This window comes from Rosa chinensis, chromosome 1 (assembly GCF_002994745.2).
Source record: "Rosa chinensis cultivar Old Blush chromosome 1, RchiOBHm-V2, whole genome shotgun sequence".
NCBI lineage: Eukaryota > Viridiplantae > Streptophyta > Magnoliopsida > Rosales > Rosaceae > Rosa > Rosa chinensis.
Window position 1 is genome coordinate 37,274,086 of NC_037088.1, and position 58,863 is coordinate 37,332,948.

The following is a 58,863-nucleotide window of genomic DNA, read 5'->3' on the forward strand; positions in this document are numbered from 1 at the left end:
GCTAGCCAAATAACATTAAAACCCTACACCATCCTAAACCTCACAAATAAATTATACTTCGATTGATCATGACAAAACCTGAATAGATTTTAGCATGCCTCTCTGATAGATTTTAGTATGTGTTAACCTTGTTAAGCTTAGACAGATTTCTAAGCTTTTATGATTGCACTTGTGATCAATCTTTCATTTGTGATCACTTGTGATCAATAAGATAGATCTTGTAATTGGATGATTGCAATTGACTCACACACCCACAACAATTGAAATTTAATGCATCATCTCTGCTCTCTACCTGGTTGTTTAAATCTGGTAGCTGTGGGACACGAGACTCGATATCTTCAGTTTTATGTAGTCTTTTGCACTATTCTTTGACGTTGTCCTTGAATGAGCATCTGAGGAACCTATTAGTCAAGTGCTATTTGTTTTGTACAAGGACTTTCTGCAGCCTATTGTGGCAACAAAGATGCAGATGGCATACACTCACGGATGCCAGTAGAATTTCATATATATCAGCATTGGATTGTTATATTGGCCACCATGTTACTTTATAAAGTAGGGTCTCAAACACCGTATCTCTAGCATCACTTAGCTTATTATGTTTTTTGATCCGTTTTATAGCTTTAAAAGGTTCATGTGGTCACGTTAACCATGGTTTCAATTGCTGTAAATTTTGGTGCTTTTTGGAGGCTATGCTCCTTGATTTGCTTGTTTATCATTTAAGGGTTTGCAATTATATGCAGTTTATTACTCACCCAATATGTAGATATTTGAGAACTAAACTTTGATCTGATATACCCTGCTGCATATCTACCTAGTTATAATGTCAGCATCTCTAATTGTGTGTTTTCAACCATTTATTTATACATATTGCTTACTATTGATCTGTTTCTTTCAGGTCATGCATGGCTCCCCGGTCTAACAACACAGCCAAAGCTAAAGCAATAGCACTAAGGATGAAGGCACTGCAAATGAAAAGAGGTAAAAAAAAACAGTGTCGAAACCAGCTGTTGAAGAGATTGATGCACCACCAAAATCTGCCTTCACCAAACATGATCAATAGTATAAGATATCAGTGTTTTTTGGGTTCCATTTGTTGATCATGCCAACTACTATGGATTATTGAACTAATGTTTACTAAGTTTAGCTCCATTATGGATGTATGTATAGCTGCAGTAACAGATTAATCAAATATTGGTATTTTTGTGAATGGATTCCATATTTGATGAATGCATTAGATAGTTCCAAATTTACATAATTGTGGCGCAACGAGAATACAAATATGTCATCTGAATTAGAAAGCAACAACAAAATTAAATCCAAATATGTTGTTGGACATATCTAAGAACAATAGAAACAAGAAAAAATATGTTGTTACTTGTGCACTCAAACAACATAAAATTGTCATCTGAAAGAAAAAGCAATGACAAAATGAAATCTAAATATGTTGTTGGACATATCTAAGAACAACATAAACAAGAAAAAATATGTTGTTACTTGTGCACTCAAACAACATAAAATTGTCATATGAAATAGAAAACAACAACAAAATGAAATCCAAATATGTTGTTGGACATATCTAAGAACAACAGAAACAAGAAAAAATATGTTGTTACTTGTGCACTAAAACAACAGATAAATGTTATTGTAGGCTACTAAAGACGATAGATAAATGTAATCTGAACTGAATACTAATGACAGTTAACTGTTATTGGAATTTGAATATAACAACACTAAACTGCTATTATAAGTCCATTTAGACAACACATAGGATTTCATATCTTCTACTTTGGTGCACTCAAACCACAGAAATGACCATTTTTCCGTCTTTGGAATAAGCGTTAGATCACAAAAATGACAAGGAACTGTTATTTGTTTTCAGATCACATCACATTTATCTGTCGTCTGAATTCACTAATACATAGCCGACCAACTCATGTCTTGATTTCATCAGACAACAGAAAACCTAAAAACTTTTTGTCGTCTGATAAATAAGACGACAGAGGAAATCTGTCGTCTGATACCCCCAAGAGATGGCACCGTACTAGACAACAGAAATTTTTTTTGATCAGACGACAAATCTCCTCTGTCATCTTATTACTTTTCTGGCATAGTGACCCTAGACACAGTGCATCCGCCTCCAAAGATTGGTCCACCGTCCCGGTCGCAAGCATCCCTGCTGGCAACTTTCCAAAGAAGATTCGTCGCCTCCTACCACCTGCCGTTAAACTAGTGCTCAAGCAGCCGTGACCACCTTTGCAGTACATATAGCCATGCAGCGTTACCACGCCACCAAGCCTCCTAGCAACGCCGCCAAGTCATACTACCCCTCCGAGCCTTGTAGCCACGTCCACTAACAAGCGCAGCACCTGCTAGCGGGCCTTTATAAGCCGCTCCACCATCTAACCGCACATCAAGCCAACAGCATAGCCGCAAACAACCCGCCACCAATCTTGTCTAATCCACCACCATAAAAAACCACGGTTCCAGCAAACTCCAACACCAAACAATGCAGATCCACTTTCAAATTCTTCCCTCTCCTTGAACAGAACTAGTGAGGAGGATCCCTAAATCAAAACTCAATTTCTCCAAAGGAATGGAGCAAATGCAAGAGATGCAAAGCTGAGGTTAGCGTCCCAACAACCTTAACAGAGCACCACTAGATTTTTTTTTTTTTTTTTAACAACCGCAAGCTTAAATTATGCTCTAGATTCATATGTGAATATGTAAATATAGAATGAGTGGTTAAGATTATTCAACTACAAGCTAAAAATATAAACGTCTTCAAATTTTAAGTTTAAAGAGGTCTTCTCTATAACCTCCCCTATATAAATTATTTAACTTTTTTTGTTTAAATGGAGTAATGGGGTTTGGAAGCTAGTTACGATGAGAGTCTCAAGAACACACTCATATTATTTATTAAAGAAAATAAAAAAAGGAAATATATCGATTAGTTTACTATAAACAAGACCTGCTTGATGTCATAGTGTAAAAGAAATCTAATTATTTAAACATTATGAGCAGCTTTGAATACAATCTCAATTGCTTCATTATAGTAGAGTAATATGTTTAGTGAATCTACTAGAAACAGGAAGATTTTGGCTACAAAGAAATATATTGAACATGAACTTAAGTAACTGCTAAAAGAATGATTACAAGGCAATGATCAGATCCAAAGATTGATATGCCTATAGAATAACGAGATAACCTAGTGTAATGATGCAGTCAAAGTCTTAAAACTGATCTTCATCATATGTTCCAGAAAATCTCCTTGTCTACAAATGTTTTCCATCTAGATAGTTACGTTATTTTCTACCTGTAATATCAATAGGATACTCTTGGGAGCTTTGAAACAAGGTTTCAAAATGTAGCATTACAAATGAAAACACAGAATATAACATCATTTTTTGCTCACTGAACATAAAAAGGAAGAGATCCAAAAGTGTTGAAAGAGATGCTAACAAATTAAGACACGTATAACCCCAAAATAGAACTTAGATCTCAGTTGAGTAAAATTAAACTCTCCATATATAACATAATCGATGGAAGCAGATACATAAAGAAATGGACGGATTTCATAAAGAAAATTAGAGCATTTCCCTATAAGCAAAAACCCACTTCAACAAATGCTCAAGAAACACAGCAACTGGTAGTCTGCTACGTACTAAGAAACAGAATCAGATATCCAAGAAATGAAGCCTACCTCAGTTGTTCCCTTATTCAAGAGCCATTGACACCTCTCGATCAATGAGTTCGAGTCTACCAACAAGACCCATGTATTCGTTTGCTGAGGAGTTCTCTGGTAATCAATGATAGCAAGATTGCAGTTTTGAAATGCACCCCATGTATTTGTCAGTGGAAAGAACTTGTCCATCGAAGCCTTTCAGATATCCTCAAGCTGTATCTCCCGCTTCTTGTTTTTTTTTTTAATCAACGGGCTTCTTTATACATGATCCATAGAGATAAAGTTATTTACATCTCGAACTTTAAACACAAAATTGGTTACGCACCTGAATTTTATGCGTGCTCTACCTCTAATTTGATCAAACTCTCTTCTAATCCATTAATTTCTTTACAAAATTGTTGATGAGGCAAGCCCATTTAAACTAACTTTAACCACATGTCACTCAAAAAACACCATTTACATCATCAAGGCTAAAATTGGCACATGCGGACTTGCAATATGAACAATTGATGGAAGAAATGACGAATAGTTTAATGATGACTATGATAGATCAAATTGAAGTGTATAAGGCATATTTGATCAAATTAAACGAAGCGCTATCCTGCTGGAAATGGGAAATATTAATTATGTAACGCCCCAAGCTGCACCTGACCAGATTAAGCACGTCATAGTGCCGCGAGTCTCTAGAACGTAAACCGAACAATCAATTTACATCCTAGAGAACCACTAGGCATTTTGATTAATAAACTTTTCGTAAACACACAGTGGAGCTTGAAAGTAATTTTGAGGTGAAATTCTTTAAATCTAGTTAATTTTTTCATCCAGAACTTGAGATGAATGTTCACCCAAACATAAAAAATCTTGAATTTTCTTAAAACTTTTTATAAATGAGGTTAGTATGAAGTTTTTCTTTATTTTCTGTAATCAAACAACTCCATTAATAAATAGGACGGTTCAACTTTGCTATACCATCATATAGGCAAATCCATTAGGAAGCAGTTCATTTGATTGCTATCATGCAGTTAGTTGTAATATGAACTGTAGTTGAGAATCCCCCTGATGGGATTACGAATGCCTGTGAGTTCCTCTTGTTATCAATAAACTACTACCTATTCGACTAAAAAAAAAAAAAGTATAGGCAAGACCATTATTCATTACAAGAATCACACGGAAACAGAAATAAATACAAAGGGATCAATTCGGAAAGATTGACGAGCAAGTTGTATTATTAGGATCTAGTAGAAAATTACATGCACTTTTCATGGTATTTTATTTTCAATATTATTTGTGAAACTTTGCTAGGCAAGATTTGCAAACACATTTGAAACTTCATTATAATATAAAGTTCACAGAGTAATATGAAACTAATCGATAATCTAGACTATTGGTTTATTGGGGCATTGAATTGAAAATGCTCAAAAGAGAGACATGAAACATGAGCAAATTTCGGTAAAACTTGATCATTGGACTTGGCTCAACTCAAGAGTAAAAGTGTCACTACTAGAAAAAGGGCCTAAGGAGACACATAACATGTGTGCCTTTTGATACCTATAGGAACAAATATGTATCCCAATTGAGCTATAGAGACATATATCATATGTGTGCCTATTGCTAAATGGAACACATATCTTATGTGTCCCCAAATAACACAATGGGGCCCTTGGTTTCTCGAACTACAATAGAGTACAAATACTATACAATTATACAAATACATTGTACCAAACTGGGGACACTTTCTACATCTGTGCCCATACATCATCATCATCATCATCATCATCATTATTATTATTATTATTTATTTATTTTTCATAATTCAATGTTGTTAATGTCTAAAGTTCAGCGGTAGCTAAACCTTTATTAACGCTAGTCCGATGGGCGGACCGCTACTTGTGATATTCCCAGAGCTTCCACTATCTGTCAAGTAAAACACAGAGAGCGTCAGAGGGAGACCGCGTTGGGCGGTCTTCTCTTCTCTGATGCCTAAATTAGTCAATGTATATATGTTGACAAAGTAACAGTAGGTAAGTATTAAATGCGTCCTTTATGAGGAGAGATGAGAGAACTTTTTATAGGTGAGGAGGGAGCTAAGCTTCTCCATATTTTCGATGTGGGACTGATATGATTCAGTCCCCAGCTTCTGTAGCTTCTGATGTTGTCTTGGCGCGGCGCGTCGGCGCTGATCTGGGGGTAAGCCGGGGCTCATGCAGTAGCCTACTTGGCTGTGTTCCTGTAGATCACTCCTTTAGGGGAGTAGGTGCCGCTGGCGGTAGCATAAGCGTAGCTCATTATAGCTAATTATGCTTGCAAATGCTCATGTAAGTACAAGTGCATAGGCAAAAAGAATAAGAATAGAAATTAAATTAAAAAACAAGAGAATACTAATCACAATGTCTTTATAGTGATCATACATTTCATTAAACAACTCTCTCCAAATCATCCAACAATACATAAACAAACCCCAAAACCGAGGATTACATTCTCTCCCAAAAACTACTCAACTCCAAGCAACCCAATGGAGTAGCACCCCTCTATATCAGGTAGAATTAATTCCATAGAATTTTAAAACATGGAAAACCTGAGTAATTTACTAGTACTTGTTCCAATAGTGCTTCAACTTCCTTTATAGAACTTTAGATTTCTGCCTGGTTAGAGCTTGCCACAGATGAATGAAGCCTGAAAAACAGATGAAGAACCACCTAGTTAATTACATAAGTACAGCAAGGACAAGTATCTAGCTTATTTATAATGCACCACTGTGATCAAAATAATCTAAACTTGAACTCTAGACATGGATCCATTAGTAGATTCTTCTATAAACCTCTAATTCCAATTTCCCTCCCACTAAAGTTTAGTTACATAGCTTAATCATAATCAAACATAGCTAAAAGAAGATAAAATCAAGCTATCCAGCTATACAGCAAAATCAATAATCAAACTAAAATTTCAAAGTCATTACTTGGATGCAGGGGATAGTAACATTAAATTACCAGATGCAATGGCCTTTTTTATAACTTCAAAATCAAGATTTGAGACCTGCTCAATCTCGATCCTTTCCAAGAGTCCCTCGAGCTGGTCTCTAGTATCTCTAGTTTTCTGCCATGCTCCATACTATGTTGTTGTCCTCAGATGGGGTCATTGAATTGGAAGTGAAACCTAAAGCAAATGGCTGATTAAAAACAAGATTATATAAAAATGAAAGGCATCTATATTAAGCCAACGAACACCAGTGCTTCCTATAGACTTGATCATTCCTAAATCTTCTATATATTGGGACAGTAGTGGAGAGACCAATTGAACTAAAACTTGCAGATTTTATGAGATCTCTTGTCTCTTGATCAAACGACCTTCATTCTTGATCAAACAACCTCTAATGAAGGAATGAATTTGTGTGATAAAAATACAAAAGATGCTCTTCATATTCCAAATCAATTCAGCAATGATTCTCCTTAGCCACAAATTTGAAATAAAACTAATGTCATAAGATGCCAACCTCAACTCTAATGAAGTAATCTAATCAAAACATCGTTATGTGCATAAAATTGGTAAACTTACTACTCAATATACATTTATCATTTGAACACATAATACAAACACAATAACAAGTTCAATTCACATAATCAGTTGCACCCCTTATCAGCTGTGAGAATACCGTGATCTGAAAATTTCAGATTACAAATTCTAAGAGCATTGTTGATCAGTTGATATAGTTGGTGTAACATATTAACCAATATCTAAACAAGGAAACAAATAAACTATCCGAAAATAGCACCCATTTATTAATGAAAAGATAAAGATTACCATTGTGTTGAGAGAAATTGGTCTCTTTCCATGAACCACCGTCGGATCCGCTACAACTCCAACTTCAGCCTTACTGCCGATCCAAAATACACTAGACTTCCCCTCATCACTTGATGAAATCGACCAAGATCTCCTAGCCTAATCCAATCTGGCACCACACGGTCACCAAGATCAGAAAACACTCCCCTAAAACCATCGATCTCTAACCTTCAATCAAATCTGGACAGGCACATGTCTACCACAATCATGGTTTGAGGAAACCAATTGGAAACCAAAGTCCAATCTACTGCAATTATTTTTCCCAGGAAACAGGGGTTTTCCAGTGAGTATTACTGCCAAAAGGTCATCGAAAATAAAACCTATAATTTAGACAAGTTAGACAAGTTATCCACTTATCCTCCTAGAAAGAAAACAATGAAAAAAAAAAGGAAAAGAAAAAAAGAATTGGCATTCAGGTAGACAAAATGAGAGCCTATACAAAATAATCAACAACAATTTCTCTATGGGTTTAGGTTCCATATAACTATTACCCTACTCATACTACTACACAATTCAGTCAAGGCATGTTCGGAATGATGACAGCATCCTAAATGAAGCTAATATATACATGAATATTGATGTAATCAATATAACTCATCCTTCACCAGACACAAGTGTACAAGCTGCATCTTCTGAACAGGTCTAACATAAATCATAGCATTGGACTAAACTAGCAGTACAAGAGTATGTGGCTTTTCAAGATCACAGATTAATAAAGAAGCATCGATTATTATGCATGTTCCCATTAGCCATCTTAGAAACATGTGAAACCTCAATAAAATCATTTGTGTGTGTGTGTATCAGAATTCTCAAAATGAAGCTTACTTTTGAGAAAAATTAGCCACAAAGTTCAGGGGCTCGGTACCATCAAGTTGCAATATAATCCTTCACAGATATAAAAAAGCTTAGATAGCAAACATTGCTGTTTATAGGCAAATGAAAAACTTCTGACAATAGACATTCTCAGATTTGTGTGGTGGCAACTTACAGTCTAAAAAATAGCAGATAGGGCATCATTGAAAGTTACTCGAGCAAGCTCAAAGTCACATATCTTTAATTTGCATAATGTGTTTTATTTCAACGATATCTTTAATTTTCAATTTTAATTTGAAATTGAAAATGAGTTTGAGTACAGTACCTCATCATAAGGAGACCAGTGCTAGCCTTCTTGGCAGTAGCTAGCTTCAATGGTCTGTTGAAACCAACAACCACCGCTGGAGAACCCAACTGAAGAACCGAACTGAAGAACACAAAAGAACAATCGGTGAAGAAATCAATGGAACAACACAACCAAAGAACCCAGATTGAAAAAGCCCTAAAACCCAGGCAAGATCCCCTTCTGTTTCCCCAATGCAACCTAGATATTCAAGTTTCTCACCCCTAACTCATAAGCTACAGATCGAATGACCTAGCTAGAGGCAGAGATAAAATACCTATTTCACTGCTGGCATGTGGTATTTTTATCAAATAGGGACACTTTATCTGTCCCTTTTCAAAGGGGAGAGAGAATGTGGAGATAAAAATACGTATTTGGGCTATTTGCAGTGTGCATGTGGTATTATTTTTATCAAATGGGGACACTTCATATGTCTCTCTTCTAACTAAAGCCTATTGATCACTTAAAGGCACACATATCATCTTCTGTGCCTATTGATCACTTAAAGGCACAGAAGATGATATGTGAGTAAGAATTGAGATAGGCCCTTTTTCTAGTAGTGTGTGAAAGTGAGTAAGAATTGAGATAGATTTCGAGATTTGATGTCATTCAAATCCCCAAACTCAACATATGTAAATGCACACAACAACCCCGTTCCCAAATACACAAGACTTTGAAAATATTTATACTATTGAAAATAAAGTCATCATGGTACGTATATGCCATGTTAATCATATATCTCAAACCCAACGTTTTGTTTTTTGAGAATGCAAACCCAACGTTTTGATACTTGCAATTGCAAACTTGGATCTTGTGTTCCATTATGAACACATCTTGACTTGTGTGTGTGTTTTTATTTATTTTTTTTTTTTGAAAGGGTTTTTATTTTTTATTTTTATATATTGATGATGAGACCTTCAAAAAAAACATTCAGACTTCATAATCATCCCAAAACTCTAACTAAATCAATTCGTCATTATTCACATTCGATCCCAAACTCAATTCTTCACCACAATCCTTAATCCCTAATTAATCATCGTCCAATCCCACAACCCTAATTAATCAGCCTAACTAATCACAATTACTCACCCCTAATTAATCATAGTAAGACATCTCAAACCCAAATCCATGATCTTGTCTTTGTTTTTTCTTTTTTGTTTGTTTTGGTTTTTTTGATCTTTTTTTTTTAACGAAATATCATTATGTTGATGATCAGACTCCGTATAATCATCCCAAAACTCTTAACTAATCTAATCACAGTCACCCACCCTAAAATCATGACTATTCACATTCGAGCCCAAACCCAATTGTTCCCCTTAGGATCCCTAATCAATCATCCCCAATCCCTAAAACGTAATTAATCAGCCAAAACCCTAACTAATCACAATTACCCACCCCTTCTTAATCACAGTAGACATTTCCAAACCCAATCCTAATCCCAAACTCTTCCGTCGACTTGATTAGTGAGTAGATCAATAAACAGATCCCATAATTCATCATCACCATCATCATCATCATCAGATCCAATCTCCTCGTTTTCAATCCAAACAAACTCAAATCGCTCATCAACATCCTCGTCGTTCGGTAAGAGATCTACCACACTGAGTTGGATGTCCATCGGAGCAGCACCATCGTCGACAACCATATCGGTGTCCCCAACGGACGGCGCCATGTCGATCGGTTTGATTGACATAGCGACTGAAAAGAAAAGGAGAGAAATCGATATCGGAAAATAGAAAGCTGGATCGGAGAATTGCAAACCCTAATTCCTTTGTCTCCAGAATGCTTCGATCGGTTTGTGTTGAGAATTGAGAGAACTGTGGTTGTGGGGTGGGTCTCTACCAGCTGTATTTATAGACTTTCCGTTTTGTGAAAGGACTGACTTGTCCTTATAATGTTAAGAATTAATATTAGTTATAATTGCCAATTTGCTTTTATTACTGTGGAGCTCACCCCAGCTAATAATGTTAAGATAATATCAGCTGTCCAGTATATATTTTTGGATAATTTCTCTTTAGTATTTTTTTTTTTTTTTGTGTTTAACTAAAAGATAAATAGGAGTTGTTTGACCGAATAATTTTGTAAAAAGAATCATTTTAATTGAAAATGGAAAGATAAAACAATTACACTCCAAACCTATTATAAAGTGAAAGTATAAGGTTTTGAAACACATTTAACTAAAAATGTTATTGTTTTATATACTACATTTTGTAAAATTGTAAAAAAAAACCTTGTTTATGGAAACCCAAACCATCATGTTTCATTCGTCCATACGCAATTTTCAATTCCATTTTAATACATAGTGGAATAGTGGATTCTATATCCAAATTTCATAAAACAGAAGTTTTGAGCAGGAGATGGCGCTTTAACCTATCTTGTCTATATACTATTTTACAATTTTCAAAAAATTCCTATTCTATTGGCCAAAAAAAAATTTGCTAATTAAAGATGTGTCTTTTTTTTTTTTTTTTTTTGTCTGGAGCTAACCGAAGATGTTGTTTATATACAACTTACAAAAATGGTTAGTCCTTAGCAACATATTCTACCTTAATTCTAAGTTCGAACCAATCAATTTACATGAGGTCTTCATTGGTATCATCTATTTTGGTTCATTTGCTTGGAAGTTCTCTTATGTGTTAGTGGAAGCTTTATTTGTTGTGAATGTGATGAACTGCCACTAAAATGTTGGGCAGTAAGATGAGAGAAAAAATAAATCAGACTACAAATGTAAAAAGAAGCAAGATATGGGATATAAGTTAAGTAGCTTAGGAGGTCAAATTTATCTTAGACACATGAACATAATGAAGTTTGGTATTTGAAAGTGCAAGACTGCAAGTTATGGTTTAAGAAAGGTCCCTATTACGGGTTAAGCTTGCCTCAGTTAATTACATAAAAGAGTTTATGAATATGAGTAATGAAACACATAATGAAGCTATCCTTATATGGAGGTTCATAGAAAACTTCAAATTACCAACATATATCAAAACTCAAAATTCATCACGTCACAGCAACAATTCTCGTGCTTTTGAACAATAAAATAAGATATTATTGAAGTTTTTTTAGATCATTATTTAAGCAGAAACTGTAAGAACATTTGACCATTGATAAATGAACTATTAGATGTTTCTTTTTTGATCATATAGGTCTTCTAAACTCATACATATGCAAATAAAATTATTGATTTAGCATCACAAATGAGTTTCAACCTATGAATGTTGTAGAATTTCCTGAGTTCTAACTGGATACTGATGGTCCGAACTAGACTCATGTAAATCGCATCTTTGGCATTGTTCTTTCATATTTCTACAATTGCAGTGAAGCCAACTACATAACATGTGTAGTTGGCATGAGATACAAACTTGTGCAGTTGTGCCCAATTTCAATAAAGATTGAAATGACGTGGTCTTCATCATCAACCTCCCACTTTAAATATGCCATACTCACCCCTTGGCTGAGGTCTCTATAAGGAAAACTACGTTTAGGGAAAGGACGCCCTCTTAGTTTTCTTATATGCTATGTTGCCTGGCTTTTCTTCTTTGTAGGCGCGATATTTCCATTTTGCTGGTCTTCTTAATGGTCTAGCATCAAACATAGAATTTGAAAAGAGAACAAACCAAAAATGGATCGAGAAGAAGCGAAAAACTTCCACTAAGGGATCCATTTCTTTGGCCATTTTAAGGGATCTCTTGTGGGAATCACTTTTGATAGCATTTCGGCATCTCGACCATTCATTTTTTTTTGTCCTAATGTATAGATCATTTATACAAGTTTTCAGCCAAATTGATGATCGTTAAAGTATCGAACTAGTTTAAATCAATGGACGAACCAAATCTGTCTAACCTGAACAGTTCGTGTTTATAATTGTAAATAACAATTTTGGCTGAAAATTCGCAAAGGTGATCTACTCATATAGACCTAAAAACTGAATGGTGGAGATGTGAATATGTGATAGAAAAGTGGGTCTAATACGCTATCCCTTAAAATGGCCAAAAAAATGGATCCCTCACTAGAAGGGCTATGTGTGTGTGTGTGTGTGTATCAATTTTATGATTAAATCGTGTTTAATATAGTGGATTAGTCAAATTGTCTCATGACTGCTATTGGTCAATATTGATAATTCTATATAAAAAAGTGTTCACATTTTTATCAATAATTTATTTTTATGTCTGTGCAGACAAATTACCAGATGATCATCATACATCATAATAGTACTTGCTTGTAGCATTTAATTTGGCTCATGCATATAAGTAAATAAAAGAGCAAATTTTATTTTATTTCTCTGATCTTTACACCCTAAATCATTTATGCTCCTGCACTTTTAATGTCACGCCCCAATTTTTAACACAAAAATAAAAGGGGAAATGATCATTTACCCGATTTTAGGCTAAAAATTGCCCACTTGCTCCACCAACTGTTTTTTAACCCCATTTACCCAAAACACTCTAAGGGATTATTTCCCCTTTACCCAATTATTTCTTTTTTCTTTTTTTATAGACTTTTTTACCCTCTCCTTCTTTCTCACTTAGAGAGAGAAGTCACCTTCCACCTTGCTGTGCTCCGGTGACCAGTGGTCGGCGCGGTCTCCGGCGACCGGATTCCGGCGACCAATGACCGGATTCCGGGAACCGGTAATCAAAATCCGGTGACCGATGACTGGAATCCAGAATCCGGCTATTATTGCCCCCCAGTAATCATATTACTGCCCCCCAATAATCATATTATTGCCTCCCAAAAATTATATTATTGTCGTCCAGTGAATTGTATGAACTCCCAAAACCAAAATGAATACACTACAGGAACAATTGATCAATTTATAATCATATTATTGGCTCCCAATAATCATATTATTGCCCCCCAATACAAAGTCCAATGTCTCTACTGCCTTCCAATAGACCACCAAAAATGCACCATTTTGTATGATTCACAGATAATTTGGCTTTAATACACAGAAAATAACAGCTAACTTATCAATACACCACACTATAGTGATCCCTGTCCCTCATTTCAAAGTCTACTGGGGGCCAATAATGTGTCTACTGGCCCCAGTAGCCAGGAAATGTATTGGGTAGCAAAAAAACAAGCGAAATCAGAAGAAAAAAAAAAAAAAAAAGAATTTTTCTCAGGCCACCCAAAGTCCCCCTGTGGACACCCATGCTTCTCCAACCCGATTCCGGCACGATTCCGACCGGACCGCCTTCCTCTTCTCCAGTCGCTCACCTGCAAAACATCTCAGACCGGTCCCAGCCCCGACGCAGCCCATCTCCAGTCGCTCACCTGCAGTCCATCTCCGCCTTCGTCTTCCCCATGTCCTCTTCTCCAGTCGCTCACCTGCAGCCCATCTCCGACCGGTCTCAGTTTGGTGAGATTCCGGCACCGCAGCGAGATGAGAGCTTCAGAATGGTGATCCATGATTGAAGATGGTCGGTGATTGGCAGAGGTCGATGAAGATGGGGCTTGGGATGTGCTAGCCGGCGCTGGGATCGAGGTCGACGAAGAAGGTGTTGAAGACTTGAAGGCGTGGTCACCACTGCCGGCTGGAGAGAGAGAGAGAGAGAGAGAGAGAGAGAGAGAGTCCGGGAGGAGAGAGAGTCTGAGAGGATTGAGATGTGCGAGTTTTAGTTTGATTAATAGGGGTAAAATTGTCAGTAGATGTTGAATTGGGTAAATGGGGTCAAAAAAACTCTTAGTGGAGCAAGTGGACATTTTTTAGGTTGAAATTGGGTAAGTGGTCACGACCCCAAAATAAAAATCAATATATATATAATCTCATAATTATATATGCGTGATGATTCAGCATCAATACAAATACCTGGAAAACTTTTTCGTTTAAAACCAAGTGCATACTGATGCCTTGAACCCACAAAGTCAATATATACTCGCTCCATAGAGTTATATATTACACGAGTTTACAAATTAAATTGCCACAACAAGATAATAAGTAAATGCTTCTCATAGCTTACTACAAGCGGAATTCTTAATTAACGGTAAAGTCACAAAAATTGCTTCCTACCGTAAAGCTGCAAAGACGCTACTTCAGCTTCAATCACGATTATCCTGACCTGTAGGATTAACCCCTAAACCATTGAATGGTGCACCGGGTTGTCACACAACAAACTCAGTAAGCTTTTGCAAACTCGTATGAGTAACTCAAAACACACACACACACTCACCCAACGAGGAAACCCATCAACTCGTGAAAAATGAACACACACCCTGTTTTCCCAAAACAACCCATTCTTTTCCCAAAAGAACACAACACAATTACCCCGTGACAAAAGTCATATTAATTGAAACTCTGATAATTGAATATGCATTTCCCCAAAATCACAACAAAAAGTCACACAGTGACAAAATCATATAAATTGAAACTCTGACAATTTAAATATGATACACAAGTCCTCCCTGGACATTCAAAAGAAAGAACCCCCAAACTCCCTTTTAAAAAACGTTATCAAATCAACAAAAGTCACCCCGTGACAAAATCATAATAATTGAAACTCTGACAATTAAATATGATACACAAGTCCTATCTGGACATTTAAAAGAAAGAATCCCCGAAACTCCCTTTTAAAACACGTTTTGAAATCAACAAAAGTCACCCCGTGACAAAATCATAATAATTGAAACTCTGACAATTAAATATGATACACAAGTCCTCCCTGGACATTTAAAAGAAAGAATCCCCGAAACTCCCTTTTAAAAACATGTATTCATGAGCATCGAATAGCTCCCCGCTACCCCCCATGATGCATGTACAATGGCAATAGACTAGAGCTCTAACTGATCGTATCCACAAACCCGGCCAAAGGCGTGAAGTCCCAATATATTTTCCTGAGGTCACTCCCAGAAACCCAGAATCCTCAGACCTTCCCGGTCATCAGATCAAAACATTTCAAAGCAGTCACTCAGGACCAAAAGTTACTCAACTCTCAAAAGGAGATGTCACCCCGTGACCTTCGATCATCAGACCTCCCCGGTCGTCAATCAAAACATTAAGCAAGTCGCTTTGGACCCAAAATGTTAAATCAAATTAAAAGGAGAAATCACCACTTGTGACTCTCAGATCTTCCGACCCCTGGTCGTTAGATCAAAACAATTAAGCAACTCACACCAAATCTTGACACTTTCCAAACAATAGAAATTCCCAATTCCTAAAACAATGTTTCGCGAAAAGTCAAGCCTCAAAACAATATAATGAAACCCATCAATACCTATTGCTTAATTCACCCCTCAATCCATAAGAATATACATATTTCACGTAAATATATATATATATATATATATATATAAATATACGTGGTCATTCACTCAGGAAAACCACTAATATCAACTATAGTTTGCAATTAACTAAATAACTTTCAAAACAATAAAGGTAACTTCGTTTGTAAATGAACATTGTGAGATTACTCACCTCAGAATTCCCGCTGTGTCTTCTATATAGAACTGAACTCACACTCACACTAACAAATCGTCCAAATCACCTTGAGAAGCACCTAATCACCAATGGTTTCAAATCAGAATACGAATCACCAAGTGGTTAAAGTTTGAATCCCCAAATTGAACAACAACCCTAAAAGTAATGCTAATCAAGGTGAAACCTTATCCAAGACCATCTAAAGTCTCAGGAATGCTTTTACGATCAATGTGACAAAACCACAAGTCGATCGGATAGTTAGATCCTTACGGATCGATAACCGAAACTATCAAAATCACATAAACCCTAACATGCTCATACGATCTCCAAAAATTAAGTGTTGTATATCAAAATGCTCGTATAGACGGGTAGATCAAAATCAAGAACAGAAACTATCCCTAAGGTGGGCGGAAACAAACGGAAAACACCACCACAGTGGCGGCAGAGCCGTCGGCCCAAAGTCAAAATTTGGCAAAACTTCAAACACCAAAGATCTTCATCTCAACTCCAATTACAACTTTCATATCTACACCAACATCAAATTATAAACCAATCAATCGAATTTTACCTTAGAACAAATATGGCTTATTGAAACCCTAGAATTTCAAAGCTTCGATTCGTCTTCCACAAGTGAAATTGTTCCAAGCTACCTTGGGAGAAGCATATACGTCCTCTGGGCTCCAAAAGCCCTCAAGAATCACCGGCAAAGGTGGCCGGAATCTCCAGTTCCGACGAAGGCGATTTCTTCCTTGTCGCGGCTTCTTCTCAGCCTTGCAGCGCCCACCACAGCTCGAATCGTGAATCACTTCCACAGACGTGTAGAGGAGGTTGAGGCGAAGAAAGCCCAATTGAAATAATGTTCGATGGTGGCCGGAGGAGGAAGAACGAAGTCGGCGAAGTGGAGAGGCAGACGCGGGCTTGGGAGAGAGAAATTACTTCCGAAAATGGAAAGTCTGACTTTTTTTGGATATTTTTCCGGAAAAATCCCATATATACCAAAATGGAAACTTTTTCCGACAGTCATAACTTCTTTATACGAATTCCGATTTCCACGTTCCACATATTCACGAACTTGTATCGACACGCTCTATGACTTTTGTGAAGGAAGTTTTTGGATAATCTCAACGAATAAAAAGTCAACCATTGCGCCCCCCCCCCCCCCCCCCCCCCCCCTAAAATGACACTTCCTGAATAATTATTCGCCTGAAACACTTCCGCTCCATCCACGAGCCATGAAATCATCCAATAACCACTAATTAAATTCCGGAAAATCCTCGGAAAATAAATACGAATTTCCAGGACATCACATTTAATTTCATCATGGGTGCCCCTGTGCTTACCAATTTTAATCAATCTTGTCTAACCATTGCGTGATGTATTATGAAATTGTACATGTAACACACAATATATTTTGCATGCCATATTAGTGGATCATCATCATATATGAGAGCTTATTAGAACCACCAATTTACAAAATACTTGACAAAAAAACTAATACATCTTCATGGAAAAGATACTCAAAGATATCAAAATCTTAAAATTATTGTATTGCAGAAAAAACTGTGTGTTCGAGCCGTTTGAACTTGTCACAATATTTTATGAAACTTGATGTAAATGATTTTTTTTTTTTATGAAATAAACAATTCATATACAATAACTGGTCTTTTTTTTTTTTTTCAAAAAAAAAAAAAACACTTAGCTCACCATACTCTTACATATGTTAATGAGAGTCGAACTCATGACCTTTACAATGTTAGAATTATAATTTACCAATAGGTCATAGGTCACCGGCACAACTAGTCTGTTGTGACTTGAACTCACTACCTCTCGCTTATAAAGGGGAGACTTATGGTACTGAGCAAATGAAAAACTTTCTTGGTCTACATGGAAAATGAAAATGGAAAAAGAAAAAAGTTAATAGTATAATAGTGTGAGTTGGTACAGATTATAGAATGAGTCTACCTTGGGAACGCGCCTCAAGTGCCCTCTTTTCTAGGTTAATAGGGCTTTAATTCTGGGCAATTCCTTTAATCCCCTTCCTTCTAATTCCCTGGTTCTATTAGATATGCCGCTGGCAAGACTAATGGCCGACCGAGAGTCGTTTCTTTATGGAAAGTATTTGTCCATTGAAGATGGGTTGGATCAACTCAATAAGCATCTTCCGCTTCATTTTGTTCATCGAACTTAAATACAAAATCATTTGTGGCCTTGTACACTCTAATTTAATCAATTGTAACCAATCAATCGTAGCCGACTCTCATCTAATCCATCAATTACTTCACAAAATTGTTGACGTGACGAGCTCACTAAAACCAATGCCACAGGATCAAGTAGAAAAGATTGACGAGCAGTTTATATTATTAGGATCAAGTAGACACATTCAAACTCAATATAATCTAAAGTTCCCAAAGAGATATGAAACCACATCGATAATTTAGACTACCGGTCCATTGAGGCATTGAACTGAAAAGACTCAATAGAGAGACATGAAACATGAGCAAATCTCGGTAAATTGATCATTGGACTTGGCCCAACTCGAGAATGAATTTTCAGGCATTCAAGCTCTTCTTTGTATGTTCCCCGTCAGCTACTCTATCATTTTGTTAAGACAAGAAAAGTAACAAGTAAACAAGGTACTTCACAATTTCATGAACTGGGGATTTCAGATGCATATCCTGTTTCAACAAAAACATCATAGGAACAAAAGACGGCTATATATACCAAATGTAAGGAGCAGTACAAACAACTGAAACAAGGGTATCCTATCAATAGGAAACATTAAAGAATGTAAAATATTTTTATTACCCATCAAGTTGTTTCACAAATATCTATAAGACTAAAATAGATGTAGTGTTGATATGAATCGACAGAAAAGATCATAGGGCGAAAGGTTTCGTGTACACATCGAACGGCTCACAGGAAGTTAATTGAGGCTCCTGTAACAAGCAAAACAAAACGGCACATCAATGACAATAAATTGCAATATTAAGTTAAAATAAATATATGAGAACTTAATTTTACCGGATGCTTAATTGCTTATAAACTAATAAAGACTCCTTTGCAGATGATGCTTGTTTTCATACAGAAAGCCTATAGTGATATAACAACGACTATCATTGAACTTTCAATACCAATACAAAGAATGTCGTGCAAGCCAATACCTGTCTTAGCCCACCACCACCAGAGCCCGTACTTCGAATGATATTACGCATAGAATTGAGTATGCTTCCATATGTGGCTGCCTGTCCGCGCTCGATTGCTTGGATGAAGCAGAAAGTCATGGCACTGGTTGATGTGATCTTGGATAGAGCCTTTACCCCAAAAAGCATCAGTCAGATGTTGTGGAAATTGAATCTATAAACATTACTGAACTCGAGACATGTTTTTTTCCTTGTCAAACTTACTGATGTATCAGCAGAGGTTTGATCGTCATCACAACCACTGATAGATATAACTTCTCCACCACTTGTTCCTTTCCATATGCCTGATCCAGGGCGATGATCCTCCCATACATATTTTCCACCCCTAAATCAACAAGGGATATCCACATATACAAATCTTATTTTAGAAGAGGACTATAGGTAAACATAGAGAAAGCGAAGCAAGACATGCATAACTTCATATTACACCTACTAACCTGTTCATTCTGCAAAGGAATGGCAAATCCAGTACAGTGCCACTATGACCAGAGTCTATAATTGCATGAAGCTTGACCCCATGTGGAATGGGCCTAACAATTGTTGCATTTATCTCATCATCGACAATCATACCCTGGGTTTCAAAGTCAAGGGGACAAAGGGTTTCATCATATCCATCAACTTCATCACCATGATAATCCCTCTGCCGTGAACCATGACCAGAGTAGTGAAACACAAGGGAGTCACCTGGTTGGCATCCTTGTACAAGCCAATGTAATGCCATTCTAATGTTGTATCTATTTGGAATCTTAGCTGGCTGAGTTTCTTCTTCTGCAGTACAAAATATGTAAAGAATTAATAGTATACATGTTAAAAAATAAGAATACAAAATACAATTTGCTAAAGGCTATTTACTTTTGCTTCGTATTTGCCAAATGATTTGCATCAAGACAAATTTGCAAGCATTTGCTTTGAGATGGATACATAATTTTTCTGTGTCATTTGGTTGCTAGAAAAGGATAACTTCATACTAGAAGGGGAAAGGTTATTAAGAAGCTTCTCTGTTTCCAGGTGAAGGCATATTTTGAAAGAAGTGACACAACAGAAGATAGCCCTTTTTGTCAACTCCTGATGATGACAGACTGAAGAACAAGACAAAATTAATTATCGTGATTAAAGTACTTGCAACTATAAACGACAATAACCAAGGGTGCAATACCATCCTAAAAGTACTGAAGCTGCGTGCCTACTAGTCTTGACTTTAAACTAGGCCAGCTTTAGTTTTTTCTATTAGACCGAATATAATTTGTTGCAATAGTACGCAACGCTTAACGATTCCCCTTGTCTTGTTCATGAAATGACTATTGCCCTCACAAGGGAGTAGAAGTTCAACATAACAGAACAAAAATGGAATTAAGAAGTCAGGCAGTCCCCAGACCCAGATACAACTACTCCACTTAAAAAAAAAAAAAAAAAAAAAAAAAAGAGTACTGACCCCTGCTGCCCTGCAGTTTCAATGGAATTTACATATGGCTTGCCAATAAAGTTTCTAGATCCACCCGACCACCCTTGACTGTAAGGTTCCTATGAGTCCAAACAGCATAAAGAAAAACCCCATTTGCGATCTAATCAACAAGCAAAATATATCACCACCAACAAAATTTTCATATGCCACACCGTCTGTCAGGCTAATCATTGGTAACTAACTCGTTCATCTAACAAGCTGGAAGATATAACTGTTATACTTCCATCACCTGATGTATTTTAATTTTCCTCAAAGGCGACATAAAAGTATAAAATGATGGTTGAATCAAGCCATCATGACCTGTAGTCAGCTTTGGTAATTAGCTTACCAAATATGATGAAAATCACCCAAAAATTCATCACACTCCTACTCTTATCTTCTCCGATAACTAACCGATTAGCCTTCCTACATACAACATTTATATCCAACTGCATTTCTCATCTAAACTTTCTCCTCATAGGAACTACCCCAAATGCTTCAAACAGCTCCATTTCACAAAAGTCTCAACCTTATATGGTCTAAAGACTCCAATATAACACTTACATATAAAACTTGAATATAATAATTATATATAACAAGCAATATGCAACATGATCCATACCAGTGAGCATGAGAATGGAATAATCTGGAAACTTGAATTTGTTGATGAGGAGATGCCGCATGCATTTGGCGTCATTGATGCAACCCTTGAGCTCATGCCTCGAGTATTTATACGATATCCCGCAGATCACCGCCTTCTTCCGGCCGTGCATGTTCGGCGGAGGTCCCGGCGGCGCGTGGTTGTAGGGCGAGGGAGGGAGAGTGTTGCCAACAGAAAAACTTCCATTATGATCCCCAGTGTTTCCACTAACTTTATTACCAGAAACAATAGTGCAACCTGAAAATAAGACGTCGACATAGTAGGCTACAGCACCATGGAGGGAGCGGGTGGAGCCAGGAGAGGCGACGCGGGTACTGGCATAGCAGCGGCCGCAGCGGACGGATGTGCCGTCGAGGTATATCGGATTCACAGAAGGCAGCTGGATTTGGGTCTGGCAATAGCAACAGTCGACCACCAGTTGTCGTTGGCCTCCATAAATGCTCATTTGGAATCTAGAGGATAAGTGGATGCATGAGTCGAAGGGGAGTGGATATTTGAGACCAACAGAGAAAGGTGGATGCTGGGGACATGAACTGGTGTATGTGGTGCTGGGAATCAAATTCTTCCATATAATGAAGTATCAAATTCATTTTGATAATGAAACTGACAACAACTGCGATTCGGGGCTTATCTGTATTGCGGACCTTTGAATATTGACCATTGGATTACTCAAAGGTTGTCCAAAATAGTTGGATCTTGTGAGATTCTTTACATACTGATCAAGCTCCATTGCAAGGCATAAAAATGATAGAATATATTCAGTGAAGTTCTTTTGTATATGTTAATTTGTTTCAATGTCTTTTTTTTTTTTTTTGAGAAGTTATTGAGAGTAGCAAAGCCTAATTTGATCGCTTTGTGCTAAGAATTAAGAGCAGTAAGGGTTGTGGTGGTATCTGCAGTTCTGTTTATAGACTTTCCGTTTTGTGGAAGGACTGACCTGTCTTTTTAAGGTTAAGAATAAATTAATATTTAATTATAATTGGCCAATTTGCTTTTATTACTGTGGAGCTCACACCAGCGAATACTGATGAGTATTTGTTTCCAGAAAGATTTGATCGCTCTTAAGATCTCAGCCGTCTAGTATTCGTTTTTGAATCATTTCTCTTTAGTATTTTTATTTTTCAATAAAAATGGTTTTTTTTTTAACTAAAAGAAAAATAGACCGAATTATGCATACTAATAATTTTGTAAAAAGAATCGTTTTAATTAAAAATGAAAAGATAAAACTAATTGCATTCCAATCCTATTATGAAGCGAAAATATATGGTTTTGAAACGCATCAATTACTGTTGTTGATGGTTTTCTTTGTCAAATACTAGTAGCTTCTCCTTGCGGTCTGGAGTCTAACTCTAGCTAATTGGATTTAATTGAAGCTTCCGACTACTAAGTCAATATGCTCATGTAATCATGTAGCGTTGGTCCATCCATATATCCCATTCAGAAGGCTAATTTCACGTTGGTGGCATCTATTTTGTGGCTAGGTCGTGTTCAATAAAATGGATTTTTTTTTTTCAATAAAGAAAAGAATTACAACGAGAAGCCTTGAGCACACCCATTTCCAAATTGATCAAACTAGAAGACGAAGCTCGAGGAAAGAAGGAGCTGCTAAAACCAAAAAGGAGGGGCCGAAAGAGAATGGCCTAACGAAGCTAGACTATCGGCTAAAAAGTTAGCTTCTCTCCATTTATGGGATAAGGAGACCAAAGAAACCTGAGAAGCAAGAAATCAGATGTCTTGAACAACAAACTTAATATGCCATGGCACAGAGGTACGACGATTGAGAGCATCAATGAGGATTTTGGAATCGCCTTTCAACAAGATAGATTGAGAGGAATAACTAGCTAACGGTGTGAGACCATCTCAAAAGGCAACATCATCTGCAATTAAAATGTCCATCTAGCCTAGACGTTTTGTAATGACTGACATTAATTGTATTAATTTTTATTTTGCATGAAATTAATAAAGTCTCAATTGTTACTAAATGTAATTTCGTTAACTTATTCCTTTTGATGTTTCGAAAAATCGAAATGTTCAGATAATTTAAAATGCTCGAAACGCTTGATTGAGAAATTGACTTTTTATACATAAGGATTTTTCCAAAACTTCCTTCATGAAAGTAGTAGAGTGCATCGATACGAGTTCGTGCATATGCTGAATGCAAAAATCGGAGTTTGTATGAAGAAATTATAGCTTTCGGAAAAAAATTGCCAAATTAGTATAAAAGACTGAATTTTCTGTATTTTGCAAAGAAGCCAAGAAGGACAGAAATTTTAAAAATTCAAACAGAGCCCTCTCTCTCTCTCTCTCTCTCGGCGACCGGATATCGCTTATTTTCTTCTTCCGGCCATAACTTCGCCATCCGGTCACCATTGGATGTGCCACCAATTGCTTTAGCTTCGCCTCATCCTCCTGCACCTACATGTGGTAGCTTCTCCGCCTATCTAAGCCTCTAGACGCAGCAGCAAGGAGAACCCTATCATAGGTGCAGTTTAGGTCAATGCCGGTTTCTTCCTCCTCCGACCACCATAGCTTGAGCCACCAGGCATTTTAGAATCCCCTGAAGTTGCTGAACATGCTCCTCAAATGGCTTTAACGGAATCGAAGCAAGGAAGGAAAACTGAAGCAGATAGGAAAACTGGAAATTTTTCGATCTCAGTGGCTATTAAAGTAATTGCCGGCCACCTTACTTTGATTCAGAGTTTATGCTAGTTGTGAATGTTGTTAGACATGTTGAGAGGAAGAGTTTAGCATAAGTTCTGCCGCCCAATTCAAAGGTTGGCGGCAGCGCTTTGCTGCGGCTTCCAGCCACCCCACAGACAGTTTTTATTCCTGATTACGATCTACTCGTCGATATGAGCATTTCGATATACAATAAGTAATTTTTGGAGATTATATGATTATGTTAGGATTTTTACTGTTTCCGATCCATGAGGATCAGGCTGTCCGATCGATTTGTAGGTTTGTTATATTGATCATAGAAACGTTCCAGTGACTTTGTGTGGTCTCAGATAAGGATCCGACCGTTGGATCTTCATATAAATTGGAAAAGATAAACCAAAAGGGGATCTGTGAGGACCCGACCGTTGGATCTTCGTAGAAATTGGTGAAGATGATCATCAAGGCGATCCGTAAGGATATGACTGTTGGATTGTTATATACTTATGTTTTGTGAATTGTGTGCTAAGTTGAGACCATATGTGATTAGGTGTTTGACGGATTTGTATTGGGCTAACATTTTGTGATTGTTGATTTTAGCTGTTAGAGAAAAAGCAGCTGGAATTAGAGCTGTGTAAATCTCACATGGTTCATTTATGAACCGAATTTATTATTTTACATTTAGTTGCCAAATTGTGAAAATTGTTTTATAAAAATCAATATTTGTTTTAAATAATATGAACTTGATCGTCTATGGTCCATGGGTAAGTAAAAACAGAATTTTAATTATAAAAATGAATTTCTCGATTTTTGGTGCCTTTGAACTATAGTTGGTATTAGTAGGCATCCCTAAGTGGATGACTACGTATATATATTTAAGTGGAATATACATTTGAATGATGTGGCATTTGGATGAAATGATTGAGAATTGATTGAATTGTTATTTCGAGCATTTACTCTTACGAGAATACAATTTATCATGAAGTTGTTGATTTTATTGTGTTGAAGAGTATTTTGAGATGAGTGAAATATTTTGAGTCACGTGGACTTTTAAATAATGTTCGGTTTGAGGATCTTTTATCACATTGGTGATCGAGGCAATTATATCGTATGCTCACACCTTGACCGAGGTGACATGCTACGATTCAGTTAGAGCTCTAGTCTATCTGTCAATGCACTGCTTGGGGGGGGATAACTTTGAATTATCATGCTCTTACGTGCAATGCACTACTTGGGGGATAAATTTTAGTTATCATGCTCTTAAGTACAATATACTGCTTGGGGGATAATTTGTGTTATCGTGCTCATGAGTATATATTTATAAAAGAAAGTTTCGGTTGTCCTTTCTTTGGTCGCCCATATGGGACTTTGATTTCGAATGAATTGTGGAGTTGACGTTGAATGCTTTGATTTAATTTTGTGTTGTGTTGAGAAATGATTAAGCAGAGGTTGTTGTATTATTTTGTTTTGAGTTTACTCATACAAACTTCAAAAGCTTACCGGGGTTTGTTGTTTGTAATCCCGATGCACTATTTCATGGTGTAGGGGTTAATCTTGCAGGTTAGGACGTTCAGGGTGAAGATCGAGTTGTGTAGTGCAGCAGTATTAGGTTCAGACCTATTTGTTTTTATATTGAAGTTTGTGTATGCTCTTGTGATCCTTACATTTAGATTTGGTTATTTGGTGATGTAATAATTGACTTATGGGATTGAGTTGAATTGTGATTTGGATTTCAGTTGGTTATTGAGTGATTTATTCGAAAAAAAATTATGAGCAATTAAATGGATTAGTTAAATTTTCATGTTTTGAATTTGAATTTATTTTTTCAAAATTCGGGGCATGATTTACTCATTGCCAAAAGAGGATTGCCAAGAGAATCTCGAACACTAAAGTGGATTAGTCAAGTTGTCTCATGACTACTGCTATAGTCAAGCTGTCAATATTGATAAATCTATATAAAAAAAATGTCCACATTTTGATCAATAGTTTGTTTTTATGTATGTGTGAACAAATTACTATATGACCATTATACATCATATGGGAAATTCTAGTGTAGTGGTGGGTATCTCATACCCACATTTACAAAAGTGAGAACAAATTTTGTTTTCAAAGTTGTAATTTGAGTCTTACTTTGTGTAATCTTAGTTCTAATAATGGTAATTACACCTTTTACTACATTTTACAAGTTTTTGAACAAATTCGTTGTCAATGTTGTAATTTTAGTTCTAATAATGGTAATTACATCTCTTACGACATTTTTACAAGCTTTTGAACAAATTCGTTGTCAATGTTATAATTTTTGTTTAACTATATGTAAATAGTGTAAATGAATATGGAAACTTTTGTTCTCAATGTTGTAATTTTGGTTCAAATACTTGTAAATTTTTGTTCAAATAGTTGTAAATGAGGGTATCTCATACCCACCAGTACACTAGCTTGTCTCTACATCATATATAGCAGTACTGTGTTTGTTTGTAGCATTTACTTTGGCTCATGCACAAGGACGTAGTTAGGAATTGAAAATGATTAGGCTAATTTTAGTTAGAGATGGATCCAAGATGTCAAGTTCGGATGGGCTAGAGCAATAACCTTTTTTTTTTTCTTTTTTTTTTTTCTGCTAAAAGCATATAAATTTGTATAAATGATTGAGTTTATTTTTAATACCTATGTGATATACATTTTATTGATTAACAATAATTGTAACAATTGTAAATAAATGAATTTAGAGAAATAAACATTTACTATACTCAATCCTATCATGAAAATGAATAGATGAAGGTAGAAATATTTTGATGTATAATTAGTAAAAAAGAATAGACCCAAAAAAGAAAAAGAAAAGAAAATTAGTAAAAGAAGAAAGAAAGAAAGAAAAGAAAAAAAAAAAAAAAAACCTATTCTATTGGTGATTGAACGAATGACTTGATTTATATTAACCCAAAGTTTTAACCAATTGGCCTATGAGAAAATCATGTAGGTATGTGTAATACCCCGAAAATTCAAATTAATTTCCGATGACATTTTGGAAATGATTTCGTGGTCATGGGCACAAGTACGAAGCTTGGAGGAGTTGTAGAATTAGTTCGAACGATTTTATTTTCGAAAACGAACGTTATTTAGGGGCTCGCGAAAGTTGACTTTTTATAAGTAAGAATTTGGGAAAACAACATTCATGAAAGTCGTAGAGCTCGTCGATACGATCTCGTGCATAAGTGGAACACAATATTCCGAGTTCGTATGATTAAGTTATGAATATTTGAAAATTGGAATTTTTCTATAAATATAAAGAAAATCAGAAATTATTGTTGAAGGACAAAAAACAAATCCTTTTTTTGAGTTTTGGTCCCCCAGCACCTCCGATTTCTCTCTCTCTCTCACTCTCGGCCTCAGACCCGCCGGGTCAGATGCGACCCGACCAGGGGTTTTCTCCCCCATCCGGCGTCCTCCGGCCACGAACCGGCCCTCTTCGGACTTGCCGTGCCCCGCTCAGCTACCTCTTGCCGCTGCCTTGCTGTGCCGCTGCCCCTAGCCTTGGATCGAAGACACCCCAGCCATGCAAAACCCGACCTGGCCAGAGATCCCCGATTCCGGTGTTGCATGGGCCGATCCTCCACATTTTCGTGATCTGCTCCTCCCCCTGATCATCCTCATATCCTCCTTGCACGATGATTTTGAGTGTGGAGTAAAAGATCACGATTTGAAGATTTCGACGTCTCTGATTCAATCTGGAATCTGATCAGAGGGTCGAGATTAATCCAAACGAGCGTTTTGATATATTACAAGGTCATTTTAGAAAAAGTTGATAAATAGTGGATTTACGTTTTGACGTTACTATTTAACGTTTTTACATTTTATCTTCGGTTTACGATCCGCGAAGATCCGACCGTTAGATTTACTTCAAATTTTAATATGTTGATCGTATGACTGCATCGATGACTTTGTGTGGTCACGGGCGAAGATCCGACCGTTGGATCTTCGTATAATTGTGAAATAGTGATTTGGAAGGTGATTCGTGAGAATCCGACCGTCGGATTATCATATAAATTTGTGGAGGTGTTAGTAAGGGCAATTCAGGAAGATCCGACCGTGGGATCTTCGTGATAATTTAGGAGTATGATCCTAAGGGCGATCTGTGAGGATCCGACCGTTGGATCATCATTTAATTTCGATCCGACCGTTGGATCATCGTTTAATTTCAATCCAACCGTTTGATCATTGTTTAATTATGTTTATGAGTTGTGGGCTAAGTTAAGATAGTATTGGATTAGGTGATCGACGGATTGATTTGGCGGACGATTCGTGAAATCGTTGTTGAGCTGTTAAGAATACGCAGCTGGATTAGAGGTGAGTAAACCTCACGTGGTTCATATTACGAACCGAGTACTTTTAATTACTTTATTTCTATCGTAATTGTGTGAAAATATTTATGGAATAAATATTTGTTTTAAATCAAATGGACTTGATCAACTACGGTCCATAGGTAAGTAAAATGATTTTAACTATACAAATGAATTTCACGATTTTTATTACTTGAACTATAGTTGGTATTAGTGGTCATTCCTGAGTGGGTTATTACGTGTATATATATATATATATAGTTGGTATTAGTGGTCATTCCTGAGTGGGTTATTACGTATATATATATATATATATATATATATTTACTTGATTATATACGAATTGGTATGACATTGAAGAGTGTGGAATTGTAATGATTTATTTATTATGGATTGAGATGTGACTTACCAAAATTATATGTGATGAACATGATTGATGAGTTCTGGTTGATATTCATGATTCACATTGGAGGATGTATAGAGGTGGAGAATGTAGGGTTCTGAGGACAGGTGTCCGAAGTTCGACGGTTAAGGATAACCGGAGTGTTTGTATTCTGAGGACGGGGATGTCCAAAGTTCGACGGTTTATTATTAACCGGAGTATATTGTTCTGAGGGCGGGGAGCCCAAAGTTCGAGGGTTATTAAGTTAACCTGGGAATATGTCGTTTTACTTGCACCTAGGCCAAGATGACTAGTAGCGATGAAGTTAGAGCTCTAACGTGTGGTTGGGATGGACCAAAGTGGTGTTATGTGGGGTTGAGTGTTTGTAGGACCAAAGTGGTGTATTGTGATTTGAGGATTGTGAAAATGTATTCCTTGTGGATTTCCGTGAGTTGTTTGATGTCTCTTTGCAGACGTGAGATTGTTGGTTGTTAATTGAGTTATAAGAATTGTAATTTACTAAATCAACAGTTCATTCTTGTTTACTCATACGAGCTGTCAAAAGCTTACCGAGTTTGGTGTTGTTGCAATCCCGGTACACTATTCAAATTGTGTAGCGGGTAATCCTGCAGGTCAGGAGAATCAGGGCGGTGATCATGTGGGTTAGAGTATTTGTTTTGGTTTTACAGCTTTTGTAATTGTGAGGTGAGTTATGCTCATTGAGCCTTACAATTTGATTGGTAAGAGTTGTTGTAATAAATAACTTGAGGATTGGGTTTATGTAATATTGAGAGGTGTGAAGTGTTGTTGTTTAATTCATGTTTCGGATTTAAATTTGTTATTCAAAATCCGGGGCGTGACAGTATGGTATATTTCATGATATATAAAATATTTTTGGAAAAAAATTGAGTTGGAGTGTAGCCGAATGTAGCCTTGTACATGGCTACGTCCCTCATGGATATAAGTAAATAAGATACATCTTGGAGAGAAACATGCTCTTTGATTGATAATCTTGAAATTATTGTATTGCAAAAAAAAAATTGCATCTTCAAACCATTTGAACATGTCACAACATTTTATAAAACTTTCAATGTAGATGGAAAACTTTTTGGGTCTACATCGAAAATGAAAAAAAAATATTGTCTAGATAATGGACACAACTGTCACTTGAGTCGTGAACGACGGACGCCGCCACCACTCAATGCAAACCCTAGGTTTTGGTTCTCTCTTAATATATCAAACACGACTAGAACATGCATTACCATTTGTCATTTTCATATATGGGCCGGTACAAACGACTGAAGTATGGATCCAATCGAAAGGCCCAAAAGAAACAAAAAGCCCTAACCCAAAAGTTCTGGCGTGGGAAGCCACCATATAAAACCCAACGAAAGGAGGGTTGAAGGCTAGAGCTGCTCAAATTGAAGGAGATTTCTAGGGTTTTAGCTCCTCCACTTCCATACCCGAAAGATGGTACGTTTCCTCTATTGCGTCAAACCTTTCTAGCTTTATTTCTGGTTTGCGAATTTCATCGAAATAGATCTGTTTTTCTCCGTTCGGATTTTGATAGTTGTACGTTCGAATCTGTATTGTTCAGTTGTAATTTGTTTCTTTCGATTTTTGGGTTCAAAAGGGATTGCAAAAACAAGTATTGGGTTACTGAAAACCTTAAGAAATGGAGCTGTCTGTCCTTTCATGTAGGTTATAAAAGGTTTTAGTTCTTTTCTCAGTTTTATGTAGTTTCAGACTAAGTTCGGATCTTGTATGGGGAGTTGAAAAGGGAAAGTTGATGTAATGTTATTGTTATTTGAGTGTGTGCTGTATTATTGTTTTCGGTTAGCATTTTGAAATATGTTCTTAGTTTCTGTGATTAGTGCCTTGTCTTTCTATTTTTCGGTTTCTTCAAAGACAGTGGAGGTGGACTCCTAGTTTTCGCTCTTGGCGGTTTTTTGTTCTGTGATTATAACATCTCAATTGAACTGAATTCTGGATAGGAGCAGCTTATATCGATGCTGCTATTATTTTTGCTTTTATTTTTCTAAACCGTGGAGATGATCTTGGGTCTGATGCGGTGATTCCTGATATGTTATACAGACAAAGAGAACCAAGAAGGCTGGTATTGTCGGGAAGTATGGTAAGTGCCCGCTGGAATTTTCCTTTACTTTTAATTCTATGGTTGTAACATTCAACTTCTGTTTGAATCTAACTAGAATAGTTGAAGTCATGGAACTCTAGTCTTAAGTGGTAATGCTAATTGAGGCTCAGAATAATTGTGAATCACCACATAGAAATTTGGAAAAAAAAGTAGCGGATAGGTGTTGGAGTGCATTGCTAGATATTATGTAGTGATAGAACCATGCTGCTACAGGTTTTAGTACAACAATTGTGTAACACCACTTGGCAGTTTGAGGAAAGAAGTGGATGTTGAAGTGTTTTGACTGCTATTTCTAGGGATCACACTTTGATAGAACTGTTGCTACAGGGGAATTGTTATGTTGGGATGGTGTGTCAGTGTCATTAATTGGCCCTTTTAGTTCCTCTGTTTTCTGTTGCTTGATTCTATTTTTTTTTTCTCTCATGAAGAGTTGAATTCCTTACTCATGATAAGTTTGTATTTAGTATGTTTACGTGGGTTAAAAGTTGGTGGTACTTGTTTTACATCTATTCAGGAACCCGATATGGTGCTAGTTTGAGGAAGCAGATTAAGAAGATGGAGGTCAGTCAGCACAGCAAGTACTTCTGTGAATTTTGCGGCAAGGTATTTAATTCTACTGGTCTTGGTTTTTTGTATGAGGGGTCTGCTTTAGATTCATGCAAACTATGTGAGAAGAGGAAAGAGTAATTAGATTTTCTAAATGTAGTCCTAATAAAAGTGACCAATTGCAGTATGCAGTGAAGAGAAAGGCTGTTGGAATCTGGGGTTGCAAAGACTGCGGCAAAGTGAAAGCTGGAGGTGCCTACACACTCAAGTAAGTGTTTTACAAATAATTGGCTTTATTTATGCCATTGTCTTTCAATGCTGATGTTATAACTTACCATTTGGTCATAAAATTGCAGTACTGCAAGTGCCGTGACAGTTAGGAGCACCATCCGAAGGCTCAGAGAGCAGACTGAGAGTTGAAGTTGCAGTATTATGTTTTGCTTGTAACCATTTCTTTTTCTTTTATGGTGCAATATGTAAAACCTAGTCAACCATCTCAACTTTTGATGAATTCTCCTATGTACTTGTATGCGGAGCTATAGCGTTGATTAAGCATAGTGGGTTTTGAGTAAATGATAATTGCTTCCCATGAGGTGGTTCTTTGGTTTGAATTTCTATATACAGGCATTGCGAATTTCAATTGCTTAATTGACGTGGTTATTTGGTCTGACCTCCGGTAATTAGTCGGATTTGTTTCGTAGTTTGTTTATTTCTTACATATCATGTTTTTACTAGTATGCATCTGCGTCTATGTGATCTTCCATGGTGCCATATCTGTGCAAGTCAAACCAACTATTAAAGGCCTAATTCTTATACTTGGTTTGATGCTTAAACTTTGCCTAGTGGTTCTGCAAACCCCTCCAAATGGTATTCTTCAGAAGAGTGGCTTGTCTATTCCATTACTTTAATTTCTGTGTGCTAGAGTTATAAATTGTTTTGCAACTACAAGACTACAAATCAACTCATTTGCGAGTCGCCTAGAGAACTTTTATAAGTGCAAATAGACAAGTGCAGATATTCATTGGTTATTAGATTTCTTTTCACCTTGTTAAATAACTGTCAATTCAGATACAAAAGACAGTGGCTGGGTCAAGATTTCACCAGGCACCAGCACTTATATTACATCTATCTCATCTATACAAAACCGGACTAAGATTGCAACCGAAAATTAGTAAAGCACCCAAATGCTCTCGGGCATTCCCACTGCTCTATGTATACACAACCTAATAAACAATGACAAGTAACTTGCTGATCCTCCAGAGTAGATGAGTTCAAAGAGGCAACATCTTCTCGAGGCAAGACAAAACGCTATGGAACATAAAACTTGACCCCACTTAAAGAAGTCATTTTCGCCCTCCTAACCTCAGAAACTTGCAACAATAAATAAGTTGTCGCCGTGGAGTTTCAGATAACTGGAATTGGAATGTTGTCACTGCTACTATTATGCTGCATTTGTTTTTGGACAGCTTTCACGGCTGCTACTCTAGCTGCATTGGCGGCCCTGTTGGCTGCAATAACAGCCCTATTAACTCTTTCATCCACCTTGGCCACATCATAGGCTTTCTCCGCCACTATTCGTGCTTCCTGATTAGAACAACACAACGAAAACTAATTGAGAACAAATTCTATTAGCTAACAAGTTTTACTATCATGGCTAACAAGTAATACTCGTAAACAGGGAAAATTCATCAAATATCTGCAGATACAAAAATGTGTACTATTAATATCAGTTCCCATTTTATTCAATGTCCCCAAAAGCACATGTATTGTAATAGTTGTGCTAATTGCTAACTACAAGTTTTTCCAAGTATGTTGCTGCAGCTTGACAAAAAAGAGGTAAAACATTTTTAGAGAAGGACAAGCACAGAAAACAAAGCAAGAAATGTGTTGAGTCTTCACTGATGACTCATATATCTTCAAGGAATCACATGTCAAGGAAGATTTATCCAAGCCAACAACTCCTCTGTAATCATAGTGTTAAATTTCCAAAGCTACTCCACAGAAAGAAATTCTTAATCTCTTTATGCGTCTTCTAATTGTAAATGCATCTACAACTATTAGTTTCCATAAAAAAATAAGTAGAGATCTTGTGGAAAGATTTTATGTAATATTAAGTACCTGAACTGCATTAAGGACTTTGGAATGATTAACAGCAACAGGAGATACAGGAAAACTTGCATTCTGTGTGCTTGGAACATCAAGAATTCCATTTTGCCAGTGACCAGCTTGAGTCTCCCCATTTCTAAACGTGTACATACCGAGGCCTTGCCTTCTACCCTCATGCCAGGCTCCCTCATAACGATGCCCATTTGCAAATTGATAGACCCCGAACCCATGCATTTTGTCCGCAAAATACTCTCCAGCATAAGTGTCTCCATTTCTGAATTTAAAGTAACACGTAACAAATTATCAGAACAGTCTCAAACATAAATGAGAACATTAATACATGGGCGTGTCTTTAGCCACCATACCAAATTATGCAAATAAACAAAACATGCATGGGTGTATATTTGTGTGTATACTCATTGCAGGGCAAGACAACACAATATGTCAATATAATGAAAGATCAGTATATATTGAACTGATATCTGTTCACATTTAACCTCATTTCCAACATTAAGTTGACAATCCAAGCAACAAAAGCCCCAACATACTTGCTACTCAGGACAACTTGGCTCAAAATATATAAGCAAAAGCAAACTGATATTTGTGATTCATCCTTTGATACGATGTGACATCAATTTTATTTGTCAAGGCTCTATAGTCCGTGCTAGAGACATTGTTCCTTGTGCAAGGCTTACAAGCATAAGAAGCCCCTATATTATGGACAAAACACACAATATACAGAAAAACAAAAACATAATACGGCACCACTACACACACAACAGACCCTTGGCAATCAAAAGAATCATAGCTAACGAAATATGGGACGCATGCTTGATCATTCTTTTGCAAAACCACAAATTTATAATGAACAACCAATAAGCATCACATCCCAATCCATCATTAACAACATTACAATAACACTGAAATAAAATTACCAAAAACATAACAGAAAATCTGAAAACAAGGAATCCCAAAGGTTGTGGAAAATTACCTGAAATGGTAGTGGCCAAGGCCATGCTTGACACCCCACTTGAATTCCCCTACATATCTACTCCCATCCTCACATGTATGAACTCCACACCCATGACTCTGCCCATTAGACCATTCCCCGGCATAAACATCCCCGGTGTAAAACCTATACACCCCGAAACCATGCCTAAGCCCCTGCCTATACTGGCCGCGATACCGGCTCCCTCTAGCCCAAGTCTCTACACCATATCCATCATACTTCTCATCCACCCAATCCCCCTCATACCTCCCACTCATATAATAGTAATAAACCCCGCTCCCGGAACACTTCCCCTTATGAAACTCACCCTCATACACGTCCCCGTTGCTGTAAGCCTGCACCCAACACCCCGAAATCCCTCGCTTCTCCGGCTTCTGCCGCGACCCGATTGACCAGAACACCGGCAGCGGCGGCCTGGACAATGAAGCAGAGGACTTAAGCTTGATCGGAAACGACCTGGCCAGAAAAAGCCGGATAGACGGAAGCCGAGGGAGGGCTAGATTGAGGGAGAAGAGCAATGCGGATGAGAAAGCGAAAGCTGAGAGGAAGTCGAGAATGAAGGAATGACTCGGGTGAGAGACGAGGAAGTAGAAGAAGGGGAGGGAGAGGAGCAAGAAGAGGCGGCGGAGGCGGTTGACGCGGCGGAGGAGGCGGAAGAAGGCGGACTTGGCGGCGAGGGAAGGAGAAAAGAGAGGTGGGTTTTGAGGGGCGGGTTGGAGTTTGTAAAGGGTCGGGGATTTGACTAGAGAGGAGTGAGCTTGGGTCAGAAGGGGACGCTTGTAGGGTATGGTCTGAGGAATCGGGGCGTCATTTAGAGATGGGTAGTGAGCGAAATGGGAGAACTGGTGGGAGATTGAAGCGAGAGATGAAGGTGGTGGGGCGGAGATTATGGTGGGGTTGAAATCGGAAGAGAGGCCGGTGCTTTCTTTTCCGATCTGAGCTTCTGATTTCTTCTGATGCATTACATATGTGAAACAGACCCAACACGTGACGAGGAGGAAGAAGAAGAAACAAAGGTTGAGACTTTAAGGTTGGTTTAACTAGTTTGAGATTCTGGGATTGTGGTTTGGTTTGAAAGTCTGGTTTTTTTGTGGCTGGGCGAGTGTTTCTCTCTGGTTTGGGTTTTTTTTTTGGAGGGTCGGCAATGGAGGAGACGAAAGCGCTGAGTTTATGGCTGGATTGAAAGCGAGAGAGAGAGAGAGAGTGTGGAGGAGTGTTATACAATCATGACGATCGTCTTGTCCAATTTTGAAAAATCAGGGAAAGGAAGGAAGGTAAGTATCAGACAGAGAGAGGAGCGAGACAGAGAGAGAGGCGGCAGACCCCACAGAATTAACTCGGTAAAAGAGTAAATTTACTTCATTTTTTTACTTTTTATGTGTTCCTTTCAAGAAAGTAAATACGCGTGTTCTGTGAGGTTAAACGAACTATTTTTGGGATCCTAAAGTGGGAAATATACAAGAGGGTTCTTATTTTGGGTTTAGGGAACTGGTGTAGGGTACTGTCTTGTTGACCTTGACAAGTTCATATTTAGGAGACTCGCGCAGGGTAATTTTTTTTTTATTTACCGTGTTTATATTTACGAACTATGTTTACGATGAATCACTAGGTTAACGTAAGTGATGAGGTGAATGGAAAGCAAGATATGATGGATGTCAATATTGTTTGATAAAGTCTAAAGTTTGTGTTGATGATGTTGAAACTTAAAAGAGTTAACAATGGGTTTGCCCTCGTTACGAATTATTTTTTGCTAACCATATGATTTATGTCTTTTTACCTTAAACATATCCGAAAGTACAAAATAAACGGTTGTGATTTATAGTTTTGAGGTTGTATGTGTCAACAAGAAAGGAGGATCAATTTATTCAATGCAGAATTAAGCATACATCAATATATGCTAGTCTTGTCATGTTGATGAATTGTACAATATAATTATGAAAATGTTGATTCGTAATTGTTTTTTATAAAGACTTTTTCTTCTTCTATTTTAGGTAATATCAAAGAGTCTTTATAATCTTACTGTCCACATGATTCCCATCCTATTCTAGTACCTGAAATTGAAATAGAAGAAAAAAATAGAGAGACATTATTAATAACAATTATGAACCAAACCTTTAAACAAAACAACACACATTACGAGTTGATTTGTTAGTATCACTTAAATAAGGCACCTTATCAAAAAATTAATTTTACTGTCATTTGGCATTTGTTATAGGGATTTGTTCATAAGTTCAATTTTTCTCCGTCCTATTCATACAAAACGGTTAGAGATAATACTAGTTTTTTCACATGCTCTCCATAGTCAATGTTTTTTTTATTTCCCTGATGGAAGAAGGTTGAATAGGAGTGTGAGTATAAAGGGGTATGAGTTGGAACAAAGAAGAGTGAGAGTAGAGTTGAGAGAGGAAATGGGGGATAAGAGTTGGTGTTTTGAATTCTAAATTCTATTGCCATACTATTCCATGTTGTACTTCTACATCATGTATTTATTAAGCACTTGTGTTTTCAGTTCCTTCAAATTGCATCATGAACCTACCGATTTCATATAATCCAAGTCTACTTTGATGGAGAATTGTTAATGCACATTGTGTCGCTAATGTAGCATGTAAAATAAGAATTTTTATTCAATACGTATTTATATGATTTGGAATGTAAGATTAAATATGTATTTACTCCTTCATAATGTCAACTTCCCCACTGTAATATGAAGCCTAGCTAGCAATATGCCAATCCTTACCCCCTTATCCAGAATTTGACATGAGATGGCAAAGGAAAGCGACTACATAAAGAAAATTTACAGATAAGGGGTTACAGATTTTTCTAATCACCACTGCATATGAAATTAGCCCAACTCATCCTGTACTTGACCCATAGTTCTTGGCAAGAAAAGACCCATGGACACATGGTGCTCCACTCAATTTGAGCAGCTTTTGTTTGTAAAAAGATACAAAGCGAGGTAAAATAAAGCTTCAATTCGGCCATAGGCCCGTATTCTTTATTTTTGTTTTCATGAAATTGGAAAAAAAAGTAAAATCCAACTTTTTAGAATTACAAGATCGATTTGTACTCTTTTTCAAACTCACTAATACAATGTCAATCAAATATGTATATGAACTTGTGAGAACAAATCAGCTAAATATATACTTCCGTCTACATTTCATTATATTTAATTTAGTGACTTAAATCTCTCATTCGTATGTGAGAGGTCGTGAATTCGACTCATAGAAAGTTCTTGTAATTCTTAATTATTTGATGTAATGAAAAACAAATGGTGCATTTAGGATTCTGCTTAAAATGTGATTACTTACATAAGTAATAGACTATTGAACATAAGTACGGCCACATTTCAATGCTTGCCATCTCATTTTAAATAAACGAAGGACATTTATTCTTGTTTCCCCATCCCATGGTTTTGTTCCTGCATTAATTCTAATGGTTTTCTTGTCTGAACTCTAATGATTTTGACAAGTTCAACTCACTAATTTAGAAGGTAGTAGTCCAAATTTGAAGAATGTGTAGAGCTAGTTGGTTTGACCCAAAAAATACCCATTTTCCGTTTTCAGTTAATTTTGATGAAAAAATACAAATTTTCGAGTATGATCTGTCTGTGTTGGAAGACCTCAACATGACTAGACGTCTGTTTGGTTAAAGATTTCAACGTTATGGTGCTAATTCAATTTTGTACTTAACACATATATAATAGTAACAGGTTCTTGGATTTCAAACTTGTGTGGAACACTCTTTGAACAATAATTAATAAAATGTTGTTATCAAAAATTAATGTGTATGTCAACATGCCTTCTAAAAGTTTATAACAAATTCATGAAATTCAAAATTGTGTAGCACACTCTAGGAACCTATATTATCATTGAAGCATTCCACTTACTTAACTAACAAGTTAAGAAGTTAATAGAAGAATTAGGTCAGTATTTTGCTTTGTTACATTCGGAAAACTCGCCTCTTTAACTTAGCTTAATTTTAACCCAAAAATTGATCTGCACAATTTTTTGTAAACTTGTATATGCAACCTTCCGAGCATATATTGCAAAATTCCTTTCTATACTTCTACATTAAGGTTTTGACTAGGCAATTTCTGCAGGTTGTGCTATGCCAATTCAAATTTGTACCAAGACATCTGTTTGAATTTGTTTTCCCCATTAAAAGGTCAAAGCTTCAAGCTATATACAGCTTGACCACTAGCATTTATGCAATTAAAAGGAAAAGAGAAAGTTTCAATCTCGAATTTTTAAAACTCTCTGTAATGCCATTGTACAAAGCAGATTCTGTTTTCCTTTCCCATGTCTTGATATGAAATTCTATTGTTTGTATTGAATTGGATTTTTTGTTCAAAGTTCAAACCTTGGAAGATTTGTGACAAATGGTTGTTGAAATACAAACATCATGTGTTTGTTTAAATGAAGAACAAACAGGAGAGCGGAGTTCACAGCAATAGTTTGGCCACTTCGATATCGTCGTCGAAAGTCAGATTTTCCCAAGGAGAGTTTGGCCAATAATTAGTCGGAAGGTTGCAGAACATTAAACAAAGCCTTCGCTGCCGTTTTAAAATGAACATCGTTATTCTCTAAACATAAACAAAGCATAAAACAAATCCATTTGAAACAAACTCAGGACCACAGGACATAAACAAAAAATAAAACAAATCCATTTGAAATATAAAACACCAACAATTTTTTTATTTCTTCCAACAACCTCAGAATTTTCGATCTCCCTCATTTCTTGCAGACCATCACTTGATCAACAAATATTCTGTTCCCATTCCCCTTTCTTTCATCCTCGCGACGATAAACGAAGTAGTGCCTCTGTTTTGATCTCTATTTGCAACACAAACAAGCTAGTTAGGCAACTATAAATCTTAATTGAATGCAATTTTGGTATAGCCCTACTCATGAACAAGGACGGTCATGGTCTGGTACATATTCAAAGCAAATAGATGATGAAAAATGTCGTGAAACCTAGTCAGAGTATTTCTGCTTTGTACTCGGAACCACAATTCATCAAATTGCTTTCATCTTTTACTAATTTTTACAGATGCACTAGATTTGTAGCATGTCTTGGAGTAATAGGACAAAAAAAAAAAACACTTCCCATTCATGTCACAATTGCAAATATATGCTTGCAAGTGTAGTAAAACTACAAAGTACATCACACTATTCATATATCACTATATCTGCATCTATGAAGCAAATGATAGTGTCCAACATCTATGAACGGGAAAGCTGTGTAAACCGGGACTGTATTCTAATGCAAAATGCAGAAGAACGCACTCAATGGACAGAATTGATGCATGATTAATCATAGTAAAAGGAATGAAAAACCAGGAAGTGCAAATGTAAAGCACGTCAATCTCAATCAACGATACGAAATAATCTTACAAGTGCTCTGTAAATTTCACGATTAAATTCAAAGACAAGGTTTGCTCCTATAATAGGGCAATTTGCTCTTTAAACATTTCCAATGGTAGATCACTCTTCGTACATTAGCAGCTACAGCAGCTACCTCACTTCTTACACTCACGCCTTTATCAATGGAGGCATGAAGCAAGATAAGGACCAAGGATGGTCAATGGAAGATCTCATCACAAGTTTAGCAGTTTGCAACATGCCTATGGTTTGTGGAGCTTGAAGCCGAAAACTCTTGGCACATAACTCTGTGAAGCCTTTTGTGGTTTAAGGTGTCCATACGTCATCAAGAATAGGTGCGGAAATGTGGTGCCGAAATAAGCTCCATCAATATCTTCAAAATGTTAAAGAAACAGAAATGTATAATCCGAGTGCTAAACACAACGACCAATAACAACCATGCATCTCTAGATGCCCATACATCTAAAGAGAGACTTAAGATGGAAAAACATAGACATTTCACATTGTACTTTCAATTATAATCAGTCTAAGCAAGGAGTTCACATATCCTAACCATGTCCACTTATGTGTTTAGTATATAGTTATTATACCTCACTTGTACCCACCAACACACATTCACACATCCACAAACCCAGCGGTTACATGTCCCATTGATGGTGGAGAAAATCACTCTCCACATTGCATGTTCCTCTTGTAGGCTTGCAAATATTTCGTTACTCTCGATCAGCCTATGTTATTACCATAAAAGATATGGCCATTCCCAAACCCAGGCAAACACATCCTGTTCTCTAGCTACAGTTCTGATTGCTAACAAAAGTAAAGCTTAGCTTCCACACACATGGATTGACACAGTGGGCTTACTATCTGTTGAAGTAGATTTTCAAGCAATTGCACTAATTCTCACACAAACAAGGGGACCAGATATCTGCTGAAGATCCGTTATACCATAAGCAACCAGACTAACATGAAATTTAAAAGGGAAAACAGAACAGAAAATCATGCAGATGGAAAGACCATAACTTACACTACAAAGAACCAAAAGGATAGAGTTCAGAAAGGGACTCATCAATCAATTAGAATGCTAAATCTTAGTTGCACATGTTAACATCTAAGCAAAAAAGGATACTGCCTTGGTACTTGGATCGAGGGTAATATATATCTTCGCATTTGGGGCAGTATATTTTTACAGTGCTTGATCGAGGAATGTCCGATTGACCAACTGGAAGGCAGGGTTGTCCACAGCAGTAAACTCTTGGACATCTTCCAAAGTCATAGTTTTTGTATTTCTCCAACTGTATAACATTAACATTAATATCCGACAAAAGCATGATAGAATAACAAACAAAATGGACACAGAAAAATTAATCAGGATGTTACCATTGCAGACATTCCTTTGCTTGTCAATATGTATCTAACATGAATAAGACCATATAGCATCTCTGCTGCCGATTCAACCAACTCATTCTGCTCTTCAGTGAACATATCACCTGGACAGAATCCATAACCATTAAGTACGTCCATGACAAAAGGCTGAGCGAGAGAGAGAGAGAGTTGGAGTTTTAGCTCTCATATTTTAGATTTTATCTAATACCATACCAATATTTCTACCCAAAATGAGCCCCATTTTTGGGAAAATTAAAGTTTTAGAAGTGTATGGCGGCTTTCAGGTACCGTATGTGTGGACCACCTCCACAGATACCTATATGGATACTGCCAACACTTTTTTATCAAGTGTATGTGTATTCAACCATTTTGAATGGTAAACTTAGCTAATTGTATGACACTTCTTTTCATGGAAATAAGATTCTGAACTGTGATTATCGAAGACTTCATAGGCTACCTAAATTTAATATTATTTTAGGGAGAGAAAAAGAAAGAGAGAGAGAGAGTAGGAAATGTATTAGCCCTGATGTTACTGATTTCATCTAATCCAATACCAGTGTTTCTACCCAAGATGAGCCCCTTTCTTGGCAAAAGTGAAGTTGTAAAAGTAAAAGTGTGTGCTGGCTTCCTAGGTACTGTACCTATATGGATACTCCCAACAATTTTTATCAAGTGTACTTAACCATTGCGAACAGTAAACTTAGCTAATTGCTTCTTATTACTACGTTTGATATATCTAACATCATTTTAAGCTCTGAAATCCTGTATATCAAGATGTACTGGACTAATAACATCATTCAATAAAATTATTCATAAACTTTTGGCGGCACATGAAATCTTCAATTATCATAAATCAGAATCTTAATTCTTATTTCTTTGAAAAAGAAAAATACCATACAATGGGAGCTTAAAACCAACAATAGAAAAACCTATACCCTTAGTCCCTAAAATGACGCTAAGAGCTAAATTAAGGAAAATTTATTACTCTCATTGAGTGGTAAACGGGGAACCAAATTAAGAAAATAACAATAACTGATAATATTTAAATCTAGTTTCCTATATTATTGATTTAGGTTATATTTCAACCAATGTGCTGGTACTTTTTGCCATTCTGAGGTTCAGCAGACTACTTTTCTCAGCTCAGAAAACACACGGTCAAATTCTTAAGAGAGAAAACAAAGGCTGAGAATCATCATGGGTGATGGAGATAATCTTAAAAGTTTAAAACCATAAATTAATAGGCTCAGAACCCTAATGGGGGTACAACTTTGCAGCTTATGTGCCAGAAAGTATACTTTCGAATACAAGGATGCAGCTAGATTCCACCTAAGAAAGACATACAAACCCCCTCCTTACGTAACAGTATTGTTAGCTTATCTCAGAATCAGCTTCTATATTGAGAAACTGTATACTTTGTTACGCTCTTAAACAATTCAAGAAATTAAAAGAAAATGAAATTAAACACATGTAAACAAACTAACAAGTGATTCTTGTGCACTGAGCATAGATTCTTTTCCATACAGTGTCATAGTCTTTCATTCAAAGGAAAGTTAAGGGGGAAAAAGACAGTGGCCTAAGTTTAACAATTAATTTTATGCCATGGTTGCACAAAATACGGAATAACCAAAGATGGTTCAAAGCAAATACATATATATCTTTCTTATTAAAAATCACAACCCACGAACCACTTAGCTCAGAGAAACTCTTACCATGAGAAGATTCAACATCTAAAATCAGATCAAGAGCATAATCATAATACGGAACTTGACTGCTCAAACCACAGAGATTAAAATCATCTTGGATGTATTCATCATCGACTTCACAAAAAAATTCATTTCCTCGCAGATTGCAGAACCATGAAATCCAAGATGTGTCGTCTCCATCAGAACCACTGACATCTGATTCTTCACTGTCCGTCTCAGATTCCTCTGCAATTAATGCATAATACGTAAGCGATACCAACTTTATCAACATGCAAAAAAAGGAAAAACTACATTTTCTAGCAAAGTCCTTCAAGACAACCGTTTAGTCCCGATTAGTAGACTTAAAATGGGAAAACAATTGAAATTGGTAAGTTAATACTTTGAAGAGCTGAGCTTCTTTCCAATACAAGTCATCACTCTGCCACCGAAGTTCCCGAACACAAAAATACCATAAAAGCGTGAGCTTTCAACTTTTCCCATCTCTCAGCGTTACTAAATCAACTAAAACTAACATCTCATTACACAGTTTAAGCACATTTTACCAAACACACACCATACTTGCTTACCACCATACACCACAAAAGATCGAAAATCGAATCCTGTATTAATAACCCGACTCCTAAAGCACATTATTAGCATCAAACACACCCAAAACTGAATTTACAGCTACTAAGAAACAAAACCCATTACACTAAAATCCTCCAAATCCTCTCTACCCACAACAACCAAGCCAAACTTCCACAAACCCAACAATTCAAAACAGAAAACCATCGAAAATGAGACCCACCATCGGAGCACTTGTTCTTGGCGAGCGAGGCGGCGGCGGCGGCTGCGGCGCGGTGATCGAGCTGAGATTTTCCGGCGGAAGTGGAGGGCACAGAGAGCCTCTCTTTGTCTTTACTATTGGCCAAAGCTCTGGATGTGGATGGGGAGGACTTCTCTAAGTGCTTGTCCAGCGCATCGTTGATGCGCTTGCGGTCCAGCGGCCCACCGACGAGCTCAGTTTTCGACGACCCACCTCCGCGTTCCCTATACATGGTCTAGAATTCGAACCCCCCTTTCGATTTTGGGCTCTGGGGTTTGGGAAAATGAGGAGGGCAATCAAGCTATGTACATGGGGTGGTGGTGGGTTTGATTCAAAGGGTTGATTTTGTGAAGAGGGGGGAGGTGGAATTAGGGTTGTGGGGATCGGTTAGGGTTTGAAGGAGGGAAAAGATGGAGGGGGGGCGAGAGAGAGGGTAACACGAGCTGTTGAGCAAAATTGCTCCTATGTTCCCTCTCTCTCTTCTTTGTTTTCTTGTCCTTGGTGCCTCACCCTTCCACCTTTTTTTTTTTTTTTTTTTTAATTAAATTAATTTTGTTAGCATAGTGTGTGAATTTTGTAAAAATAAAAGAAAATTGAGCAAATACAATATATACGGGTTTGGCTTATTCAACTATGACTCGATCATGACTTTCCAATATTGTTGCTAATTGTTTTAAATTTTAGTTGATAGTTTAAATCTTTTAAATTTAAAATATGTAACCGTTAATTTGAAAATTCAAAGCGTTTAAATTAGTGATTCTCTGTTTTTATTTAGAAGACACAACATGACGACAAGAAATTTTATTTATTTTTTATTTTTTATCTCATGTTCACTTGAGACCTCTACGATATCGATTATTCCAAATAACACGTCAGCTCATCGGCAATAAAATTTATTACTTGAGCAAACTAGTTACAATCGGATGTAAACCCTCTACTAGAGGTGGAGGAAAATTATTACAAGGAGAGTTGTCCAAAATACACCGAGCCAAGCGATGCACAACTCCATTGCCTTGCTTATATTATGTGTTTTAAGGAATTGCTCAGACAGCTCTAGTCAAAACCACGTCTTTGTAAAACATGCTAGAGTTGTAACGACACTGTAGAGAATGCAGATGCATTAGTAGACTCTTTTCTTTTTCTTTTAGTGCAAACTCATAAAGTTCTACGGTACATTAATGTATCGATGTATAAGTAAACTAGTTTGACTTGATTGAACAAGTCTACCTTAATATTAACTTAATATTAAAACTAGTCTAATTGATGTATTAGTACATTTTAATGTACCGTAGAATAATCCTACAAGTCTAGGGTTTTGCTTTCTTCTCTTTAGTTGTCGCAATCAGATATCTCTCTATTTACCATGGCCAAACACTTTTACCCTCCTTTTGTCACATACCCTCAGTCCATAAAATCTAGGGCTGCCACTTGGTTTGGTAATTACCAAACCGACCGAATACCAACCGATATTTTAGGTTTGGTAAACTGACTTTTTACTAACCAAGACCGATAAAACTGAAATCGAAAATTACCGAAAAAGTTGGTTTGGTTTTGGTAAATACCGAATCTACCGATTATCTAAATATTAGCTTTATATGCTATGGTTTTCAATACACATACATGTATATTAGGAAATAAACATAAAAGTTTTCATAATAGTATGAACATTACTCAATATACTACATAATTAATAGTACATGTATTTTGAGAAACCTAGTCCAAGATGGTTAAATAACCTAGTTTTATTGAAAATAGATAAAATTTGATGTCATATATACAAAAGAGAGCTATGATTAGTAGATGAATACGAAGTTTACGGTTATAAAATTGAAAAACCTAATTTTGTTCATTCTAATTTATATTACAAAGAATTAGTTGTTCTAAAGTTGGTAATACCGAAAACTGAAATACTGAATTTGGTAGATATGATTAAAAACCAAAAATTTTAGTTAGTAATTGGTGGCTTAATTTTGAAACCGAAAGTTTTGGTTTTGATGTTGGTAATACCTATAACCGATTCGAACCGACCGAGTGACAATTTTATTAAAATCTCATTCATACCATCCTCTTCTCCTCTTAAACATATGACAGCGCCGACTTCTTGATCGATGATATTTCCAAGGCTTTATTTTGCATACTTTGCACCTTGCAGTTGCACAATGTTTTGGCAATGCTATTCTCTTTCTTTTTTTAGTGGTGTGGTTGGGTGGAATCTCCTATAATCCTATGTCACCAAGCTTTTATTTGCAGAATTTGCTATTTTGCGTTTTAGACATACAAGCGACATAAGGGCAACTCCAACTCTTTGGTGGTGTGGCAAACGTACAGTCAAAGAGCAATTCTTACATAGGGCAAAGTACCAAGTGGCGATGGGGTTGCCCAACCAAAACTCAAAAAAATTTAAGTGTGTTCCAAAACTATCCTTACTTTTTACTTTTTTTAAGTGAATACCCAAAACATCATGTTGCATGTGTACTGATTGGTCAGCCCTACCAGATATGTGGTATGCCAAAAGCCAAAATGGCTATCCTAGCTATTTTTCAGCTGCTCCAACCCAAAAATTGGCAGATTTAAAATGACTCTCAAGTCAAAACTTGAGTCATTTTGACTTAAAAACAGAGGACGAAAGCCATATTCACTCGGTGGGACACGTGATCGGCCTCAAATGGTAGCTACATAATGGAGGTTATATTCACTTTGCATTGATTCAATTCAAAATGAAGGGCCCAGATTAATTGGAACAGAAAACAAAAAAGCAAAATTAATTACTTAATTTCCAATCAAACGACCATAAAAATGTGATGGACTAAATTCAACGGCTAATAAAGTAACATTTTTTTTTATACAAAAACACATGAAAAAATAAAAGAAAATTTTCTAAAAAATAAAAAAAATTAATGTAATTATAACAATATATATTATATAAATAAATTATATATGATATATAAATGTATATTGTAAATGATTGTTTAAAGTGATTAAAATTATGAAATGACTATAGTTTTTTACTAAAAGGGGTTGGAGATGCAAAATCTGAATGAATAGTAATGACACTAGGGGGTGTATTGTATTTGGATTTGTGTAGACTTTTTTTAAATGACAGACTTTTCAAAAAGTTCACAAACTTTTTGAAAAGTTGATAGATTGCTATTGATTTCTTAAAACCATTGATTTTAGCAACAGACTTTTTATTGATTCATGAAAATCTATATACTTTATGAATGACTTCTATAGATTTCATAGCAAGTACAAAAACATAAAACACAAAAAACAAAACTAATGTAGCCCAAACGCAAAACAAGATAATAACTCATTGTCTCTTCAATGGTCAAATATCTTCCAGTAGAAATTAACTCAAATGAATGATTATTACTTTGTCTAACTAGTTTGTTCTCATTCCTAATCTCTCAATCAACATAAAGATACAATATATGTTACGTCCCGAACCTAGGAATTTCGATTTACTTTCGTGTTGGACGGTAATTTTTGATTAAAATAGAAAGTTACCTAGGGTGGGTTTCCATTCCTAGGTAACTTTCTATTTTAATCAAAAATTACCGTCCAACACGAAAGTAAATCGAAATTCCTAGGTTCGGGACGTAACAATATAGATCAATAGATGTTTTTGGTTACTTATTCTCATCAATTTTGTTTTCGCCGATTAACATAAATCATAACAATATTGGTCAATGTCTTGATCTATAATCAATATAATCAATCAATTGAAATTCAATTGTTCAAGTTTTCTTTGAACCATAATATAAATTCAAACCAATATTTCATAGCAACACTATTAAAGATTTTAGGGGTAGATCACAATATTTGGGTTTTAGGGTTTCATAAATCATTTTTATTGCTATCAGGCTTCCAAGTATCACTACTGAAAAACAAAAATCACATTCAACAACAAGAATGAACATATTGGGTATCAAAAAATGTTGATATCATAAAAGATTAAAGAAAAGACAAAAAAACTGTAATACTCCGAAAATTCGTTATTAGTTTCTACAAATTTCCGGGAACTAATAAAGTGTTCTTTAGTGCAATTTCATGGTTCGAGGGTGGAGTGAAAGTGTTTCAGACCAATAATTAAGTGTTCTTTAGTGCAATTTCATGGTTCGAGGGTGGAGTGAAAGTGTTTCGGACCAATAATTACTCGAAACGTTTTATTTTCGAGCGGTAAAAGAGTTGACTTTTATTCCTTGAGTTTCTCCTAAAACTTCCTTCACAAAAGTCGTAGAGCGTGTCAATACGAGTTCGTGGATATGTGGAACGCAAAAATCAGAGTTTGTATGAAGAAGTTATGGCCATCGGAAAAAGTTTCCATTTTAAAATAAATAGGAAAAAAATCCAGAAAAATTAAGTCGTACAGCATGTCGATACGAGTTCGTGGATATGCGGAACGCAAAAATCGGAGTTCGAATGAAGAAGTTATGGCCATCGGAAAAAGTTTACATTTTAGTATAAATAGGAAAAAAATCCAGAAAAATTCATAAGTTTCCAAAAGGGGAAACTTTCAGGAAAATTCCAGAAACTCTCTCAGCCAACCACCAACCCGCGAGCAAGCATCCGACCCGACCCGGTCAGAAGGCCATTTTCCGGTGATCTATGGCGGCGAACTCGACCCGGACTGACTCACTCGATGATTCTCTTCCGACCCCTAGTAAAGGCTTCTCCCGGAGAGCACTGCAGACAGAGATAGAGCAGCGGAGGTGGTGGCTCTGTCAATGGCGGCTAAGCTACAAACAGGTTATATTGTGACACTCTCCTCCTCTAGATCATAACCATATATGGCATCCTTCAAGCACGATTCGAAGTGTGGTGGCCGGAATCACGATTTGAAGTTCAACGGTCCAGATTTCTCGGGCTTGTTCAAGCTTGATCTAGACCGAATTGGTCTTAGCTCCAGGTATGAAAGTTGCTCTTCTCATCAATATCTATATGCAGGGATTACTACATTTTTGGATTGTGTGTTTTTTGGTGATCTCTTGAACTAAATTTTCTATGTAGGGATTACTGTTTTATTTATTTTAAATCGTGAGTGCATTTGTGGTTGAGACTTGTAGTGAGTTGAGAAATGTTTTATCATGTCGTTGTGGTGATAATGCTTTCGGTTGAGAGGAAAGAAAAGTGATTTCTTGGTTTGATGTCGAGATTACGAATGATTGATTTGTCATGGTGGTGACATGTGTTTCCTAAAAAAGAAAATGATTTATTGTTGAAATTAATCATTATGTTGTTTTGTTGTCCTTGAGTTGGAAAGGAGTTTTGTGGTTATTTTGATTTACTCATACGATCTTGCAAAAGCTTACCAGATTTGTTGTTTCAAACCGGTGCACTAATCCATGATGTAGGGGTTATTGTGTAAGTTAGAATATCGAGTAATCATCATCGAAACTGAGGTGTACTTTCAGTAGCATGGACTTAGAAGGGTACTCTTAGTTTTAATCTTCCGCTGTGTAGCAAGAGTGGTGGTGTGTTTACATTTTGAATTGTTGTTCAGTTTAATTTGTAAACTCTCTGTAATGTAATATGTGACTCTAAAGAATGAGTCGGTGTTGATATTTGTTGCTTAGTTTAAATGAAAAATGTTCTAAGTGTTTTCTTGTGCTTATTAAGTTATTGCGTTTTGGATTCGAATTTCGTTATTCGAAATTCGGGGGCGTGACAAAAACCAAGAAAGAGAGATGATGGAGGACCAACCTCTTCGCGCATAGAGAGAAGAACTTTGATAGATTTTATTTATTTATTTATTTATTTTAAAGAAATGGTACTTTGATGGACTTTTTGAAATCTTTGGTCTAGTGGCTAGAAAATTATTGGAGTTTGGTATGTATAGTTAACACTACAAAGTCTATAATTATCCATGATTTTCTAATTCCATAAGTATGAATGATATTTTGAATACCTATGTACTTTCATTCATTTTTAAAAATTCTAATTGAATACCCCTAGATTTTGGTGGAAATTTCATGAAGTCTTTACATATCCTAATTGAATACCCCAAGACTTTCATGGACTGCTAAAAGTCTATATTGAATACACTCAGACTTTTAAATTCTATGAATTTCTTTAAAACTTCTACTAATTCCATATACAATACACCCTTCTAGAGGTGTCAAATTCTGAAATGATTATGGCTTTTAACTAAAGGGATTGGAGATGCCGCAAAGAACCAAGAACTGCATCACAAACGTTGTTTTAATAACTGATTGGCCAATTCAATTTGGTCTTGTTAAGTTACCATTGATTCGGTGGAGAAATTATCCAATAGTTTTGGATTATTACATGTCCTTGCTGCCTAATAGCTGGATTGGTCCATGTGATCTTACCTTAATGGTGATTGATTCATGTTTTTTATGCTCCCTACATATATGTGTTAGCAAGTAGCGACTAACCGTTTTAATAATCAGGACTGTATGCACATGTTAATCCCAGACTACACAATAAGTCAATAATAAATCTTTTTGAAAATTAAAAACAATCACTATTGGGTGTCTTCGGGCAAAAAAAAGAAAAGAAAAGAAAAGAAAAAGTAGAGAACAAAGCAATATGCCAATATATAACTCGTTGCACAGGCACACAAAGATATCCATGTGGAAGAACATAAGACAAATAGCAGTAGAGGTGACAAATGCTGCGAAGATGATGGTCTCACATCGGTACATCAGTGTTCTTGGCTCTTTATTGTTGAAACTAAAGAAGCTAAGATCAAGGATTGAAATATTTGTGCAATCTCTTATATATCCTTTTTTTTTTAATAGAAATATATCCCTTTTTGGAGTGATCGATATATCTATCTGTTAATATTTGAGATTCAGCGGTAGCCAAATCTTGTTAACGTTGGTCCAAGCCTAGACCGCTACTGAGGAAGTTGTAGCGCTACCGCTCCCTGTCAAGTGAAATACAAAGGGCGCCAGAGGGAGACCGTGGTGAGCGGTCTTCTGTTCTTTGTTGCCTAAGTTAGTCAATGTATTTATGTTGACAGAATAATGTTAGGTAAATAATAAATACGTAGTTAATGAGGAGAGAGGAGTAGACCTTTTATAGGTGAGGAAGAGACTGTTCTCTTCCTTGTTATCGATGTGGGACTGATGTGCTTCAATTCCCAGCTTTTGAAGCTTCAGCTAGGTGATCTTGGCGCGGCGCGTGGCGGCTTGTCAGCGGTGATCTTGGGTGATAGCCTGTTTGGCGGTGTTTCTGTATGTCACACCCTTAATAGTTGTTGGTACCGCTGGCGATAGTATGAGCATAGCTCATTATAATTAATTATGGTTAGGCAAATGCTCATATAAGTACAATATCATAGAGGAAAAATTTCTTATCATTTGACCGTTTCATCGAATGGCTAATAAAATAAAGAAATATCTGTAAAATCTAACAAGAGAAACTAAAAATAAGAATGTTACTCAATTATTCATAGTGAAACTTACATTATGGAATATAAAGGTTATATGAGGGTGCAAAATTTTAAAAGTAGTTTCTAGTTAGGAAATGGCCTAATAGAGAGGCATCTCACCCTATTTGGGAAAAATGGCTCGAGATGAAACCTCTCAAGGCTGATTTGGGTGCAACGAAATTCCTTTAAGGCGAATCTGGGTAAGGAGAAATTACCTCAAGGCAAATCTATGTGAGAAGTAATTCCCTAACGATGGTATCAATGTAGAGAGGGTCTTATCTGAAGAAGTTGTCAAAAAATCATGAGATAATTCAGATAGTGATGATGCGTGGTGTGGTAGTGGTACAACAACACCGGATAGTTTTGATGATGATGAAGATGGTGGAAGTGGAAAAGGTGGTAGAGGTGAAAGGTATGAATATGGACAATCTTCTATGGTTGGAGGATCGAACCAATTTACCTTCGAAAGTAATTTTGATCATGCCACCAAGATGAAGAACACGGAGCCAGAATAGTTCGAAATGATTGTTTATGGGAGGACTAAAGGTGCAACTGATGATCAAAGTACCCCATCAGCCCATCTGATGTTGTCTCAGTTGCCTTAAATTTTGACTCTATCAGTTTAGGCACAGAGGGCAATGAGAGCTCAAATGAATCTCATGAAGGCAACAATTAATTTGGCTATGATGCTTATGAATATAATCAATTTGGAAAAGTACATGATCAGTCATCCAGTTGGATTCATCCTCATTATCCCCTAATAGAAGAAACAGTCGGCAGCTCCAAAGAGATCTATAACTTCATGTTCATCACTACAATTTGTACTATATGGGTCATATGTCTTAAACTGATTATTGTACTTTTGTGGACCAGGCAACGACTTTTCAACCACCTAGAGTCTCTTTTTGGATGTAGATAAAGTTGATATTCATATCTATTTATATGTAAATTCAATAAATTGACTCTTTCACAAAAAATAAATAAAAAAATAAAATAAAAAAATCTTTTTCAAAGTATCCCCGACATTTCCTAAGGCCTGTTCACCTAAGGGACAATTTTCAAGAGACTGTGAGGAACAAGTGAATCTAACGGCTGAAAATAAATGCACAGTTTAAAGTCGTTATAATTTTTGCTTTTATATTTCATACATGTGGTTTAGATACATTTGCCCCTCACAGTCCCTTAAAACTGTCCCTTAGATGAGCAAATCTGGACATTTCCTATAGATGTTTAAAAACCTATATTTTAATCCTTAGCTAAGATCAAAACTTGTAAGCAAGGGATCAAATGCCCTTTTCCTTCATTTGTTTTGGGCAAATCAAGAGAGGATCAGAGTGAAGGTGATGAGGTCCACAAAGGACCATCATCTAATATCATTTCCTCAGAGTCCCGTTCCCTTGATCAGTCGATGATTTGGTCACTCACCGTCCTATTAAAATCGGACGGTTGACAGATCTCATCCAAAATCTCATCACTTACCTATCAACCGTCCAATTTAAATAGAACGGTGTGTGACCAAATCATTCCTGGTCAGTAGCTGACCAGGGAAACAGGGCTGCATTTCCCCATGCTTGGCCTTCAACCATCTTCCCTTATACGTTGTTGTGGCGAAATCAATATGGTACACAATTTTTGCAAACTTGTTTATTTTCTATCTAACCATTGATCTGCCGAGAAAATTATGGAATATGTAGATTGTACAGGACTCGTCTAAAACATCTGTCAATTATGAAACTAGTTTTGTCTATAACTAAGCTTAAACCAACTTGTCCATGTCATAATGTTTGATAGTATGCCTGAGCTAGCATTTATGGAATTGGGCTCATCCAAAACAGGACATGAATTTGTTCACTAAGAGCAAGTTCACTGGGCAACCTTATGCCCGGGCACCACGTCAAAAGGAGGCTTGGGGGCAAGGATTTTCCACTATTCATCCTTCCACCGGATCTGGGGCAAGACCACAGTGGGAGGCCCATGGCACCATCTCGGGCACCATGGTGACTGAGGCCGTGACCCAGGCTGCCATGCTGGCCCAAGAAGAAGAGGAGAGGGGAGACGCGCGTAGCCGAAGAACTGAAGGCCAACCACTTGTCTTCTAGCGGCGACAAGACAGCAGGGCGCGTAGCCGCCAGACTTTTGTCGTGTCGTGGCGTGGGGGTGCGACGTGGCGTGTAGCCGTTGGGCTACTTTGCAGTTTGAATGCAACGGTCCATAGATCTGGACCGTTGATTTTGATAATTAAAGGGATCTGACGGCTATAAATCTGGTACAAGAGGTTTTTTAGATTACAACGGTAACAAAAAAAATATAACCACAATTTCCTATAAATACCTCACCTCCTATTTTACTTCTCACACCAAAAAAATCATTTTTCTTCCTCAAAATTTTTAGTTCCTTCTCCTCATAGCTTTCATCTTCCGAAATTTTTTGATTCCAATATGAGCGTACGAGGCAATACGATTGTCCAACCCGTATCAGATCCAAGTATTGACGGGACACGTTGGCAGACTAATGAAGACATTCAATTGTGCAAATCTTGGAGGGATGTTAGCAAAGATCCGGCAAAGGGTACGGAACGAAGAAAAGATGATCTATGGATAGAGGTACGCCAACACTATGCCGAACATTGGGATGGATATGTCTGATCATTGCAAGCTTTTCAAGGGAGGTGGAAAACCTTGAAAGTGGAACTTTATGCTTGGCATTGTGCATAGGCAAGCGAAAAGTTGGTACAAGAGTGGTGCGAATATGATTGATGAGGTATGAATTTGTAGTGTAACACGAATATTAATTTTTATGATTCTTTTAGTGTATATTAAAATTTAATTAGTTGATACATCTTACTTTAAATTACTAGTTGAAATATATATGTTATTGATAATTATACTTTAAATTATTTGTAGATATATTAAAATTTAGTTGATAATTATACTTCAAATTATTACTTCATAATCAAACTTTAGACTCAAATTTATTTTAATTATACATTATACTCACCTTATACTTAAAGTTAGTAGGTGATGTTGGTGGATTTAATTAGTTGATACATTATACCTCGTTTATATTTGCACTAATAGATTTATATTTTTTTGTTTAAATTAACATAGCTACGTCAAGCACAAGATTTGTGGAGAGCTGCGATGACCAAATCGAAAGGAAAACAAAAAAAAGGTGATTTCATTAATTTAGAATGTTACGAGATTGTTAAGGGGTTTCAACAATTTAGTGACATTCCAAGCCATTCCTCTTCGGCTGGAGGAACTGAATGGATGCACACACAACAATCCGTTCCTGATTCTCATGTCCAGTTGGACATAGATGCAGATGAGGTAAACGCCGATACAACTCCCAATCCTTCTGTCAGGCCTCAAGGAAAGAAGGCTGCCAAAGAAGCTATTCGGAAAGGAAAGAAAGCATCTAATGATTCCAGTCCTCTGATAGCCGATGTGGAGACTATAGCAACCAACCAAACATCAATGTTGTCTGCCAAGGAGAAACGTGATGAGGAATATGCTTGACATCTCCGTGACCAACAACAACGAGATTATATACGCTTGCAATTGGATATTCAAGAGAGGGAATTCAAAAATCAAGAGAGGGAAGAGCGTATTATGGAGATGGACACAAGTAAGATGACGCCAACCAAAAAGAATTACTGGCAAAGAAAACAACAAAAAATTGCGGAGAAAGAAGCTGAAGATGCAACCCGTGGATCTAACATCCCACAACCACCATTCCCCGGTGGATATTATCCACAACCTCCTTTCCCCGATGACTATCCACAACCACCATTCTCCGGTGGGTATTATCCACAATCTCATTTCCCCAGTGGTTTTCCACAACCAACATTCACCGGTGACTTTCCATAAACACCATTCACCGGTGGCTATCTACAACCACCATTCACCGGTGGCTATCCATAACCACCATTCACCGGTGGAGTCCCTTCCCCACCTTTCTCTTCGGGTGAATCCACCAACCCCAACCATATGGATGACCCCACAAACACAAATTGGATTCCTAATGAAGATGAGGATTAGGAAAATTAGGGAGTTATATATTTTAAATAATTGTATTGTTATGATTTCAATGCTTGGTTTTTCACTTATGTAACATTAGATTGATGAAATAAAAATTTATTTGAATAATACCCTTACAAATGAAAAGCTAAATTAAACCACACAAACATAATTAAAAATATAAAAACTAAAGTAGAAACCACACAAACATAATTAAAAACATAAAAACTAAATGAAAACACACACAAATAGCAGATCTAGATACTCCTATTGCCTTGAAATTCCCAAAAGTGTTGAATGAGGTATTCCTGAAGGTTGGAGTGACTGTGCTCAGATCTAATTTGTTGGTAGCGGTCTATGAATCCGTTCATATGATGAGCATCTCTACCAACAAGATCAAAGTCTCTACCGGTTGGTCCCTCCCATACCTTAGCAATCCTGGGCCTCATATTGTTATCCTCCTCATCATCGGACTCCAACTCATCATTGCTGTCTTCAGGTCGTTCATTTTCGACAATCATGTTGTGTAATATAATACACGTCAACATGATGTATTGAAGGTCCTCTTTATGCCACCCACGAGCAGCTCTTCCAACAATACCAAACCGTGACTGTAATATACCAAAACATCTTTCTACGTCCTTCATATACCCCTCTTGAGCCTTTACAAACTCGATTTCCTTGGGGCGTGTAGGATTTCGAACAGTTTTCAAGAAAGTTGCCCATCGAGGATAAATACCGTCGGCGAGATAGTACCCTAAACTGTGAGCTCTGTTGTTAACTTGGAATTGGATCAGAGGTGCTCTACCAGCGGTAAGCTCATCAAACAACGGAGACTTTGCCAAGACGTTCAGGTCGTTGCATGCCCCAGGCATTCCAAAGAATGCGTGCCAAATCCAGGTGTTGTAAGATGCGACTGCTTCCAGGATGATAGTGGGGATCTGTTTCCTACCACTATATTCTCCAGCCCAACATGTCGGACAATTCTTCCATTGCCAATGGATACAGTCGATGCTCCCAATCATTCCTGGAAAACCTCTCCTCTCACCTTTGGCAAGAAGTTGTCTGAGGTCGACATCAGTAGAAGCGCGGAGGTATTCTGATGAGTAAAGATCAACAATTCCTCGTGTAAATTGCTGATGGTCTGCGACGGAGGTGGATTTTGCCATCCGACAATACTCAGCACATTGATCTGCCCCTACACCGTAAGCAAGCATTCGCAATGCAGCTGTCATCTTCTGCTCCGAAAGCAGTCCGACTTTGCCAGTAGCATCTGACCTTTGAACAAAGTAACGATCATACTGGCAAAGGTCAGTAGATATATGCTTGAAGAGATTGAGACTCATCCTGTAACGTGTTTGGAACTCACAATCTTTGAACACTGGCCGGTCGTAAAAATAGTCGGCCAACATACCTTTCTCCCTTTCTTCTCTAAGTCGTTCCTCATTTGGTGCACGACCCGGATGAGAACCTCACCCTCGGTGTTGGTTTCCAGATTCTTCTGCGACTGCAGCGATGACAATGGCGTTAGTGGCCATTATCTCTTCATCATCTTCATCCTGAGACCGTCGAATTTGATCCCAGAAATTGTTCATTGAAAGGAGGGAAATTTAGGAAATATGTGATGCTAGAGATATGAAAAGGGTGAAGGTTTGTTAAGCTCGGATGGTGTGTGTATGTAGTGAAAATATCATGTCTATTTATTGAAAATTTTCACACATAAAAGTGTCGGTGGGTTATCACTCACTCATTTAAAAAAAATTGTCGGTGGTGTGCATGTGATAAAAGTGTTGGTGGAGTTTTAAATTTTTTCACACTTTTCAAAAAACTTATCGGTGGTGTGCATGTGATAAAAGTGTCGGTGGAGTTAAAAAAATTTCACACTTTTCAAAAACTTTGTCGGTGGTGTACATGTGATAAAAGTGTCGGTGGAGTTAAAAAAAAAAAAAGTGTCGGTGGACATATAATTTGTCTACCAATAAAATTTTCTTTGGTTGCATTTTTAAATTGTTTATCAATACTATTTATTTACATCATACATTTCTCATTTTTCAAAAAAAATTAATAAAATAATTGATGAACAGTAACTGATTGGTCATTGGTGACCCTGACCCAACGGGTGGAAGCAAAGATCCAGTGACAGTGAATAGTTTCTTACCCTGGTGACCCAACGGGTGAACTTGCTCTAAGTGACGCATTTTCTCTAGCTTCTTTTATGTTGTGGGCACTATCTTGGAGTTGAAGCATTTTCGCTTTTCTCTTCTCTGCAAGAATCCAAATTGACTACTCTGGCTTGTTTTGTTTTATTCCAAAGTTTACAAAAATGATGTATACATTAGTATTAGATTACAAATAGATAATACAGTACCCAATTGACAAATTGTACAACGGAGAATCAAAGAACCTGTGTTTGGAGCATGGGGGAGAATCTATCAGAAGAGGACGAAAGAGACAGCAATGTGTTGGTCATTCCATTTTTCGTGAATACATAATATACTGATAATGCTTCGGTGATTCACCCAATATAATAACAATAATGGTGATTACTTATTGATATGGGAGAAGGAAGAGGAGGCAAAAAACTGAAAGCAGGGTTAGGAATGGCAGTGAAGATCATATTATCGGTGTTGTTCAGTGGGTTTGTACTATTTCTTTTATATCTCTATGAGGTTTTGTTGCCAAAGCCGAAGAGGCTAAGATCAAAGCTTGAAGATCAAGGGATCAAAGGGCCTTGTCCTGTATTTATGTTGGGCAATATCACAGAAATGAAGAGGATCAAAGTCAAGGTGATGGAGTCGACAGGTACAGAAACAACAAATACTACTACTACCTCAATGAACCACCACCATTTTTCTACTGCTCATCATTGGCCTTCAACTATTTTTCCTCATCTGGTGCAATGGCAAAATGAATACGGTATGCCATTTCTACTTTCTCTGTTTTCGCTTGGAGAATCTTGTTATATACTGTTGTTCTTATAAATGAAGTAATGAACATAGTTACTAAAATTGAACATGGCGTGCCGCTGTAAGCTACTAGGATTATCCTTCTTCATTGTTTTAGTTGCTTACCATGTGATTGAAACATAAGGGGTATGTCTTTTTTTTTTTTTTGATCAAAAGATTTTACTTCTACCCCCATAATGACTCGAACTCATGACTTCAATCTTAGGTAGTGGGTGCTCTAACTACTGAGCACCACTTCGTCCCCAACAACATATGTCATAAGGCAAGCCATGGAAGATATTAAATTCAAAGACAATCTAATCCCAAAAGGAATGAATCTTCTATTCCAATCTCAATACTCCAGCAACAACGTGAACTTTGGGGCCCTAATGCCCTTGAGTTCAATCCGAAAAGATTCGAGCATGGAATTCTTGGGGCTTTCAAGGTTCCTCAGGCTTATATGCCGTTTGGAGTTGGTGCTCGCATTTGTGTTGGCCAACACCTAGCCATGACAGAATTGAAGGTGATTATGTCTCTCATTTTATCCAAGTTTTCTTTCTCACTCTCTCCTACTTACCAACACTGCCCAGCTTTTAAGCTAGTTATTGAGGGTGCGTTTTGGGGGGATTTTTTGCTCCCCTGCTTATAAG

At 36.9% G+C, this 58,863-nt stretch overlaps 5 protein-coding genes across 5 annotated transcripts; 1 reads left to right on the forward strand and 4 right to left on the reverse strand.

Annotated features, from left to right (window-relative positions):
- Nucleotides 1-18,868: 18,868 nt before the first annotated feature.
- LOC112178868 (metacaspase-1) lies at nt 18,869-22,088 on the reverse strand. The gene is made up of 5 exons (XM_024317123.2): nt 21,353-22,088; nt 19,727-20,057; nt 19,494-19,614; nt 19,251-19,400; nt 18,869-19,025 (listed from the first exon to the last, which is right to left on the reverse strand). Exons 1-5 carry the CDS (start codon nt 21,834-21,836, stop codon nt 18,966-18,968), a joined length of 1,146 nt encoding a protein of 381 aa, XP_024172891.1. The 5' UTR covers nt 21,837-22,088; the 3' UTR covers nt 18,869-18,965.
- Nucleotides 22,089-30,115: 8,027 nt separating this feature from the next.
- On the forward strand, nt 30,116-32,097 carry LOC112196896 (60S ribosomal protein L37a). The gene is made up of 5 exons (XM_024337369.1): nt 30,116-30,235; nt 30,857-30,896; nt 31,432-31,520; nt 31,649-31,731; nt 31,820-32,097. Exons 1-5 carry the CDS (start codon nt 30,233-30,235, stop codon nt 31,881-31,883), a joined length of 279 nt encoding a protein of 92 aa, XP_024193137.1. The 5' UTR covers nt 30,116-30,232; the 3' UTR covers nt 31,884-32,097.
- Nucleotides 32,098-32,464: 367 nt separating this feature from the next.
- On the reverse strand, nt 32,465-35,841 carry LOC112196890 (alsin homolog). The gene is made up of 3 exons (XM_024337358.2): nt 34,561-35,841; nt 33,582-33,843; nt 32,465-33,047 (listed from the first exon to the last, which is right to left on the reverse strand). The coding sequence occupies exons 1-3, from the start codon at nt 35,538-35,540 to the stop codon at nt 32,868-32,870; spliced, it is 1,422 nt and encodes a 473-aa protein (XP_024193126.1). The 5' UTR covers nt 35,541-35,841; the 3' UTR covers nt 32,465-32,867.
- Nucleotides 35,842-39,867: 4,026 nt separating this feature from the next.
- LOC112196953 (putative casein kinase II subunit beta-4) lies at nt 39,868-44,334 on the reverse strand. Its single transcript, XM_024337458.2, has 5 exons — nt 43,833-44,334; nt 43,052-43,270; nt 41,337-41,446; nt 41,086-41,251; nt 39,868-40,332 (listed from the first exon to the last, which is right to left on the reverse strand). The coding sequence occupies exons 1-5, from the start codon at nt 44,080-44,082 to the stop codon at nt 40,202-40,204; spliced, it is 876 nt and encodes a 291-aa protein (XP_024193226.1). The 5' UTR covers nt 44,083-44,334; the 3' UTR covers nt 39,868-40,201.
- Nucleotides 44,335-55,525: 11,191 nt separating this feature from the next.
- On the reverse strand, nt 55,526-56,614 carry LOC112166111 (putative nuclease HARBI1). Its single transcript, XM_040506379.1, has one exon. The coding sequence runs from the start codon at nt 56,612-56,614 to the stop codon at nt 55,526-55,528; it is 1,089 nt and encodes a 362-aa protein (XP_040362313.1).
- Nucleotides 56,615-58,863: the final 2,249 nt, after the last annotated feature.

Excerpts from the sequence above, each read along its gene's own strand:
- LOC112178868 (XM_024317123.2), bottom strand. The coding sequence starts at position 21,836 with ATGAGCATTTATGGAGGCCAACGACAACTGGTGGTCGACTGTTGCTAT. Across the intron at positions 19,615-19,726 it reads TTCCTTTGCAGAATGAACAG|GGGTGGAAAATATGTATGGG; the intron begins GTTAGTAGGTGT and ends TTGTTGATTTAG. Across the intron at positions 19,401-19,493 it reads AAACCTCTGCTGATACATCA|GCTCTATCCAAGATCACATC; the intron begins GTAAGTTTGACA and ends TTTGGGGTAAAG.
- LOC112196896 (XM_024337369.1), top strand. Across the intron at positions 30,897-31,431 it reads TGGTATTGTCGGGAAGTATG|GAACCCGATATGGTGCTAGT; the intron begins GTAAGTGCCCGC and ends ACATCTATTCAG. Across the intron at positions 31,521-31,648 it reads TCTGTGAATTTTGCGGCAAG|TATGCAGTGAAGAGAAAGGC; the intron begins GTATTTAATTCT and ends GACCAATTGCAG.
- LOC112196890 (XM_024337358.2), bottom strand. The coding sequence starts at position 35,540 with ATGCATCAGAAGAAATCAGAAGCTCAGATCGGAAAAGAAAGCACCGGC. Across the intron at positions 33,844-34,560 it reads CTTGGCCACTACCATTTCAG|AAATGGAGACACTTATGCTG; the intron begins GTAATTTTCCAC and ends CTTTAAATTCAG. Across the intron at positions 33,048-33,581 it reads AAGTCCTTAATGCAGTTCAG|GAAGCACGAATAGTGGCGGA; the intron begins GTACTTAATATT and ends TGTTCTAATCAG.
- LOC112196953 (XM_024337458.2), bottom strand. The coding sequence starts at position 44,082 with ATGTATAGGGAACGCGGAGGTGGGTCGTCGAAAACTGAGCTCGTCGGT. Across the intron at positions 41,447-43,051 it reads AGATGTTGAATCTTCTCATG|GTGATATGTTCACTGAAGAG; the intron begins GTAAGAGTTTCT and ends GATTCTGTCCAG. Across the intron at positions 41,252-41,336 it reads GCAAAGGAATGTCTGCAATG|TTGGAGAAATACAAAAACTA; the intron begins GTAACATCCTGA and ends AATGTTATACAG.
- LOC112166111 (XM_040506379.1), bottom strand. The coding sequence starts at position 56,614 with ATGAGTCTCAATCTCTTCAAGCATATATCTACTGACCTTTGCCAGTAT.